The sequence below is a fragment of the Cetorhinus maximus genome, chromosome 2 (genome assembly GCF_964194155.1).
Source record: "Cetorhinus maximus chromosome 2, sCetMax3.hap1.1, whole genome shotgun sequence".
Taxonomy (NCBI): domain Eukaryota; kingdom Metazoa; phylum Chordata; class Chondrichthyes; order Lamniformes; family Cetorhinidae; genus Cetorhinus; species Cetorhinus maximus.
In genome coordinates this window covers 168,709,722-168,781,810 of record NC_135880.1, presented here as the reverse complement: position 1 = coordinate 168,781,810, position 72,089 = coordinate 168,709,722, and positions in this window count along the sequence as shown.

Below are 72,089 nucleotides of genomic sequence, written 5' to 3'. Positions count from 1 at the left end.
CATGAACCTTCCTGCAACCTCCCTCCTGCCATCACTCACCTGTGCCTGGCTCCCTCCTTGAACTGAGGCCTCAGGTGGCTATCGTAGTGGCAGCGGCCGCCACTTCTCTGGTGGCACCGCTGAGTACAGGAGAGCTGCCAGCCTCTGATTGGCTGACAGCTCTTGGCAGGCAGGGTTCCCTCCCTCAGGCCCTTGATCCTGTCAAGTGTGTCACGAACGTGTAGTTGCGATATTATAGATTTTGTAACAGAAGCTAATCTTCCCTTTTAATTGGACATAAGAAGCCTTAAAGATGGCTGCCAAAAGTCATCTGACCTTTTCTCGGCTGCAATTTTGTCAAGCTTTCAGAAAGCCCTGACGAGCTGACATACTCAAGCATGAAAAGACTTTCACAATTCAATGAGCCCTCATAAAGACAGGTGTGAATAGCTCTTTCCTATTTCCTGACACCTGAGAGAATGGGAGCCATTCAAGTTAATGACTGAGACATTTAAAAGGTTAATTACATCAGCTAAAAAGACAATGGATGGGACTATGATTCAGGCTCAACCAATAACTAATACGGGGTCATATTAGGACAGTGTGGGAGCCACTATTTTTAAGCTTTGGAACTGTATAAAGACGAGCTGTGAAAAGCCATTTTTTGTGCAGAAGAAAATCCGGGAAAAAACTTCAGAAAGAATCCTTGGCCAAAGGAGGATAAAAGGAAAGTTTTTTTTTAAAGAGAAACTGCTGTTTCTGCTGAAAAAGTCCAAGCAACCTTCAAGTGCCATAACCACAGAATTAGTGAGGAATAAGAAACCTTCACTCTCTCCCAAAAACCTGCTGACCTGCTGGATCCACCTGAGAGAGGCAAACACCGAGTGGTTGACTGCAGGAACCATTGCAGCCACTAACCAAATCTCAAGTTTCAAACCCTTCACTTCAGAAAGAAAGGAACTCAAGCAGTGAGCCCGCAATAATATCTTACAGAGATTGATTTGAAATCTCATCTTTAGGTATATATTTTCTTTATCTACTTTTAAAATTTTGTATTTGCATTTTTTTTTAGTTCATAACGTTATCACTTTTTGCTTAAATAGCTCTCCGCAGTAGTTTCGAAATAAACAAACCAATCTTATGAACGGCTAAAGCTTGTCTGCTGGGTTATTTTTAAATTGAACCACTCATAAATTTAAAGGGGGCGACATACATCCTGTTACAAGGGTGTGCTTTTTGTTTTAAAAAAGAGATACAATTTCTAATTCTTCATTTTCCTGCTGGATTTTTAAAAAACAATAACCTGTAATCCTATTAATACAATAGAAGACTGTCAGTAAGCTACAATATACAAATTTGCATCCACCCAAATGGGATGAGGAAAACAGACACTCAACTATGCACCCCCTCCTCCCCCAACCCCAGGAAGGGTTAAAACCCCATCTCCTGTTGCCTTTTTCAATATCCAGAAACTTTTATGGAATTTCTGAGATGAGACATCAAAATGCAAATTACCTGTTCTAAAAACAATGGCCGGGATTTTCCAGCCCCACCGAGGTGGGACCTGCCGAGGGAGATCCGGCAGCCCAGCCGAAGGTCCATTGACTTTTGGCGGGACCGGACGATCCTGGCGGCGGGTGGGGCTGGAAAACCCTACCCTATGACTCGAACAGACATCGATTAATCAAATTCGTCTGAAATATACAGCCAGCAGCACATTAAGGATTGTTTACCAAACCAAAGAGATCAAAGATCAGGGGCAGAATTTTCTGTCTGGCAGGAGGAGGGTGGCTGGGGGGGGGTGTGGAGCGAGTGCGGACCCAATGGCCATCGGGTCCGTGCCGCCATTTTACATGGGTGGGCCAATTAAGGCCAGACCAGTGTATTTCCTGACTCCCATGGATGGCGGGAGTGCATGGGCGGCGGCGGGCGTGCGCAGACCCGGCAGTCTGTTTAAAAGAAGGCCTGGCAGCCTCCTGTAGGCTGCTCACAACGGCTAGAGCTAGGCCGCAGCAGAGGGTTTCAGCTGAGCAGGCCAGGCTGGAGGGTAGGCCAGCCGGGGGGGCCAGTGTGCCCCTTGTTTTTCTGATGACTGCCTTGCTGCCCTCCTCGAGGAGGTGGCAGCACGGCGGGAGATGTTGGTCCCCCAGGGCGGTAGGAGGAGAACCCCTCCCCCACATGACAAAACGTCCCCAGGAGGAGGTGGCAGAGGTGGTGAGCTCCCGCAACGTGGTGCAGCGCACCTGGACCCAGTGTCGCAAGCGCTTCAATGACTTGTTGCGCTCTAGCAGGGTGAGTACCATGTTGGCATTGGGCATTTAACCCAGCATTTAGCCTTACCCTCTGAGGCCCACCCCCCTCCCGCCAAGTCTCAGTGTCGTGACTGCATTGAATCATTGAGGGCATTTTTCCTTTGCTGGGTGGGCCAGCAGATATTGCCTATGCTGAGGTCAGCCTGAGAGGGTCATGAGGAAATGAGCTTTCCCCCGCAGCATGTGTTGATCTGAGTCCCACAAGACTGGTTTGGGGGCAACCTGGAGGAGCTGCACCTAGGCGCAATGCTGGAACTCCAGGACATGTCCTAGTCAGGGTGATGAGATGCTGAGAGGGGAGCTTCAAGGTGACGTGGCAATGAACAATCTGCTGCCCTCTGCGCTGCACATGCTTACGCCTCCTCGCTATGGGAGGAAATACCGTGTGGTTCCTAATGTGATGTGGGCAGCATGTGTCCAAGGGGGCGGTGGGGATCAGGCCTAGCATCTTGGTCTGAGTGATCGGCAGCAGTGGGGTGAGGAGGCACTGGAGGCCTGATATGTCCCACTCTGGTTGGGGTGGGCCGTGTGCGAACAAAGTCCATATGCAATTTGCCCTAATCAATGCTCTTCTCTCATTTTCAGGAGAAGAATGTGCAGAATGCGGCCTAGCGTGTGAGGACTGGAGAGACGCCAGGCACCAAGGTCCACTGGTGTCGGTTGAGGCTGGGGTGCCATGGCCAGGTATTTATGCCTAACATTGAGGTCAGCATTGTTCTCCCAACAGCCATAGCACTGATGATTGTTAAATTAGTTATTGTTGCAACATTGCTGGGCCATTGGTTATGGAAGGTTGAGCGCATAATGGGGCCAGGGGGACAGGGATGAGCTTTGTTATTGTCTGTCCGCTAACTGATCCAATGTCCCTGTTCTCCCTTTCAGCATCAGCGGAGCAGGGCTGGGAGGAGGAGCAGCAGAGGGCCCCTCTCACAACTGAGGGGCCTGAAGCCTCACCAGCATCACACCATTTCTGCGAGGCAGGCACCAGCGCAGATACTAGCACCTTGGCGGGAGTTATAACATCGGCTAGTGTCCCAGGGCACAGTGGTGAGGGCACTTCACAGTTGCTGGAGGAGCTGGCAGAGACAGAGAGTGCCCATGGCACCAGCAGTCGGAGGACTGCAGGGAACCAGGCACATGCTCAGTCGGTGCCTGATGATGTGCCTCTGGAGTCATCCGCGACGCAGCAGGTGCAGGAAATGTGGCTGGGTGTGCGGGAGCATCTGGGGGAGATACATGAGGCTATGCTTGGCTTGGTGTCCGTGGTGGGGGAGTCTACGCAGACAATCGTCAAAGCAATGAGCCACATGTCCAAGCACCATGCATCCTCCATGGAGAAAGTGGCGACTCTCGTGGAGAGCCTCCTCCAGGAGACCAATCAGGGCTTCCTGGGGATGTGCTCGGACCAGCAAGCCCTCACATCGGTATTGACCTCAGCTGGTCACTGCCAGTGTGGAAGGTTGTGTGGGCACCAAGCTTCCCAGCTCGGTGCCCATCTGTCCACGGTGAGCAGGGAGGTCCGAAGCGACCTCACGTTGGCGCAGCAGCTGCCTGTCGTCTCTGTGGGCTCCACTCAGGGCGCTCCGGATAAGGGCAGCAGCTCCTCCGCCCCTCTCCCAGTGACTGTGTCATCTAGTGAGGCTGCGACTGGGGAGATACCAGCTGTGGAACCGACAGCTCCCTCCCAGGCGGGGCCAGCACAGGCTCCACAGGCCAGAGGACGACTGCCAAGGTCATCGAGGCCAACAGGACAGCAGAGTCAGCAGGCTGTCTCAGATGCCACTCCAAGCAATGGGGCAGCACCAAGACGTAGCACCCGTAAACAAAAGCATAAGGCACCTTAGGCACACCACGGGTTTTTCGTTGGTGCTTTTGTGTTGGCCCGAGATGAGGTCCTTTTGATTTATTTTTGATTGTTTATACTATTGATTTCTCTTTGTGATAAGTTCTTTTGCTTCACACATTAAATGCAGATGTGTGACCATGGCTGAGGGTGACTCGTTTCTTCTGCATGTGTATGGTTGACATAAGTGTAATGAGTGATTTGATGGATATTCAGCATTTTTACAAGGCCCTTAGTGTTGCTGACCTGGCAGGTTTTGCACTTCAGTGTTGAGTATCGAGGCGGCAGCCCAGGCTTGTCCTGGGGGTCCATCTGTGTTGTGCTAGCTGAAGATTCATTGGATTAAAGCCTCCCGGCTGTCCCTGCCTCCCTGAAATAGCCCCGGGTCGGTGTCTACCTCCTCAGCATTTCCCTGTGCATGCTCATCCTCAGACTCACTGCTGGACTCATTGCGTGGAGCCACAGCCACTGTGTCGACATCTTCATCATCCACTGTGTCCCCCCTTTCCAGCGCAAGATTCTGGAGAGCGCAGCATACAACCACTATCAGCGACACATGATCTGGGGGTTACTGGGGTGCAACCCCTGAGCGGTCCAGGCACTGGCATCTTGAGAAGACCAATAGTTCTCTCCACCACAGCCCTTGTGGAGATGTGGCTCCTATTGTACCGCTGCTCAGCTTCTGTTCTTGGATGGCAGAGAGGCGTCATGAGCCACCTTCTGAGGGGATAGCCTTTGTCACCCAGCAGCCATCCATCAAGCCGGGCTGGAGCACTGAAGAGCCCCAGCACCTGGGATTGTCTGAGGATGTAGGCGTCGTGGGAGCTGCCTGGGTGCCTTGCACAGACTTGAAGAATCAGCATCCTGTGATCACACACTATCTGCACATTCATGGAGTGGAAGCCCTTCCTGTTGACAAAAGCACTGGGCTCACATTCTGGTGCCTTGATGGCCACATGCATGCAGTCTATTGTACCCTGGATGCAGGGGAAGCCAGCAATGGCCGCGAAGCCTCTGGCTCACCGTGTCTGGCTTGCCTGGTCGCAGCGCAAGTGGATGGAGGTCAACGCACGTCTGAACAGAGCGTCTGTAACCTGCTTGACACAAGTGTGGACAGCTGATTGGGAGACACCGCAAAGATCACCCACGGACCCCTGGAAGGAGCCAGATGCATAGAAGTTAAGGGCAGCTGTGACCTTTAGAGGCACTGGCAGGGGGTGTTCACCCACACAGTTAGAGGAGATCTTAGGCCCAATCATCTGACAGGAATAGTTGGCTGTCTCCCTTTGAGAGACGGAGCCTCCTTCGGCACTGAACCTCAGACATATTGGGGTCACTGTTTCACCACCTGTAAACCCTGGCAGCAGGATAGTGGCGTCTTCTGCGGCCCCTTCCATCTTGGACCTGTGCCTCTTGTGCCTGCTCCTGTCCTCCCAAAGGTGGCTCCACTGGAGGCTGACTGTGCACTCTTGGCCACCTCCCCCTTCTAGCCCTCTAGCAGGCTATTGAGTCGGATGATCAGCCATGATCATAATGAATGGTGGAGCAGGCTCGAAGGGCCGAATGGCCTACTTCTGCTCCTATTTTCTATTTTTCTATGTTTCCTCCTCAGAGGAGCTGCCTTCAGTGGAGAGCTCAGCTCCCATATCCAGGCTAAGGGAAGGTTTCCTGAAACCGGCGGGCCCGGAAAAGATTTCTCACTGCAGAGCGCTGACCTGAAGGTTAAGAGTCCAGAAAAAGCATGTGGGATGCGTCCTAAAGTACTGCAGATCACACAGGCAAGTTTGAAAAATTTTCAACAGTATATACTTTACGGAGCAGATTCACGACCCCACTGAGCCCTCTTATCCCGCCCCTGGATGAGGTTTATACAAATGTGCCCTAACCACCTGCCCGTTGTGCCCGTGCGCTGACCTGAAGATTGGTGTCGATTGAACACTAAAGGGCCTTAAGTGGCTCATTAATTAATGTCGGAATTCATCGCGCGCCTGCCCAGCGAAATATTGCGATGGCGCGCGGTGATGTCCGGCATCACCGCGCGTTATTTTACTCGCAGACGTGTGGGGCCCACACCCCCCTCCTCGCACGTCAAACGGAAAATTCTGCCCCAGAGGTCAGAACGCTGGACTGAAAGACTGTAAAGAAGCTGTCTCTCTGGCTGGGATTTTCAGTGCCCGCTGGCGTTGGGCATGTTCAGTGGCACGAGCAGACAATATGGCACAATCGGTTTCACAATGGCATGAAGCCAGTTTGTGATCGTCCGCTCAGCCGGGCGATGGTGGTCCGCGTTTCCTGCCATCGGACATCGGGAACCTCATTGTAATACATTTGCATGTCGTTAGTAGGCCAGTCCGCCAGAAACATCCCCCTCCCCAGCTGGATTGTCCATCCACACCGACGTGTTTCACAACTGCATATAAAGCGCAGTTGGTGAGCTGCACTTTGAGGGGAACTCGGAGGTGAGCACACAGCAATGATGTACAGCGCTTGCCTGTTGGTCTTCAAACTTGAGGCGTGTTTGGGGGAGGGGCAAGGGCTGCCTTGTGTTTGAATGTAGCATGCAAGCATTCGGGGTGCAGGTAGGGTGGGCGAGGAAAGCGGCCATGCATTAGGGATACCTTATATAAAGTGACCATTCCTCTGCAACTGAGACAGTCCAGGCACAGCCACATTGATATGATTGGAGTCCAGCTTCTAGCAGAGGCATCAAAGTGCCACCAAGTGCTCCAGAGATTTTGATCCCTCGAGCACAGACTGCAAAGCAATGAGCATTTTAGTGGACTGCAGAACAGTTGGGCAACTGCGCACATTGTACAATCTCCTTGCTAAAGCTGGCCATGGAGCAGTCACTGGTGGAGGTGCTCACAGCCCCTTGCAATGTCATCATCCTGGTTTGGACCAGTCTCTCCAATGGTTCAAGCTAACAGTGCAGCCTTGCACTAGTTAGGAGAATGCCTGCTCCTGAGTTGAGAACACAGCATGCAGTCCAATGGGCAAAGCTGCCACCAATCAGTTGGGTGTAGTGGAGCGGAGATGGGTGGGGTTTTGGGCTGCCATGCAGCGCATTAATCTCTGGCCATCCAAGTGGTGGCCGGCACTCTCCGGGATGCGTAAGAGGCCTTCACAACTGACCAGGATGGGTTCTTAGTGCACCCATGCTAACCCACGCATCTCTCTCTCTCATCCTGCAGGAGGAATATATCGGGATCATGGAGCCTGGTGAACTAGCTGTATGCATTGTGACTTGCAGAGAGTGAAGGCGATGGAGGAGAGAGTGACTGAGGCTCCTGGCTGCGCAGAAGCAGGAGCAGCAACCTCAGGAAGGAGGGGCAGCTGGGTCTCCTGCACACGCCACTGAAGAGCCACTGGTTGGCACTTAGTGATGCCTTCTTTCATTCCTGCAGATGACCGAGAACCTGTGTCGCTGAAGACTGTGCATGTCTAGGGAACTGGTCGCTTACATCTGCAAGCTATTGCAGGATTTGGCACCATGGGGACATGGAGGGCATCCACTGCCACTGGCTGTGAAAGTGACAATGGTGCTCAATTTCTATGTCAATGGCTCCTTTCAAGGCTCCACAGGTGACCTCTATGGGATCTCACAAGCCTCCAGCCACAAATTTATTCATGAGGTCACGGATGCCATCTTCATAAGGGCCACACAACTTTGTGCATTTCGCCCAGGACCAGGACAGCCAGGATGCAAGAGCATTTGGATTTGCCCAGATCCCGGGTTTCTCACAGGTGGAGGGTGTGATTGACTGTACCCATGTGGCGCTCAGGTCTCCATTACAACACCTGGTCAACTACATCAGCTGCAAGGGATTCCATTTGGTCAATGCTCAGCTTGTATGCGACCAGCAGAAATGCATCCTGCAGGTCTCCATGCGCTTCCCAGGGAGTGTCTATGACTCCTACATTCTCAGTCAGTCACAGACCCCTGACATATTCCAAGGTCCACAGAAGCTGCAAGGATGGCTCCTCGGGGACAAGGGCTACCCGCAGAGGCCATGGCTGATGACACCCGTGCGGTGGCCTCAGACTGCAGCAGAGTGAAGGTAGAACAAGGCTCATGCTGCAACTCACAACTTGGAGCAGACCATCGGGATGCTGAAAATGAGATTCCAGTGTCTGGACCGGGCTAGTGGAGCCCTGCAATATAGTCCGCAGAGGGCGTCATCATCTGCTGTGCCCTTTACAACCTGATGCTGCAACGGGGAGAGAAGCTGGCTGAGGAGGAGATAGAGGAGGTGGAGGTCTCCTTCGGTGAGGAGGACGCCAATAGGGATGAGGGTGAGGAGATCCTCGAAGGTGCCAATAACAGGGATGAGGCACTCCCACTGGCCAGACGAGGTAGGTGTGTTTGAGAGGCCCTCTTAACTGCCAAGTTTGTGGAGGATGATGACGACATATAGTGAGGAGACACCATAGATCCTCACATTGCATCTGTGAATGACTCCAGGCTGGCTTATGGCAGCGCGAATACCCTCTGTGAGAATGCGCCTGTCATGCAGACGCAGTGGAGGTCCTAATAGTCACTCGATTGCAGGAGGATGATGCCGACATGCAGCGAGGACACTCCATAAATCTTCACATAGCCTCTGAGAATGTATGTCTCCTGTCTGGCCGAGGGCAGCTCACTTGCACTCACGGTCATATCATAGAGACGCATCCATGAAACTTTAGAAGCTTCTGATCCTTTGTCAGCCTTTAGCACCTGAGCCCTTCAGGAGCACAGCATCACTGGTCACAGATGCTGAAGAGATGGAGGCCAGCCCCATCTTAAATGTGCTGAGAGCACACAGAGAGAATGACGGAACTCTGTGATGCCCGCCCACTACATTCTGGCAGCAATGACAAGCACTGTTGGGGTGCAGGCATCAATAATGTGTCCAGGGAGTGTGAGACCAGACCATCAATTTTTTCTGAAGGCTACACAGAGCACAGGGAGGAGGCCCTGGACTGAGACACCTGCCTTTATCTTGTGCAGAAAGGTTTCACATCTGAGTGACAAGAACACTGCTCATCAGACAAGGAGCCATAGGCAGGGAGACATTGTTGGGAGTTTATTGACAATAGTGAACAGTATGTGCAAGTGATTAATACTCATGCCCAGACTGTGCAACTAATTCTTCTTCACTTTGTTAGTTTGGTTTATTTGGTTGGCTTCAAAAGAGCTAATTCTCCTTCACTTTCCTAACCCTGCCGTTACGTTTTGGTGCTACCGGGGCATCCACAGCAGAGATGGAGGCAGTCTGCTAACTGCAATGCCCTGTCTGTGATGACCTTGGTGGGTGTCCTCAGGAGGGCCAAGACTTGGAGGGCCCAGCCTGCTTTCAGGGTCCTGCTGTGTGGCAGTGGCACCCTCCTCAGCCTGTGGAGCTGGAGCTGTTGAGGTCACAGGAAAAGGGGATTCGGATGGGCCGGTCACTCTCAGAGTCACGTAGATGGATGGCCCCGGAAGGGGGGATACCTGCTGATCCTCCTCTGAAGGGTGCCCAGGGGCCCCAGGCTGACTCCTTGAGGAGAAGAAGTAGTTGGAGTGAGATTGAGCTGCCCCGCACCCCTCTCACATGCACACTGTTGGAGGCCAATTATAGCATCAGTAATGGAGTTGAGCGCGTTCAGCAGTGCAGGAGTGACGTCCTGGACCAAGGTCTCCATGGCGGCCACCATCCTACCAGTGTTGATCTCGGTGTGTTGGCATGCCGCCGTTATCACTTCAGTCTGAAGACAGACGGACTCCTCCATCGTGCCTTGCAATCTGAGGAGTGCAGTGGACACCCCTCCCTGATGTTCCCAAACTTGCCTTTGCAGCTCCAGCAACTGTGACATGACTGAGTCCAGAGGCTCGTCATCTGACTCGGACTCAGCAAATTTCTGGCCTCCAGCAGTCTTCCGAGTGCCAGAGACCTGGGAAGTCCCTGCCACCATCTGCTATGGATCAGACTGTCCGAGGTGCTCACCAGATTGTGATCTTGAGGATATTCTACAGCTTGGTCCCACCGTGGTGTGTGTGTCTCTGTGCTGGTAGAGAGTGTGGTTGAGAGCAGTGACAGGATTTCCAGGAAGGCGCCTTCAGTTTCCTCTTCAGATATTTCCTCGGGGCTTGATTGGAGGCACTGGTTGGTGGACTCCATCACTCCCCAAATGGTGGACTTCCCAGATGTGCCTGCGGAAGCAATGCGAGTTAATTAGTGCATGGCAGTGGCCTGTGAAACAGGACATGTCACTCACAGCATGGTTGTCTGATGGATGTTGCAGTGCTGGACCCTCACTTGGGTAGAGCACCACTGACCTCACCATCAGCACAGAGCCAGCCCAGATCCTTGCCGGCCAGTTGAATCACTCTGTTTTCAAAGTCCATGAGTTCTACGGCCTCTCCCTGTTGTTGTGTGCCAGCTTGTCCTGCATGAACATAGATGGAGAGAGTGTAAGCAGGAAGCCTGTCAGGCCAGATGGTAAGTATACCTGGCATGTGTGGGTGGTGACTTTTCTCATGGACGGGATGAGGACAATGATGGTGAGTGTGAGAGAGTGAATGGTGATGTCCCTTGAACTGGCAGTGAGTGAGATCCCTCTGGATGTGTGATGGGTTTGTGAGTGTGTGAGAAGAGTGACTTACCCTGGAGGAACGGAAGAGATCATCTTGTGGCACTGGGTGGCTGTTCTCTTTTGAAGGGTGTCGGCACTGACCACCGCTGTCACTGCCCCCCCAAGTCTGTTTGGTCACGCCGCTGCCCATCCTGCAGCCAGAGTGAGGGAAGAGGACATCATGGCGGGCCTCCAAGGCATCCAAAAGGCGTTCCAGTGACACATCGCTAAACCTGGGGGCTGCAGTCTCCTGGCATTTCATAGACATCTTCTGTGCAGCGGTCGTGGGCTGGAAGCACTAAGATGTATGCATGTGGCTGCACTTTAAATATGGCACCCAGCATGGTGAAGCAGGGAGGTGATGGCGGGCGGGTGAATGAGAGATGGAATGCCATGTTTCCTGGGAATGCGTAAATAATGTGGTGGGTTTGGAGCGTTACACTGTGAAAACCTGCCATTGCGGCCAACGGGTAAAACGTCCTTTTACTCACCGCTACCGCACTTAGTGCAAATCTGGGACATTTCCGCCCTCAGTCTCTCTCCCTCTCTGGTATTGAGCCTGCATTTACAAGCTAGCCATCTTGAGAAGGGAAATCTACTGCAAACCGAGATCTTTTGGGAATACAATGTGGAAATCTGCTCCATACAACTACACCCAGGAAGACAACTGAACAAAATGGCAACAATGCGGAATCAATCAACACATTGAGACCAGCTAAAGAACAGCAGATTGTATACTCCTTTGTTTTACCTTTTTTTTATGTACTGTCAAAAATTTTTAAGCCTGCCCTCTTATTTTACCATCTGTACCCGTGTGTGTGTGTGGGCCCAGGAAATGTGTGTGACGTATGAATGATGGTTGCAATTTACGTATTTTTTTAAACTTGGGATGTAGTTTCGATAAACTTATCTTGTTCTTTGTTTAAACACAGAAAGCCTGTCTGCCTAATTCTTTATATTCTGAAAGTTTACATAGTGGGACTCCTGCAGTGTTGGTAAAGCACATCCTCCCTCAATTCACAAAAAAATATCTTGTCATGGTCAGACCTGGAGTGGCAGAATAGAGGAGTGATTTTTTTACCCCTCCTCACACAGTCATAACAATACACAGAAATATCTTGCTCACGAACCACTTTAAGGAAACACCTTGCACCTGGTTGTGACAAGTTCATGAATGACACAAAGATGCAGTGGGGCTTCCCGAAAAGAGACAACGTGGGCGTCTCATTGGGCAGAATTTTCTGCCTGCCGGGTGGGCGGGCCCGACCCAATCTCCGGCGGGTGGGGAGCCGATCCCCGCTGGAGAAGCTGGCCCCGCCGCCGTTTTACGCGGGTGGGCCAATTAAGGCCCGCCCAGCGTGACATCCGGCGGGAAGCACTATGCGCTCCCTGTGCAGGTATTCCCCAAAAGTGAGAGTGCGCTCTTTCGTGCATGCGAAAGAAAGAACGCACATCTCCCTGAGGCTAAGTGCTGCCTCAGGGAGATCGCTGACACTTTTAACACTATGAAAAATAGAGGAAAAAAATTGCCTAACATGTCCCCCTCATGTGACAATGTGATGGGACATATTCATAATTTACATAATAAGTTTATTAAACTTTTTAAAACCCTGCATGAAACCTCATCCCGCCTGTGAATGAGGTTTCATGTTTTATCTATTTGCCGCCGGGGCTCCTGGCCTGCCCACCAACCTTAAGGTTGGACAGGCAGGTCCTTTAATTGTATAATTGATCCTGTCAATGGCCTCAATTGGCCATTGACAGGTTGGCGGGCCCGCAGCTGATTTTGCTGCGCCCCCGCCTTCCTGAAAATTTAAATGGCCCAGGATGACCTCGAGGGTTCCACCCAACATCATCCCGCGTCATTTTACGCGTCAGCGAAAGGGCCCCACCCCCTACTCGCCGACGGCAAAATTCTGCCCATCGGCTCTGCAGCTGGCAGCTGAGACATCCGTCCCCTCCACAAGATTCCACCAGGGGTATTGTTCTCCTGAGAGCAAAGAACGTTAAGGGGAGATTTAATGGAGTGTTCAAAAATCTGAGTTGTTTTGATTGAGTGGATAGAAACTGCTTCCAATGACAGGAGGTTGGCAAAGAGCAGCTGAGATTTAAGGCAAAAAAGAGAAATTTTCTTACGTGCTGTGTTGTTACAATCTGAAATGCAGGCTTGAAAGGATAATGGAAACATATTCAATTGCGACTTTGAAAAGGAATTTATTATTTGCATTTAATGATAGAGATCAGTGTGGTTTCCGATGCAAAAGACACGTTCATTGAATTTTCTAAACCGCTTCACTGAAATAAATTGTTCAGATCCATTAAAACATGCTCAGCTGTGTCTTCCTTCCCCCTCTGTGTTTGTCGTCAACATGGGAAGGCTGGCCGGGGTGGGGTGGGGAGTTGTGGGGAGGTAGGTGCCAGGGAGGCTGCATTTTGTCGCACAGCTATGGGCAGCAAACAGATGATCTGGTACAGTTCACCTGTTTCCTGAGGTGGAAAATTGGGTCAGTGGTAACATGCAGCCTGTTGGAAATGGTGGTGGGGCTGGTGGGCATGGATGGCGAGGGAGGATGAGAACCCATTGACAATGGGCTGGAATATTTCTGTGAGGGCTGTAACTCTTTTGAGACCAAAGCAAATAAACTAAATTAACAAAATCAGGGACAAATTAAAAGGCAGCCCCTTAAAGGGAAATTGCAAAAACAAAAGACAAAATTTAAAGGAAACTTACCAACATTAAATCAAAATGTGATTAAGGGGGTTAATGAAACACCCCAGTCACCACGGTACCCTCCGAGCACGGAAGCTCTGAGGACTGTAGGAGAACGACTTACAATCTTGAAATGTGCTTTTTAGTCGAGGTCTATGGCCAACTTTTTCAGAATGACTGGTTCGACCTCTCAATGCCTGGAAAAACTCGGATGCAAGTGCCATTCTTGCTCCCCCTGCTTTCTTTTGGAAATTCTCATCAGGGTTCTACAATTACATTACAAGCTACCTAAAATTGGACCCCAAATTTCATAATTAAACAGCCTCCTGCCTGGTTTGCGCATGTTGGTTCAGGCAGGCCAATGGCATGTATAGAGTTCTGCCATTTTTTATTCTTCTGGGGCGAAACAGTCAGCCAGCGAGCGATAGCCTCTCCCATGAGGTCACGTTCAGCAATAATTGTTAGTCCATGTAAGATGCCAGATAGCACTGGTATATTTGCATAATTCCAATTAGCTCCTGATTCGGTGTCTTAATTTGTCGTCAGCAATAAATGAAACTGTTGTTTGAGTTTCTAGCATGTTGCCTGGGCGGTAACTGTCATACTGGCTACAGGCTAGAATATACCCCCTACCTCTCGTGATACTCCGTGAATCGAAACCCATCATGCTGACAGTGTAAATCTTCATACGCATTTGTGTCAGTTATTTCAACTGCGCCTGGGAGAGAACAATTTTTATTCAACTTTATTTTGGAAAACCGGTGATAGAAATGGTGTGGCGTGCAGGGATAGATCCTGGCTGCCTACAGGAAATTCTAAGGTGCTTTGTTGCTACTCCGCCTCACCAGCTCCGCTTAACAGTGGATGTTTTATGGAGTTAATCTAATTTTGATCAAAATTGTTACAATAAAGTAGATAAAATAGCTTCACCAGACCTCAGCCTCTGACTAAATAGAGATGTGAGCGCGTCTGTAATTATCAACAGGTATATATTGTTGTTGTGATGTTTCCTTTTTGAAAGTAGGAGGAGAAAACAGGGGCTGGATTTTACACCCTCCCCACCCCATACCCGCTGGGCGTATTTTCAGCAAGGGGAGGGGAGGGGGGGGAGACACATAAAATATGTGGGGTGCCCAGCCCACCACCTTCCAGCACATGCCCAAGCTGTTCCCCCATCAGCAGCCCGACCATCATTTTAAACTAAATAATTAACGGTAAATTGGGCGTGTTAACAAGCTGATTGGCCGGAATATTACGTTTCCCACGCCATAATCTGATTGGTGTGCACGGTGGGTTGGGAGTGGGCTATCCGTTTTTTGAACAATGGCTGTAAAAAGAGGTGGGGAGGGGAGATGAACATCATTCAGGGAGTGCTCTGTGATGTTTCATACCCCCAAGATGCCCTTTTCCTTCCTGGCCTTCAACACCAGCTCTCCACGTTCCCCTCTCCAGGCTGCCCGATCTCTCCCCGCCCTAAAAGTCTGGAACTTAGCTATCTGGGATCTATCAAATTTATGCTTGGGTCAGCTTGCAATCCCAGCAGCATTCACCACTGAGTTCTTGCAATGCTGGGACTGTGTGAGCTTCTTGATGGTGGTCCTCCCTCCCACTGAGGGATTGAAGTCCCACTCTCTGCCTGTTTAGCCTACCGGCAACACATTATAAATATTGGGCGGGTTTTATTTAGGTGTGCCGGTTGCCAGCCGATTTTCCTTCCAGCGGGCGAGCAGTCCACCCGCACCCCTCCACAACTCCTTCCCCGCCCTCCCCTCACCAGCAAAATCCAGCCCCAGGTTTCTCTCTCTCCTCGAGTCTCCTTGAGTTCCCTGCTGAGTCCCAATCAACCATCTTCCTGCCTCCTGCCACCTCATTTTACTGTCTGGTTCTCGAGGACTTTTAGACCTTTTAGGCTGAGGTGTCGACAAGAGGCATGCAGCTGAGGCTTGGCGAGTAAAAGAAGATGAGCCTGCCTGCTGCCAGACCTGGAAAGACATGCCGATCTTTATGCCGCAATCTCAAATAGGGCGTTAAAAATCAAAGCCATTGCATCAAACCATGCGTTGTTTTACTGTTTATGTCACCTTGTTTTGAGCCACTATTTCAGTGTGAATCAACAAAATAATAAACTCAGGAAGCAGTAAGTCAATTAATGCTGTCAGGTTAATTTGTAAATCTGTTGTAATGTAGTTCGCAAACTTGAAAGTAAGAACCAAGTAAAATGCTGTCTAACATCTGTTCAGTCAGTTGGACATATGCCTCATAAATTCCTTATTGAGACCTGTAACAAATTTGGAAAGAGATCCTTGATAATATGCAGTACCATCTGGTTAACAAGCGTGGTTAGATTGTTTACAGTCAGGAACATTGGGCCGGAAAGAATTAGGGATTCTTCTACTTGCGGAGTTTAAGTACAATTGTGTATTTAAGCTACAGCTATGTCTGGTGCACAATCAAGCACAAGAAATTGTGAAACAAGAATCAGAAGTGAGATAGGGAGAATTTTTTTCATGCAGCGTGTTGTTGAGATCTGGAATGCACTGCCTGAATGCAGACCCAATAGTCACTTTTAAAGGGAATTGAAGATTTACTGGAGAAATTTGCAGGGCTGTGGGGGAAGGGCAGGAGAGTGGGACTAATTGGATCGGTCTTTCTAAAAGCCAGTACAGGCAAAATGGACCAAATAGCCTCCTTCTGCGTCTTATTATTCTCTGATTCTATTCTAAGAAAAGCACATCCACCCACAGTCACTGTACATCATGGTATTCCACTGGTCTATCGCAACACGTGCTTTAACTCTGACCTCAGCACAGCACTTTCTATTGTACGACCAAGAAGCCACTCAGAACCATCTGAGATCACTCATGTCAACTCCTACCTTCCTATATTGGGGCTAACCAACCCCCTGACTCCATTTCTCCAACCTTTGCTATGGAAACAGGTCAATAGAGAGACATATCCGCGTCATGATAGGTTGAAGGTAACCCCTAGGGCTCATCCCAAATGGATCAGGTGACTTGTAAGGTCATTGCATTGATGTTTTACCACAGTGACCATCCTTCCATGCCAGTTTGAACAGATTGCAACCGATTAACAAGGTTTCTGGCAGTGATGTGGACAGAACCCGTTCAAAAATCACCCCAAGGAGATCTGTGAAAATGCGGAGACTCTTCTGTGACATTGTAAGGGCTCCTGAAACTCCATAACATTCAACTGAAATTTCAGGAGGTGTAGCAGGCTTTTCAATAGTGCAAAACTGTAAAGTAAATCAGATCACTTGAATAGTTATATTTTTGGAGCTCTGCAATTGAAGAGAAATTCTAAGCTTCTTCCAAAGCATGAGAAACTTATAATACATTGATATTACCTTTTAAGAAAGCACTCAGTGAATTTTTTCAAAAAAGAAACCCACATTCGCATCAAATATAATGAAGATGGACATCCGGAGATTCATAAGAATGATTTAGAAAGCATGCGTATAAGATCGAAAGGAAAGAAAACTCGCCTCTAAATCAATTGTTCAATTATAAAAACAATTTAAGGCGTTGATTGTCAATCTTGGCAGAAATGACCATTGAAATTGTTAGGAAATAGACATAGGGCAGGATTTTTACCTCATCGGGTGGGCATGGTGGGCGGGCGGGCCCGGGAAAGGTCCCGAAATTGACCACTGCCTGCGATTGGGCCCCAACGGTGACTTCACGCTGGCCATCAATTGACCAGCAAGCGCGAATTGTGCGCTGCAATGCTGAGTGCTGCCGCAGTAGGGTGGGAGGAGGGCAAGCGCAGAAGTTTACACATGCGTGCGGGTGCACGCACTGAAAGCTCCCTGAAGGCACAGAATTGAAAAATGTTTTTTAAAAAAATGTCCCCTCATGTGACTCTATCACATGAGCAGGGATATGTTATAAATAGGATTCAAACACCTTTATTTTATTTTTAATTCCTGTTGGAAACCTCATCCCGCCTGTGGATGAGGTTTCATTAAAAACCCAAGGCCACCTGGCTGATTTTCCTGCCTGCCAACCGTAAAGATAAAGTGCATTTAATTATTGCTTTAATGGTCTTAATAGGCCTATTAATTGTCAGCGGGCGCGCCGTCGACTCACGTGCGTGACCGTCAACTGAAATATTGGGCATCATTTTACGCTTGAGCGGGTCGGCACGTGCCTGCCCACTCATCGGAAAATCGTGCCAATAGTTTAAGTAAGATATATGTGTATTTGGGTATGTTAAGAATAAGGTATATCTTTAATGTTTAAGTTTGATTTGTATTTTCATATTTGTCTGTTAAGAAAAGGAGAAGTTGAGTTTTAGTTTTGCTTTAAAAGATGCCTGCATTCTTATGAGATTTTTATGACTCTTGAATAAAGTAAAGCAAAGAAGGTTAGAAAAAAACTGTGCTGTTGCCTAACAACCAGAGGCCCCACAGAGATAGAAGGGTAGTTTGAGGTCAGCTGAAAGAAGTTTGAATTCAGTTGGAAGCAGCTGCCAGGGAGACTGGACAAGAGAGGGACAGATAGCAAGTCCCAATCTGAAGTTGAAGCCAGGATTCCAGAGAGACTGGATACTGGGAGAGGGAACTGCAGTCCAAGTCTTCAGTACTATTGCCGGAATATTGTCAGGGCCCATAACCTTTGCACTAACCAGTACATTCAGCTGTTTCTTGCTATCACGTGGAGTGAATCGAATTGGCTGAAGACTGGCATCTGTGATGCTAGGGAACACCGGAGGAGGCCAAGATGGATCATCGCTCCACACTTCTGGCTGAAGATTGTAGCAAATGCTTCATCTTTTGCACTTATGTGCTGTGCTCCTCCATCATTGAGGATGGGGATACTTATGGAGCCTCCTCCTCCAGTGTTTAATTGTCCACCGCCATTCAAGACTGGATGTGGCAGGACTGCAGAACTTAGATCTGATCTGTTGGTTGTGGCATCGCTTAGCCCTGTCTATCACTTGCTGCTTATGCTGTTTGTCACCCAAGTAGTCCTGTGTTATAGCTTCACCAGGTTGACAACTCATTTTTAGGTATGCCTGGCGCTGCTCCTAGCATGCCCTCCTGCATTCTTCATTAAACCAATAAACTTGTACAATTGGCCAATAATTGGAAATTAAGTTCAGCACAGATAAATATGAGATAGTGCATTTGGCAGAATAGGGAGGTCACTTATTACTTGGTAGTTGCATGCCTAGGTGCAGGGATAGAGGAACAAAGGGGTCGGAGTACAAATACACCAATCATTACAAAGTGTGCCGCAAGTTAGGAAGGCCATAAAAAAGCAAACCAAAAACTAGGCTTTATTTCTAGAGGGATAGAATTGAAAAGTAGGGAAATTAAGCAAAACCTGTATCGAACTTTGGTTTGATAACATTTAGAATACTGCATGCAGAGTTCTGGTCGCCAAGGATATAGAGGCACTGCAAAGGGTACAGAAAATATTTACAAGGATGATATCAGAAATGCATGGGTATACATTATCAGGAAAGGATTGACAGGCTGGGTCTTTTCTCTCTTGAAAAATGACAGGGGTGACCTCGCTGAGGAATTTAACAATATGAAAAATTTTGACAGCTTGGATGTAGAGAGAATTTTTCCTCTCATGGGAAGGAGCATAACCACAGGCCATCAATATAAAATAGTGACCAAGAAACAGGGAATTCAAACAATTTTTTTTTTACTCGAAACATGGTGAGAATGTGGAACTCACTGCCACAGGGAGCTTTTGAAGCAAATAGTATGGATTCTTTTAAGGAGATGCAAGGCAAGCATATGAGGGAGAAAGTAATAGAGGGTCACGATGATAAATCTAGGTGAGGGAAGAAGCAAGGAAGCTCCAGTGGAGCATAAATGCCACGATGGACTTGTTGGGCCAAGTGGGCTGTTTTCGACTTGTATGTAATCCCAGAAAACATTTGATGTCACTGGTAGTGAAATTACAATAATATTGGCCTTAATTTTCTGGACCTTAAACTCTTTTAATTCTCAAAGAATGGGTTAATAGACCAGATTTTTTTATAATCTTGTTATGTGATAGTTACTATTAAACCTTCAACTATTCCTTTATGTCAACTTGTAAAAAGAAAGACTTCCATTTATATAGCACTTTTCACATTCTCAGCCCAAAGTGCTTTAGAGTCAATAAAGGATTTTTTGAAGTCTAGCCTCCATTGTAATGTTATATAATTGGTTCAGGCATGCAAACAAGGAAACCGTCTTTCCTTGCTTGTGATGGAATTGAAAATGTATTCCTTCCACTGTTCCAACGAGAGTTAATACCTACCAACTGCTAATATTGTACAATGGTTTAATTGATAAATAAATACATTTAATAAATGAAGTGGATCATGGCTGTGTCGGATTATTCTATGATTCTATGTACTCAACAGCATTACTACAAAAAGCAGAGCATGAGAATGCATGCTCTAAAAGCACTGAACTTACAATGTTTAGACATGGGTGCACCCAACGAAAGGCTGTGTGTCCCCACCTATCAGATGAAGAATCAGACAAGAATACCAGATAAAAACCTACAACATCATCATTACTTGAATGACAGGACAGTTCCCACTCCAATGTGAATGTTCAATACTAATCAACTCTTCAGATTTGCCACTCATCACTACCTACGCCAATGGCAGCTGAAAGTTAATGCCACATGTTTCTTGTTGTTGCAGAAGTAATCTGCAAGCAGAAAACTATTAAAGGTATTTGCACAGTTGACCAGTATCCGTCTTTCTTTGCTTGTTGTACTGAGAACATTTTGATGGGAAAAGATGCGATATCATGTATGATTTGTGTAGCATCAAATAAGCAATCTTGAAAGTGCAACAATAATGACATTTAGCCTTCACTATCATTATGTAAGTTGATGTATCTGTCAAATGTTTATCATGACTGTTCCATGTTCGTTCTGAGGATTCACTGATCCATTCTTTATTCAGTGAATCCTTTGGCTGCTGAACTTGGCAATGCCAATAACTCCTTGTCTCGGTGTCCCCTGATAAAATCAGATCCAACAGAACCATACTGGATTCAAATAGATATTATTGAGCAAGTGACAGTAGACTCTGAACCAATTGATGACATCTACTTCTAATAATACCTAAGTGTTGCTACATTACTTGCCTTACTGAGGGCCTGTCTCAAGCCATATGCCATCAATTTTAAGAGGAACTTTGGTCTGGTTTTGTTTATGCTGCTTCTTGTTTACCTATATAGAGTCATTACAGCACAGAAGGAGGCCATTTGGCCTATTGAGTCAATCCCATTCTATTGATGATGCAGGAGAGACTTCCTCCACACATACAGGGCAGGATTTTACGAGTCGGTGAGCGGGGTTGGGGCCCGCTCGCTGACGTGTAAAATGACACGTGGTGATGTCGGGGGGAACTCCTGACATCACCACGCCTGATTTAAATTTTCAGGAAGGAGGGAGCGCAGTGAAATCAGCTGCGCACCCGCTGACCTGTCAATGGCCAATTGAGGCCATTGACAGGGTCAATTAAGTAATTAAAGGACCTGCCCGTCCAACCTTAAGGTTGGCGGGCAGGCGAGGAGCCCCAGCAGGAACTAGAAAAAAACATGAAACCTCATCCACGGGCGGGATGAGGTTTCATGTAGGGTTTTAAAAATTTGATAAAGATTTTGTAAAAATTATGGACATGTCCCAACTCATGTGGCATGTAAGGGAAATTTTATTTTTCTATTTTTATCTTTTTTACATGAACAGCCGATCTCCCTGAAGCTGCACTTAGCCTCAGGGAGATGAGTGCACTCTTTCGTGAGCATGCGCGAAAGAGCGCACTCTTGATTTTGGGATTCCCCCCCTGCCTGTACAGGGAGCACATAATGCTTCCCTGCGGACGTCACGCTGGGCGGGCCTTAATTGGCCCACCCACATAAAATGGCGGCGCGCCTTTGATCGGGGGCGCCGATCAGAAGCGCGTTTGTACGCCCATCAACTTCCTCCCCCCAGACGGGGGGGAAAATTCAGCCCACAGATCTAATCATTGGAACTTCAGATTTGGATTGGAAAAAGTTGAATTCCCAAAAGTGCAGTCAAATCTTAGTATTTATTTTCAACTGATGTGAGGATTCTTTGGAAAATTATATATATTAATATACCTTTGGAATCAAATGTCAGAATTATAGATAAACATTTTCAACAGATTGATGTGATTTTGTTGAGGAAATTAAGGCAAGAGTTTTCATTTTTACAGTGCTTAAATAAACACCAAGGAGACAGATAGATCTGTTAATTGACATTGGTACCCTCAAGGGTAAAAAGTAAGGAAGTCAGACTGGTTCTCTTTGGAGAAGAGGAGACCTTGTGATGTTTTTACTCAGGTCTTGAAAGTATGAACACTCTTGAGAAAACTCATGCAGGTCAATTGGCTACAATCATGAAGGCTCATCTTCCAGGAGGTAAAAGTTAAAATGAAGAGGTAGATCATTAACTTCAATGCCTGAGCTGGAATCTAGCAGAGGAGATCCTGACCATTTGCAGAATCCACCAATTTTCATGAGATTTGCCCATACAGTCAATTGGCAAGGCTATTCATGGTAGTATGTCAGAAAATTGATCCTTATATGTAGGGTGATAAGTGGTGATTTATGTACTGATACAGCAGTTAATTAATACTGTGACCAGTAAAGTACAAAAATAAATCCATTATTTTAACTCAAATACAGATGGTATGGATAGAATATATGGTGCACAGCCAAGCTTTAAGAAAGAATGAAAGTACAAAACATAAGGGCGGGGTGGCATGCTTTCGTGATCGAGCATTTCCAGTGGAGAGTCAAAACTCCCAGAAATCATATCAAGGGATTATGTGGGTGGACAGCCTGAGATTTTATTGGACTAATGGATGGAAAATGACAGGTTACATGGTTGTGATTTCTAAAGAGATTGTCCCTGCAGAGTGCCTGATTACACAATTACCTCTATTGCCATAACCAGCGGCTTTTGGGCACACTTTCTGAGAAACTTAGTCGATATTAGTGTGCAGAAGGTTTGCTAGTAATTTTGCATTCCAATTTGTAACCTTGTTGACGCTCTGTGGGAGATTCTTGATGAATTCTGTGCAGACGGCGAGTCATTCGGGAGATGCAGGAACACTGTCAAGACTTTGGAGGGAAACCTAAACCCCTGAGATTTGCAAGTCAAACCACGAGCTTGTTTGATTTAGTCGATTAACTTCATTAATTAGAAGACCGATGCCTCTTCCTGTTTTAGTCATCATTGCTTAATTAAACTGAACGAAGCATACGAGGTTATACTGCTTGTCCCCTTTCAGGATGTTGTAACCGAGAGTGGGAATGTATTTGTCTCTGAAAAGGTTCCATGGAATTGGGTTGATTGGTGACTACAATAATGCTGTAATCTTGGTTGAAGGACAAAGGCTGTGTCAGGAGACAACAGTAAAAATATGAAGTGAAAATAATGGGCAAGGATTTATTAAAGAAATAATGAAACAAATAAAAACTTGCATGCTGATAGACCTTGAGCTGGGGAATTGCAGACATTGCTTTGTGTATGTCTTCTGTGTTAGAACTGACCTTTAGAGCAAATCTAAATGGAACAGATGTTCAAGTAACAGTTTGATCTTTATGGTCCTCTTAGTTTCTTCACATTTTACAATTACTGTTACCCAGCAGGAAGCGAGACTCCAATGAAGCATTTATTTTGACACTTTAATCCAGTGTGAACATGCGCAATAATTTTAATATGTTTACAGGATTTATGAGGGAGCCTCCAATAAAATATTATCTAATACAAACAGCTTAGTCTTTCAGTCCACACTAATTAAAGGCTATCTTCTTGCACTACTAGACAAGATTAGTTTCTGTAGTTGCGTCTCTATGCTACTTATTAATTGAAGCCTACCTGGGCAGTGTTCTCTGTGCATCTTTGGAGATGCTGTGAATACACACCATCCTCCCATTTCTAGAGCTATGGTGGAGATAAATTGTCGATGGCACCATAGCTGTTTGCCATGGAACAAAATAGTTGAGTTATATGTGATATATTTAATATAGCTGAGTAATCCCTTTGTGAATACAAACTAACTTCCGATAATGAAGGGCATGCATTGTTCCCTGAACAGAGCACACACAGTTGAACAAACCTGTCTTGTCGGTCAAGAAGAGAAACCATTTATGTAGACAGGGTTACTTAAATACACAGAGCAGTAAGGAAACAGAGTAATGGTTGAATTACATTTTTAAAGCATTAACTTAAAGCTATCAGGATGGAAATGGTAGAATTCCAACATTAAACTAGACTGAGTTTAGAGTGAAAAAAACAAAAAACTGCGGATGCTGGAAATCCAAAACAAAAACAGAAATACCTGGAAAAATTCAGCAGGTCTGGCAGCATCGGCGGAGAAAAGCAAAGTTGACGTTTTGAGTCCTCATGACCCTTCGACAGTTGAAGGGTCATGAGGACTCGAAACGTCAACTTTGCTCTTCTCCGCCGATGCTGCCAGACCTGCTGAGTTTTTCCAGGTATTTCTGTTTTTGTTTTGTGTTTAGAGTGATACTGATGCGGAGTGAGTTTTAAGTGAAGCAACAATAAACATTTAATCATATTGTGTGAGGTACTGATAAGAGAACCTTTTGCTCACATTGACAATGATGTGGTATTGCATTCAGACAGCTGCTATCTAGCCATTTACATCTCATCTGGACATATCTTTTGTTTCTTGACTCTACCCTTTACAATAAAATCTTTTGTCATTTAATCTCTCTATGCCTCTATCCCATCACAGACCTTCCCTTTTGTTCATCCTCCTCCATTTCCCATTTTGCTTGCTCAAAACCTATTACATTTCTATATTTCCTCAGTTCTAATAAAGAGTCATCATCAGTCTGAAATGTTAACTCTGTTTCTCTCCACACATGCTGCTGGACCTGCTGAGTATTTCCAGAATTTCCTTATTTATTGCATTTTCTCGCATTGTTTGGGCCACTGGCCATTTGATCGCAGCATATCGGCCATTTATCAAGGCCATTAAGGGTGGGTGGTGAGATTACAATCAAGACAATGCAAAAGGGAATTTGCATATTAATTAAAACGGAAAATAAAGTAGATACTGGGAATCTGAAATAAAAATACAAAATGCTGGGAACATTCAGGAGGTGAGGCAGCACCTGTGGAGAGAGAAAAACCGAGTTAATGGGCAGCAGCGGGAAGTGTGGCAGGCGGGAACTTAATTCAACGTGAGGCCAAAAATAAGTTTCCCAATACCAGGATGAACTGTTGGAATTCTGTTCCCGGGACTTTAAAGACAGGTTAAAGACAGGTCAACCATCCTGACGAACAATGTCAGAAGCTCTTTTGCATGCCACGCATGCTCAGTAAAAAAAAAAGGCCATCTCGCCGGAATTTAGTTCCCTCTTCAAATTAGGAACGCCGCCAATGGGAAAACCAGTTGGATCAGTAAAGAGCGTAAGAGGAGACAGGAGACTATGCCAAAGTGAGACGGAGACCGAGTGAGTAGTGAATTAGGTTCTCAGGGGAAAGTGGTACAACATACATACGAATTATTCTAAGTTAATTAAGGAGGTAATTAAATTAAGTTAACTCAATAACACAAGTAACATTGGCAGGATAGGTGGCATATTGCAGCTGTAGAATGTGGGGCTTTTTGGACAAAAGGCAATCCATGACAAACACATTTTTAGGAAGCGTTAAGCAGCTAGAGGAATTCCAGATCAGGGTTATTGATCTGGAAGCTGAACTGCAGACACTACGCAACATAAGCTAGGGGGAGAAATACCTAGACACTTTCTTTCAGAGGGCGGTCGCACCCCTTAGGGTAGGGTATTCTGTTTTGGCCAGCAGTGAGGGACAGGAGGATGTGAGCGTGAGTGAGGCAGGCAATGGGACCAAGCAGATTGTAGTGGATGAGCCTCAGATTTTACAATTGTCAAACAGGTTTGAGGTACTCACAACCTGTGTGGACAAATGCGAGGTCTGCAAGGCAGATGATCATGCTGGCCCTGGCATCAATGGGCAGGAAGCCATTCAAGCAGGTGTAGCAAACAGGAATATAGTAGTAGTAGAGGACAGTATGGTGATGGAGATTGACACTGTTCTCTGCAGCAAAGTGTGAGAATCCAGGTGGCTTTGTTGCCTGCCCAGTGCCAGGGTTCAGGACATCTACTCAGGGCTGGAGAGGAACTAACAGTGGGAGGGGCAGATCCCATTGTTATCGTTCATGTGGGTATCAACAACGTAGGCAGGAAAAGGTGCCAAATTAAGCAGCAGAACCTCAAAGGTAATAATCTCTGGATTATTACCTGAACCACGTGCAAATTGACATAGGACAAATAAGATTAGAGAGATGAAAGCGTGGCTAAAAGACTGGTGTGGGAGAATTGAGTTCCGGTTTGTGGGCACTGGCATCAGTTTTGGGGAAAGTCTATAGCTGAACCATGCAGGAACCAGTGTTCTAGCGAGCCCCATGACTAGGGAAATAGGAAGAGCTTTAAACTAAACAAGGGGTGAATGAGGGATCAAGCTTGGGTAGAGGTAGCAAATCAAAGGGTAGAATCAAGGCAGGAGATCAAAATAGTAACATGGGCAATGAGGTTCAGGGAATGGCAAGAAGGGGCAGAGAGAAAAAACCTAAGGATACACCAACAGTCAAAACTAGATGTTACAAAGATAACAAAAAGACAAAAATAAAGTCTCTGTATCTAAATGCATGTAGTATTCATGACAAAATAAATACATTTTTAGCACACATTGAAGTAAATAAATATGATCTGATAGCCATTATGGAACATGGCATCAGGTCAAACATGAGCAAGGAAACCTCCTGCTGATTACCACGTACCGCCCTCCCTCAGCTGATGAATCAGTGCTCCTCCATGTTGGACACCACTTGGAGGAAGCACTGAGGGTGGCAAGGGCACAGAATGGACTTCAATGTCCATCACCAAGAGTGGCTCGGGAGCACCACTAGGACTTGGCCAGCTCGGTCAGTAAAGGACATAGCTGCTAGACTGGGGCTGCGACAGGTGGTGAGGGAACCAACGAGAGGGAAAAACATGCTTGACCCCATCCTCACCAACCTGCCTGCTGCAGGTGCACCTGTCCATGACAGTATCGGTAAGAGTGACCACCACACAGTCATTGTGGAGACAAGTCCCGCCTTCATATTGAGTATACCCTCCATCGTGTTGTGTGGCACTATCACTGTGCTAATGGGATAGATTTTGAACAGATCTAGGAGCTCAAGATGGGACATATCCATGAGGCGCTGTGGGCCATCAGCAGCAGCAGAATTGTACTCGAACACAATCAGTAACCTTTTGGCCCTGCATATCCCCCCACTCTACCATTACCATCAAGGCAGGGGATCAGCCCTGGTTCAATGAAGAGTGCAGGAAGGCATGCCAGGAGTCACACCAGGCATAGCTAAAAAAAAAATGACATGTCAACCTGGTGAAGCTACAATACAGGACTGCTTGCATGCCAGCCAGCATAAGGAGCAAGTGATACACAAAGCTAAGCAATCCCGCAACCAATGGTTCAGATCTAAGCTCTACAATCCTGCCACATCCTGTCATGAATGGTGGTGGACAATTAAACAACTTACTGGAGGAGAAGGCTCCACAAAAATCCCCATCCCCAATGATGGGAGAGCCCAACACAGAAGTGCAAAAGAGAAGGCTGAAGCATTTGCTACGCTTTTGAGCAGCAGTGCCAAATGGATGATCCATCTCAGACTTCTCTGGAGGTCCCCAGCATCACAGATACCAGTCTTCAGCCAATTCGATTCATTCCACGTGATATCAAGAAACAGCTGAAGGCAGTAGATAGTGCAAAGGCTATTGGCCCATGACAATACTTCGGCAATAGTACTGCAGACTTGTGCTCCAGAACTTGCCGCGCCCTAGCCAAACTGTTCCAGTACAGCTACAACACTGGCATCTACCCGGCTACGTGGAAAATTGCCCAAGTCTGTCCTGTACACAAAAAGCAGGACAAAACCAACCCGGCCAATTACAGCTCCATCAGTCTACTCTCCATTATCAGTAAAGTAATGGATAAGGTGCTATCAAAAGTGCTATCAAGTGGCACTTGCTCAGCAATAACCTACACACTGACGCTCAGTTTGGGTTCCGTCAGGGCCACTCAGCTCCTAACCTCATTACAGCCTTGGTTCAAACATGAACAAAAGATCTGAAGTCCCGAGGTGAGGTGAGAGTGACTGCCCTTGACATAAAGGCCACATATGAACAAGTGTGGCATCAAGGAGCCCTGGCAAAACTGGAGTCAATGGGAATCAGGCAGCCAGCTCTCCACTGGTTGGAGTCATACCTAGCATACCTGAATTCAGAGTTGCATCTCAAAAATACCAATTGAAAATATAGGTTATGACAGTTGTTTAACACTTCCCTCTGGGGTTTTAAATAACTCAGCCTTTACCGACTGCTGTGTCATAACAGCACAAGCTGCACAAAGGTTGGAGAGTGTGGGTAGGGTGGAAGGGTGGAGGGGAGGCTGGATCTGGAAGGCAGGTTAAGGGGGGGGAAGGGAGGGAGTCTGTCCAGGTGCCCTTTCAACATGTCGTCTGGACCTTCAAGTCCATGAAGTGGTGGTGGAGCGGGCAACCTCCTGCCCGCCTGCCCCTGCCACGAGATTCACCATGCTCCGCAAGGATTCATAAGTAATGAGCAGCACAGCGCAATATCGTGCATCTTCAGCCATCTCACCGCCCCCAGCAGGAATGACTCGCACTTCCGCACCCACCACCAAACTTAGATTTCAAAGCGGGAGATTCCGCTCAACATTTCAGGACCTTTCATCAGAACTCAGGTTAATTAGGAATTTATTAGGTTTTGAGCAAGTGAAAGGAGGGAGGGTGAGAAGAAAAACAAAAGGGAAGGTCTGTGATAGAGTGGAGGTCAGGACTGATTAGATAGCAAAATGTATAAAGCCAAAAGAAGTGCTAATGGAACAAGTAAGGGAACAAAAGCTATGTCTAGATGAGGTGTGACTGGCAAGTTGGCAACCATCCAAACGTAAAGTAAAGGAATTAAGAAATTTCCAAGAGAAAATAAATCAACCAGCAAAAGAAATGAAACAAAAGGTTACAGGATTGTTAGAAAAATCTAAAATTGTTAAATTCATGTTGCATATTAATTAAGTGGGCATGCTTGGAAACTAAAGTGAACAATAAAAGAAAAGCATGATTGTGGAGTTGCTGAGCCTGGAGCACAGGATGAATAAAGGGCACAGCAGGAGGAGGCGGGATATAATTTGGGAGAAAGAGAACTCGGAGTAGAGAATCAAAGGAAGAGGAAGAGGTTACATTTCTACCCAGAGGAGTAGGTAATGTCTTTTTATTTGCATCTATTGCCTTAGATGGTAAAACTAGTACTAGTCAACTGTGCTTTGTCTTGTACTAAAAACATCACTAAGGTCCAGATTTTTGTACATTTATGATGTGCACAGAGTTGGGAGAATTCCCCGCTCTGCCAGCCTGACTTCTCAAAATGACCAAATGGCAGATTTTCATTCTGGGGTGTTGGGGTTCCCTGGGAGTCGGGTCAGGTGACCTGGAATGAATACGGAGGATGCTGGGTGTGAAGGCATGCTGGGTGGAAGGCCTACCTCGGTACACCAGCACTGTATTGAATTAAAAAAAACATAAACAGCCTTCCAGCCCTCGCCCCTCGCACCCCCTGCATCACCCCCACACATTCCCCATGCCCCATCCATGCCAACCCATGCCACCTCATGCCCCGCACCTTCCATGACACCTCATACCCTCCATGATGACATATGCCCCTCTGCCCACCCCATGGCCCTTTATAGCCCCTAGGCCAGCTTAGTGCCAACTCATGCAAAGCTATGCCTACTACCCACCACCCTTTGCCCTTACACCTATCATGCCAATTCACCCAAGGACCCAAGCTGAGATTAAATAAAATAAAGTTCCGAAGTGCCTTTGTGGACTTTATTTTGTTTAAAAAAAACACTCCCATTCATAAAAACCCATTGAGTACATTTATATTTCTTCAACTGCATTATCCCTTATAACAGCAAACATTTCATTCAATTGCATAATCCCTTATGAAAACAAGCATTGGAACTCATAGGGCAGAATTTTTCTCCCGTCGGGGGGGAAGTCGATGGGCTGGCGCGTGCGGGCGCACTTCTGATCAGCGCCCCCGATCGGAGTCGCGGCGCCATTTTACGTGGATGGGCCAATTAAGGCCCACCCAGCATGACATCCGCAGGGAAGCGCTATACGCTCCCTGTGCGGGCGGGGGGGAATCCCTAAAATCGAGAGTGCACTCATCTCCCTGTGGCTAAGTGCTGCCTCAGGGAGATCGGCTCTACTTTCAACAATATTAAAAATAGAGAAAAAAAAATTCCCTTACATGTCCCCTCATGTGACAATGTCACATGAGTTGGGACGTGGTCATAATTCCCATAACAACTTTATTAAAATTTTTAAAACCCTACATGAAACCTCATCCCGCCAGTGGATGAGGTTTCATGTTTTTTCTAGTTGCCGCCAGGGCTCCTGGCCTGCCTGCCAACCTTAAGGTTGGACGGGCAGGTCCTTTAATTGCTTAATTGATCCTGTCAATAGCCTCAATTGGCCATTGACAGGCCGGTGGGCGCGCAGCCGATTTCGCTGCGCCCCCGCCTTCCCGAAAATTTAAATAGCGCAGGATGACGTCGGGAGTTCCGCCCAACATCATCCCACGTCATTTTACGTCGCCGACAGCAAAATCCTACCCATCGTCCCACTTCAAAGACTCCATAACTACTTGGAGCTGTCAATAAAACTGTGAAATGGCAGGCACCCTACTATGATAATGGGAAGTCGTGTAGCACTAATCCAGTAATGGTAACCCTATAGCTTATGCCACGGCTCTCATTTACCTATTCTACTCCAATGCCTCCAGCCACAGTGATCAAAATATTTGCTATTTATGCTTTGGACATCTAGATTTCCTGCAAAGTTAAAAAAAAAGCTAAGGCTACATTTTTGGATTCAAATGGATCTTGCTTTCAATGTTCTGGAATAATGGACAAGGGTAATGAAATAACCTGTTTAAATGGGATAGAAACTTTTTTAAATTGGCAAATTTTGAGATTGTCAGAAGCTCAGAGTTCTAAACCAGATTAAGAGCAAGATCTCAGTCATGCTTATGAATCTGAGCCCGTTGCTTAACCTCGCACTGATATAAATTGTAGGGATTAAGAGCACTCTGGTAATTAGAAAGTGCTTTAATAAGAGCATAAGCAGCAGAGGTAGGAGGAGGCCATTCAGCCCTTTAAACCTGCTCCACTGTTCAATAAGGGACTAATCTTCTACCTCATATCCACCTTCTAACATTATTCCCATATCCCTTGATTCCCTTAATCTCAAAAAATCTATCAGTCTATTGGTCTTGACCATACTCAATTACTGAACAGTGACATGCCTCTGGGGTATAGAATTTAAAAGATTCCCAATCCTTTGAGTGAAGAAATTTCTCTTTATCTCAATCCTAAATAGTTAACCCCTTAACCTGACTGAGATAGTGACCCCAAATTCTAGATTCCATAGCCAAGGAAGCATCTTCCGAGCACCTAATAAATTTATATGTTTCAATAAGATTGTTTTTCTCACTGGGCTCAATGGCGGCTTTTCATGCCCTATTGTCCCAATCCCGCCACATTAATCATGCATTCCCAGGAAACAGACTGTTTCGATAACGGGAGGGCTCTCATTTGCCCGCCATGCCATCACCTCACAGCTTCTTCACGCCGGGTGCCATATTTAAAGTGCAGCTACGCGCACACCTCTCAGCGCTTTCAGCCCAGGACTGCTGCAAGGAAGACATGACACCGCAAGGCAAGAAGACTGCAGCCTCCCCGATTTAATGATGCATCCCTTGTGCTCCTTTTGAATGCCATGGAGGCCCACCCCGATGTCCTCTACCCCTGCTCGGGGCAAAAGCAAGCAAGGTCACCGATCCAGCATGGGCGATGGTGGCAGCGGTGGGCAGCGCCAATGCCCTTCAAAAGAAAACAGCCACCCAATGCCATAGAAGGATCAATGATCTCCTCTGTTCCACCAGGGTAAGGGACTCTTCTCATCACTCTCAACTCACACACTCACAAACCCATCACACGTCCACAGGGATCTCACACATCAAGGGACAACACCACTAACTCTCACACACACCCTCACATCTCCATCAGGCTCATATCCTCTGGAGCTCGCGTCCTCATTCACGTCCCTGGCTGCGCTCTCCACACAAACATTCAATGCAGTTGCCATGTGTCCTGCTCACACTCTATCCATCTGTTTTCATGCAGGAGCAGCTGGCTCAAAGCAGCAGGGAGAAGTCCCAGACTGGTGGTGGAGTGGCTGACATTAGGCCCCTCACTCACTTTGAGGAGTGTGCCATTGTGCTGACGGGTGAGGACATGGACCATGCCTGCAGCGAAGGAGAGGTCAGTGGTGAACACCCACGTGAGGATCCTGCATCGCATCATCCCTCTCTCAATGCAACTGTGAGACCTCTCCCTCCTTTTGACTCTGCTGCCAGGCACAAGTTATATCTACTTTGGTTCACAGGGAGCTCTGCCAAGTGACCGACACCCACAGCCAGCCAGTCTCTCAGCTCCGTCCATGTACTCATCTCCAATAAGCGGACACCTCCTCCATTGAAGAGCTGGAATTAAGCAGCCTGGAAGACCCGTCACAGCGCTTAACCACACCCTACACCAGCGCAGAGATACACACCTTGATCTAGAGCAGGCTCGGGTTCACAATCTGGTGGTCACCGCATGGACACGTGTCCGTAGCAAGGGAAGGCAAGTTCACCCAAGCTCCCAGACACTAGGAGAACTGCTGGGGAAGAGACATCTGTGAGGTGCCAGTCAGATGACAAGCCTCTGGATTCGGCCTTCCAACTCATTGAGAAGAGACTGCAGAAAGTGGGGGAACATCACACAGAGCTGTTGAAAGCCCTCAACAGAGTGGCACATAAGTCAGAGGAATGTGTCCACCTGCTCTCTGATGAAGTTGTGTCCACATGTGTGCATATGGAGGTCTCCATGGGAAGGATGGCAGGTGCAATGGAGACCCTGGTCCAGCAGAACACAGAGATGTGTGTAGACCTGCACTTAACTGCGGTAACCATGGGTGAGTTCCTGCAATGTCAATGCAAGAGGGAAACGGAGCACCTTGACATCCCTCCAGGTGCTCCTTCCCCTCAAGGAGTCAGGCTGGGACCCTCGGGCACCCAAAGGGAGGAGGAGCGGCAGCTGGACACCTCTGGGTCACCGAAGGAATCTCTGACACTGTCTGCTCCCTCTGAGTCCCCTTTGTCTGTGACCCCCCTCAACCTCATCCTCTGTCACCACAGAAGGAGCAGCTGGCCCACAGGAGGACAGCCAAATCAAGCCAGGCCCCCAAGGCCTCAGCTCTCCAGAGAACCCACACCAAAGTCATCAGAGGCAACAGGGTCAACCATTGCACAGGCTATCCCCACCCCTGCTGCAGATGTCAGGGCAGCACCTAGAAGTCTACGACATAGAAATGTTAAGAAATTCTGATCACAGTTGGTTATACAGGTGAACACATTTTGTCACTTCACAATCTGAAAATATATTCACTTTCACTGAATAATGCGTAATGTGTTTTAGCTTCATTTACAGGCTTCGTGACTCAGCCCCCTGCACCCCCCCACCCCACGCCCCTACTAGCAGAGATTCTGGAGGGAGAAGTGTGTGTGTGTGGCAGGGCCTTTCGGAGCCTCGCGCAAGCATTCTCCTACACACATGGTTCCTTCCCCCATCACACTCATCTCACTGTCCTGAGCATTTTCAATGCTGCCTGCGGGGATTCACTTTCAGTTGTCCATCTGAGCCGACCTGCTTCTCCAACCACCCACTGATCACACTCCCATACAGCACCTGTTCTCACCCACTATGAGTCTCATTTCACGTTCGATTTAACAAGCATGGTAGTGATACAGTTTTTCTTGAGGGCCCCCGTCTTTTCCCCTCCCCCAGTCATCCATTTCATTTCCCCCATCACTGCCAACCCCCTAGCATCACCTTCCACCTCTCCACTGTCACCAACAACCACAGCCCTTTACGTTTGGGGATGTCCAGGTAAACCTGCACGTTCATTACCTTCCAAAAAATCCCACCCCCATCCACATTAACCTCTTTGATCTCATCCTTGCAACCCCCAGGGTCCGTGTCTGCCTCCGAGTCCCCAACAGCCACCCTCGTTGTCCCTTCTGTCAATACCGTTGCACCCTTACCCTGCTGCCTCACTCTGCCCTCAGTCATTCTCACCATTCCTTCCTACCTACCATTCAGTTCACTCCCAGGAGGCTGTCATTGACTCCACAGATCCCTTTGTTGCCATTCATCTGGACATCCCCCCCTCCAGACTCCTTCCCTCCCTTAGAACTCCTTCCCCCCTTGGTACTCCTCCCCCCCAGACTCCTTCCCCCACTTACCCCTTCCTCCAGCCTTACTGCTGGCTCCCCCCGGACTCCTTCCCCTCTCCGGACTCCTTCCTCCCCACCCCCCCACCCCCGGACCCTCCTTGCTCCACCCCCCACACCCCCCGGACTCTCCTTGCTCCACCCTGAACTCTGCATCCTCCTCCCTCTGGTCTCCTTCCTCCCCACCCTACCCCCAGACTCCTTCCTCCCCAACCCCCCGCACTCTCCTTGCTCCACCATGGACTCCCCTTCCTACCCCCCAGACTCTCCTTGCTCTATCCTGGACTCTCATTGCTCTACCCCGGACCCCTTGCTCCACGCAAGACTCTGGGTTCCTTCTTCCCCCCGGGCTCACTCCCCTCTCCAGACTCCTTGCCCCCCGCCCCCCTCACCCCCGATTCCTTGCTCCCCCTGGACTACTTCCTCCCCCCTGGATTCCTTCCCCTCCCCAGATCCTTCCCCTCTCTCGACTCCTTCCCCCCACCCCGAACTCCTCCTCTTACACCTTCCTCCTCCTTCACACCTACCTCCCCAGTTGCCGTAATCTCCCACCGGACCGGGAGGCCCTATATAATTGTAGTAAGACTTCTTGACTCTGATACTCCAACTCTTTTATAATACCATTTGCTTTCCTAATTGCTTGCTGTAGCTGCATGTTTAATTTCTATGATTCACATACACAGATACCCAGATCCTTCTGAATATTGACATTTCCCAGAACCTCACCTTTTAAATAATCTTCAGTCTTTATATTTTTACTACCAAAGGGGATAATTTCAAATTTCTTTACATTATATTCCATTTGCACAATCTTGCCCATTCGGTTAGCCTGTCACATAGAGGTGGAGAAAGCTGCACTTCAATGGACGGAGAGAGTGACGAATCCGAACATAGAGAGGGAGAGGGAGAAAAGTCTGCACACAGACAGAAAGAGAAAAAGAGAGAAAGCTACACCCCTCAGTGAGAGGGAGAGAAAATTCCCACCGCGGAGAGGGGGAAAACTGCACTCCGACAGAGGGAGAGAGAGCCACGCACTAACAGAGAGGGAGGGAGAGAAGTCTGCACACTGACAGAGAGACAACTGCACACCATAATTTCGTTCAGCTACACACTGGGCTGGAGCTAAGCACTGAAGCACCTTTATCTATTAAACACTCAAGGAATCAGTATGGACCAGGGATTAAAAACAGCCAGGTGCTGAAGACACTGAAGTAGTGAAGTTTGGAAGAAGAGTCATATTCATCTTGAACCATTAACTCTGTTTCTCGCTCCACAGATGCTGCCAGACCTGTTGAGAATTTCCAAAACTATCTGTTTTTACTTCAAATTTCCAGCATCCGCAGTATTTTGCTTTCATTTGCAGGCCAGAGTATTGTGCCTTTGGTACTGAACCCACGAAGGGAAAGTCATTTATAAAAAGCACGGCTCTGTTTGATTTGTGGGCCTTGCTTAATGGTGTGCATTAGTGTTTAGTCATGTTGTTGATTCAATGAAGTTCTGCTCCTGTGGGCTGACAGTGCTTAATTAGCTATTTTGTATCATTTTTGTTACATTTGCATACCGAGTATATTGCATGTAACATTTTTTGATCCATCCAAGGCCCTGAAGTAAAGGTGACGATCCTCAACTTCTGGGCTTCACTACCTGTCCCTGAATTTGGATAACAATTTGCCCCACTGTCCTATGCCATTGTTATCCCACCATGGGCCCTCTGACCTTGACTCTGGACACCTTCCTATTATTCCAATCTATTTCCTATTTGCTGTTTAGCATCAGATTTTTATATACAGTCAACTCCCGCCTTTCGCGACCCCCCCCCTATCGTGAATCTGTTTACCCACATGAAAGAGTTTGTACACTCGATCAGGGTTCACGAACCCAAATCTTCACACGTCTGCAATTTAACATTTAAACCTTCTCTTCTAAACATATGTTAATCCTGAAATAAATAAAGGGTTGAATTTAGAAACCATTAAAAAAATGAGGTTTCCGTGTAGTCTTTCCCCAGTTGTAAGTTCGCACTGCGCAGGTCCCGTCTCTGTGCCTGTGCATCTCTTGCTGTGATTTACAGGATACAGTAACTCCAAACCAGTATTTTACAGTACAGGTACAGTACAGCATTTTACTAAAAATGTGAGTGTCACGACCAATCAGAACACATCCCAGGAAAGTGATGACACTTGAATAAAAAGTCACAATCTTAGATAGACTGATGCAGATGCTAGCATGTTGGCCAGGGAATACTCTGTCATGAATCCACAATCAGGTACATTACACAGTCTGAAGAAACAACGAGGGCCAGTGTTAGTGTTTCTGGTTGTCCTACTGTCAGGTTAATTTTTGTGAGCAGGAGAGACCCGCACTTAGAGGAAATGGAGAAGCTACTCAATTTGAGGATAGAGCACCAGCATCAAAGGAGGACCCGAGTTCATGGCCCAATCATTCGAAACAAAGCCTTTGAATTGTACCAGCACATAAACTGTAGGAAAGAGGGGACTGCTGGTGTCACTGGTGACGATGAAGGTGGTGTAGAAGGCGCCTCTCCTTCAACTTCCAAAGGATTCTCAGCCAGCACTGGATGGTTCGATCGCTTTAAAAAGCATTTTGCGTTGCATAATGTGAGGGAGGCGGCTTCTGCTGACCATGCAGCTGCAGGAGAGTTTCCCAAGGTACTGCAGGAATATACTGAGGAGAGGGAGAGCAAGTCTTCAATGCAAATGAAACTGGTCTGTTCTGGAAGAAGATGCCAAATAGGACCTATATACCAAAAGAAGAAAAGACAGCTCCTGGTTTTAAAGCAGCAAAAGACAGGCTGACACTTCTGCTATGTAAACCAATGCTGGTTTACAGGTCAGAGAACCCTTGAGCTTTTAAAGGGAAAAATAAATCTCATCTGCCAGTCTTTTGGAAGGCTAACAGAAATGCCTGGGTTACAGCAGTCATATTTGAAGACTGGTTCACCAATTGCTCTCTGCCAGAGGTCCACACGTATCTGAGGGAAAAGAACCTGTCTTTCAAAGTCCCACTAATCCTCCATAATGCACCTGGGCATCCACTCTCTCTCTCGCTGAGAACCACCTAGATGTTGACATTTTGTTTTAACCCCCAAATATGACCTCACTTATCAAACCAATGGACCAGGGGGTCATTGCCTCATTCAAGGCTTACTACACCCGACAAAGTTTCAGCCACATTCTTCATCTTCTGGGAGCAGACCCTTCAACCACAGTCCATGGTTGCTGGAAGTTAGTCAACACCCTCAAAGCAGGAGGCATAATTAAGGACTCATGGGATGAAGTTAGAGCTTCAACCATAAATGCCTGCTGGGAAAAAAAAGTTTGGCCTCAGGCTGTGAATGAGTTCACAGGGTTCCCCAATGCGCATGCTGAAGTGGCCAGGATTGTTGACTTGGCAAAACAAGTTGTGGGGTGGGGGGGGGTGGGGGGGGGGCGGATTTGAAGACCTGACCACAGCTGAAGTGGATGAGTTGCTTCAATCTCATCATGAGGAACTCTCTACGGAAGAATTGGTTGAACTGATGAAATTAAATGAAGCTAAACAGGAGCAGGAAGATGAGCCTAAGAAGGCTCAATTCACAACCAAGATGATAGCAGCTGAAGATTTGGAAAAACAAGCGACAGACTTTGATACAAACATGGAAAGAAGCATTCCCTTTTATAGAGCGATTGACACTGCTATTGCTCCTGACGAGAGCTTTACAAAATTGAAAAGCAAAAAGCGAAGCAGTCAACAATAACATTCTTTTCATCTGCATCAACATCCACATCAGACACTCCTCCCACTCCCTCTGCCTTCACTCTCAAGTACAGTACTGTACTGTAGTTTATACTATTCTGTAATTGACAAGTTTTGCATTGTTCTTGTTTTTTTGCACTGCCAAACAATTTCTGCAATAAAATTGTCCTGAATTTACTCAAAAACATAATTTTTATTCCCTCTATTTCTTTAAAAATGTCAAATTTTGGGATTGCTAGAACCTACCAAATTCAATCCAATTATAAAATATGTTCACCGTCCCCAATTTTACCTTTTGTGAGATTTTACAGAAACATAACCCCCGCAAACGGTGGGACTTTACTGTATCTTACTTTTTGTGTAACCAGGCCTATGTAACTAGATCTGGCTATGTATCCAACATGCATTTTGGTTACCATTCCAAACCCGAGCCAATCACACTATTTCTACTTTTGCTCTTTCTTTTTACTTCCTTTCTTTTTACCCCTCCTGGACCCCTCTCTTCTATTGTCATACCTCCTTTCACTTTTTCACTCTCAGGTGCTCTGCACCCGCCCCCAATTCCCTTCAGTACTCCTTGACACTTCTGGCCGCTTGCTACTGTCCGAGATTTAACTCCCTCTTAGATAAGCCTACAGCTTCTCTCTGCACTGCTCTTGGATCCTCCAGAGGGCTCATTGAGGCACTTGAAGCTCAAGGGTCCAGAATTAGGTAAGCGCAGATATCTCAGAAGGTTGTGGGGCTGGAGGATGTTACAAAGAGAGTGAGGGGTGAGGTCATGTGAAAACAAGGATGGGATTTTTAAAATTGGGGTGTTGCTTGACCTGGAGCCCATTAGGTCAGCGAGCACAGGGGTGATGGGTAAACAGGGTTTGGTGTGAGTAAGGACGCAGGCTGCAGAGTTTTGGGATGACCTCGAGTTTGCAGAAAGTAGAAAGTGGGAGGCTGTCTAGGTATGTTTTGGAATAGTCAAGTCTAGAGGGAACAGGCATAGATTAGGGTGTCAGCAGCAGACGAGCTGAGGCAAGGGCAGAGCCGTGTGATGTTATAGTGTTGGAAAGAGGCAGTCTCAGTGATACCATGGATATGTGATCAGATGTTCCTCCCAGGGTGAACTACAACACCGATGTTGCGAACATTCAATCTCGGATAATTGTCAGAGAGACGGAGTTGGTAGCTAAGGAAGGAGTTTGTGGCAAGGACTGAAGACAATAGCTTCAGTTTTCCCAATACTTAATTGGAGAAAGTTTCGGCTCATCCAGTACTTGATGTTAGACAAGCAGTCTGGTAATTTAATGCCAATGGAGGTGGGAGCTGGATGTCGTCTGCATTAACGTAAAATCTAATGCTAATCTGACAGTGTGGCACTGCCTCAATACTGCACTGGACTGTCAGCCTTGATTTTTGTGCCCAGGTCCTGGAGTTCGGAAGTGGAAGTGAAAATGGTTGTTATTTTTACTGACGTTTCTTAGAAAACGCAGAAGCGCTTAGTGGACACACGCAGTATTTTTGACAATGTTAACCCTTCGAAACTCCTGTCTCACTGATCCGACTTGTTATTTTAAATTTTCAGGCCACAAATGCTGATGGTGCAAATGTTATTACAATAATAAAACATTATGATGTATTTTTGAATCTAACCAACAAAATTGTGCACCAAAGACACAAGCTCACATCACATTTTAAAAGTAGCATTGAATTTACAGCACAGAAACAGGTCATTCAGCCCAACTAAACCACGTCAGTGTTTACATTTATTACAAGCCTCTTCTCACCCTATTTCATCACACCCTATCAGCTTATATCCTTCTACTCCTTTCTCCCTCATGAGTTTATCTAGTTTCCCTTTAAATGCATCTATGCATTTCACCTCAACTGGTCATGACGTCCTTCTTGGATTTATTGGTGACTATCTTATATTTATGTTCCCTAGTTAGGATTGCCAACAGTGATTAAATGTACTCCTGGAGGTTTCATCATATGACCTGCCCCCACACTCCAGCCATTTGTCAGCCAACACATCCACCCTTGTGACGCACTGCCTTCCTATGCCAATTAGAAAGCAGAAAACATTACCCAAATGGATGATGCTTGACTGTCAGCCAAACAGCTATTTTCAATATTTTTTTTTATAGCTGATAAAAAGAAATGTTTAAAGAAAATAAAAGAAACCCCAATACTTTTAATGTCCTGATGATTTTTCTCCAGGGTTGCACACAGCAGTGTCCTGGAGTTTGATCTTCAATTCCTGGAGACTCCAGGCCACACCTGGAGGGTTGGCAATCCTATCCCTAGTTACATATCTCAGTTTTCTTAGTCTTTGTCTTTATCCACCTCAATTTTCTCTCATTTTGTTCTGACTGTTTTTAAATGTTACTTTTCATTATTCTTCTTGTTTAATATACTCAGTTTGATTCTAATCTTTTTCTCGTACATACTCTAAGCTTAAAATGTTGATTTTGCTCACTCCCTGTTCCCATCTTGATCCTACAATTTCAAAGAGCCGCATTTTCTGCAGAGCCCAAGCGGTGGGCATAATGTTTTACAATGACTTTATTAGCCATTGATGAACTTCTCAGAGTGTTTAGGATAATGTTTCACAGATCCTTTTGCTGCCTGAGAGAGATGCACAGTTCGATTTAACATCTACTGTGAAATAGAATTTTCTTTTCAAGTCTAGATTAAAATAGCCACATCAATGAGTCTTTGACATGAAATTTGCAATGCTCCAAGGGTTAAGAATCAAGTTTAAGAGTTGCTACTCCCTCTCTATTTGTATTCCAAATGTGTTTGCAGCCTTAGCTAGCTATAGAAAGATTGGAGATGTATAAAAATTCAGATCTTGGAGACCTGATTGATATCCAGCCAAGATGGAGGGGGATGAGTTTCCTCCCATTGCTGGCTGATTGAAATGAGTCACGATACTCTGAACCTAGTTCCTGATGGGCACCAATCCACAGCACACAATTTCCTGTAATTCCACATTAATTAGCAAACTCAGGCCAATCAAAGTTGGTGCAGGAATGGGAACGTTCACTTCCAAGGTTGAGATTAATCTAATTGCAAGCTTGATGTAGAGGCTAATAACATACTGATTATTCCTGAACTGGGAATGCTCGACACCAGGAGCACAGAAATGGATAAATATCTACAGCCTGTCACTGCCATTACTTCAGCACGAAACATTCATCGTGAATGTAGAGATAAGTGAGAAAATAAAATTGAAAATTTGGAAGAGCTGTCAGATTTGAAGAGTCCAAATCTCTAGCTGTCTAAACTTAATTGAAAACTCATCACTCATAAGTACTGTTGCCGTGATCTGATATATATGTGAGTGAGAGGGGTGATGTGATATAGGATGATACATGCCTAGCATAGTAGATCTAGCTATTTATGTTCACGGTTCAGGATGTTTTGAATGGATTATTTTTTGTTCACATATCAAAAGCAGAGTCCCCAGTATCACAAAGCTGTCATTCATTGAAAACCACTTTGACGTAAAGAAAAGAGAGACTTGCATTTATATAGCACCCTTCATGACCACTGGATGTATCAAAGTGCTTTACAGCCAATGAAGTACTTTTTAAGAGCAGTCACTCTTGTAATCTAGAAAGCATGGTAGCCAATTTGTGCACAGCAAGTTCCCACAAACAGCGGTGTGATAATGGTTAGAGAATCTGATTTTGTGTTGTTGATTGAGAAGTAAATACTGGCCAGGACACCAGAAATAACCCCCCTGCTTTTTAGAATAGTGCCATGGGATTGTTTATGTCGACCTGATAGGAAAGATGGTGCCTTGGTTTAATACCTCATCCAAAGGACGAGACTTCTGACAGTGCTGCACTCCCTCAACACTGCACTGGAGTGCCAGCCTTGATTTTTGTGCCCAGGTCTTGAAGTGGGACTTGAACCCAGAACCTTGGCTGAGAACTGCAAATTGTAGCATTGGTAAAGATTTTTAAACTCTCTAAGATTAGGGATGGCAATTTAGCACAATTTAAACACCTGGATGTGGGATGCATATCAGAACAATGGCTACACTTCAAAAGTACCTCATTGGCTGTAAGGTTCTTTGGGGTAGGGGGCATCTTGAAGTTGTGAAAGGTGTAACAAAAGCACAAGCTCTTTTGTTCTTTTGCATCACATTGTTGCAACAGTGTTATTGAGGATGACTGTCTTAAGTTGTTTGCCCCCTTCCACCCCTGCCAAGCCAAATCCCCAATTTGCTGGGAAACTGATTCCTAGATAACTCAGTAATAATCCAAGAAGTTATAGGGGAATGATTTTCACCGAAAACTTTCAGTGCTGAAGAGCCTCTGAGGTCGCAAGGGTAGGGTTTTAACATGCAATACCAATTAAGCCTCCGATTAGCACAAGGCACCATCTTGCTAAATGAGTTAAAACATGGAACAACCACCCAGAAGCTCATTAAGGGGTTGATTGCCAATTAGGATGCCTTCTAAAGCTCATTAAAGAGACCATATGGCATTTTGGAGGCAAGTAATTCAGCAATGCCCTTTTCTAACAGTAACCAGCTGTTTGGAATAAAGACAGAATTGGTGACAATTTCAAATGCTACTTTAAAGGGATACTCAACATTTCATCTTCATTATTGCTGAACTTGTCAAGTGGACGTTCTGGGACACTTTTCAAGACCTCACGGACACTTCAGCAATACTTATTACACAAATTCCCACCTGGGAGCTGAACTGGGAGGCAGTCAGGAGTGGCATAAATAGAGTCCAGGGATTGGAGTGTGGCCTTTCCTACCTGGGAGCAGCTGAAGAAACTGAGCATAAGAAAACAACTGTGACATCACGGGAAACTAGTAAGTTGATTGGCCAGTAAGTGCTTGGAGTGTAAATAGCCAAGTTAGGACACAGGAGTTAAGGTAGATCTATAAATAACAAGAACTAAAACTAAAATAAAATTTAAAAAATAAATAAAAAAACTAAAATAACTAAAAGTGTTAAAATAAAAAAATTAAAATAAACATCTAAAACACACACCAATAAGAATTGTATACACTTTAGGTTTATTTGTGGGTGGCACTAGCATTTAGTAAGCATAGTAAGTTGCACTATACATAGGAATTATTCTAATTAAGAAATTAACTAAATAGCATAAATAACAATGGCCGACGAGGTGTTATGTTGCAGCTGTGGAATGTGGATTCTTTTAAATGTCATGGTGATCCAGGACAAACATGATTGCAGAAAGTGTGAGCAACTAGAGGAATTCCAGATCAGGATTATTTATCTGGAAGCCGAACTGCTGATACTGTGCAAAATAAGGAAGGAGGAGAAATACCTGGACACTTTGTTCCAGAAGATGGTCACACCTCTTAGAAAAGGGTCATATGTTTTGGCTAGCAGTGAGGGACAGGAGGATGAGACCATGAGTGAGGCAGGAAGGGACCGCACAGACAGGAATGGAGTACCTTGAGATTTGCAATTGTCAAATGGGTTTGAGGTGCTCAAAACTTGGGTGGGTGAAGGCAAATCTGCAAGATGGATGAGCAGGCTGGCCCTGGCACCATGGCACAGGAAGCCACTCAAGCAGGGGGAGTAAACAAGAATGGGGTGGTAGCAGGGGACAGTATAGTGAGGGGTAATTGACCCTGTTCTCTGCAGCAAAGAGCGAGAGTCCAAATGGCTTAGTTGCCTGCCCGGTGCCAGGGTTTGGGACATCTGCTCAGGGCTGGAGAGGAACTTGGAGTGGGAGGGGGAGGATCCAATTGTCGTGGTCCATGTAGGTACCAACGACATGGGAAAGAGGTTCTGCAGAGTCAGTATGCAGAGTTAGGCACCAAATTAAGAAGCATAACCTCAAAGGTAATAATTTCTGGATTATTGCCTGAGCCACGTTCAAACTAACATAGGGCAAATAAGGTTAGAGAAATGAATGCATTACTCAAAGATTGGTGTGGGAGAAGTGGGTTTCGCTTTGTCGGGCACTGGCATTGGTACTGGCAAAAGTGGGGGCTGTACCGTTGAGGCTGTCTAAACCTGAACTGTGCTGAGACTGATGTTCTAGTGAGCTGCATAACTAGGGAAGTAGAGAGGCTTTAAACTGAACAAGGGGATGTGAGGGATCAAGCTTGGCTAGATGTTGCAAATCTTGGTGTAGAGTTGAAGTAGGAGAGTAAAATAGTCATATGGGGAATGAGGGTAAGAGAATGGCAGGAGGGGGAAGAGAGTAAAAACCAAGAACGCACCAACAGTCAAGAATAGATGTTACAAAGATAACAAAAAGGCAAAACTAAAGACACTGTATCTGAATGCATGTAGCATTCATAACAAAGTAAAGGAATTAATAGAGCACATTGAAGTAAATAAATATGGTCTGATAGCCGTTATGAAGATGTGGCTGCTGGATGACAAGGATTGGGTCCTGAATATTGAGGGGTACACGACGTTCAAGAAGAACAGGAAGCTAGGTAAAGGTGGAGGGTAAAGATGGCATTGGTGCAATAGTTAGAGATGACCCTGGTGAAAGTGATCAGGATGTAGAATCGGTTTGGATGAAGGTGAGGAATAGCAGGGGAAAGAAGTTACTATTTGGAGTGGTCTCCAGGCCCCCTAACAGTGACCACAATGTAGGACAAATTATACAAGAAGAAATAGTGGGTGCTTGTGATAAACGAACAGCAATAATCATGGGTGATTTTAATCTACAGCATGTTCTGGAACCAACCAGAGAGCAGGATATATTAGACTTGGTATTGTGTAATGTGACACGATTAGTTAATAACCTCAGAGTGAAGGCACCCCTAGGTAGCAGTGACCACAATATGATTGAATTTAACACCCAGTTTGAAAGGGAGAAGAGCCTAAGACTAGAATTTTAAGCGTAATTAACCGTGACAATATGGGCATGAGAGCTGCGATAGCTGAGGCGAATTGGGATACTAGGCTAGATAATAGATCAATAGAGGAGCAGTGGCAGACATTTAAGGGGATATTTCAGAACATTCAGAATAAGAATATTCCTACTATAAAGAAATATTCCAAGGGGAGAACCCACCATCCGTGGTTAACTAAAGAAGTAAAGGAAAGCATCAAACTTAAGGAAAAAGTATATAGCTGCACAAGGATGAGTGGCAGGATGGATGATTGGTCAGAATATAAAGAACAGCAGAGAATGACTAAAAGGTTAGTCAGGAGCAAGAAATCAGAGCATGAGAGGAAGCTAGCTAGAAATGTAAATACGGATAGCAAGAGTTTTTACAGGTATTTAAGAAGGAAACAAGTAAGATAAGTGTTGGTCCTCTAGAGATTGAGAATGGGGAGTATATAGATAATAAAGAAATGGCGGATGAAATGAATATTTTGCTTCTCTGTTTGCTATAGAGGACACAAAAATTATTCCAATCATAACTGTAAATCAGGAGGTGAAAGGGAGAGGGGAGCTCGGTGAAATTACAATCGCTAGGGAAACGGTACCGAGCAAACTAATGGAGCTTCAGGCTGACAAGTCTCCGGGTCCTGATGGACTTCATCCTAGGGCTTTAAAAGAGGTGGCTAATGAGGTGGTATATGTGCTGGTGTTAATTTTCCAAAATCTGTGAGATTCTGGAAAGGCTCAATCAGATTGGAAAGTAGCAAATATAACCCCTCTATCCAAGAAGGGAAGGAGGCAGGAAACTATAGGCCAGTTAGCTTGACGTCTGTCATGGGGAAGGTACTAGGATCAATCATTAAGGAGGTTATATCTGGGCAATTAGAAAAACTCAAGGTAATAGGGAAGAGTTAGCATGGTTTAGTGAAGGGGAAATCATGTTTAACCAATTTATTGGAGTCCTTTGAAGGGGTAACGCGCCGTGGATAAAAGGAAGCCTGTAGACTTTGATTTACAGAAGGCATTTGATAAGATGCCACATCAAAGGTTAATGTGGAAAATAAAAGCTCATGGTGAAGGAGGTAACATATTAGCATGTTTAGAAAGTTGGCTGGCTGGCAGAAAACGGAGAGTATACATAAATGGGTCATTTTCTGATTGGCAGGTTGTAATGAGTGGAGTCCCACAGGGGTCTGTGCTGGGGCCTCACCCTTTTACAATTTATATCAATGACTTAGATGAGGAGAGTGAAGGCATGGTAGCTAAAATTGCAGATGACATAAAGATAGGTAGGAAAATATGTTGTGGAGAGGACATAAGGAGGTTGCAGACGGATATATGCAGTCGGTTGACTGAGCTGGAAAAAAATCTGGCAGGTGGGGTATAATGTGGGACAATGTGAAGTTGTTCACTTTGGCAGGAAGAATAAAAAAGCAGAGTTTTACTCAAATGTAGAAGGACTGCGGAATTCTGAGGTGCAGAGGGACCTAGGTGTTCTAGTGCATGAGTCACAAAATGTTAATATGCAGGTACAAGAAGTAATTAAAGGCTAAAGGAATGCTAAGCTTTATTACGAGAAGAATTGAATATAAAAGTAAGGATGTTATGCTTCAGTGATACAGGATATTGGTGAGACCACATCTCAAATACTGTGTGCAGATTTGGCCTCCTTATTTGGCGAAGGATGTAAATGCGTTGGAGGTTGTTCAGACAAGGTTTACTAGATAGAAACCTGGAATGAGTGGGCTGTCTTATGAGGAAAGGTTGGACAGGCTGGGCTTGTTTCCACTGGAGTTTAGAAGAGTGAAGGGTGACTTGTCTGAAGTGTGTAAGATCCTGAAAAGCCTTGACAAGGTGAACGTGGAAATTGTGTCCTCTGATGGGTGAGTCCAGAACTAGGGGGGCACTGTTTTAAAATTAGGGGACGCCCTTTTAGGGCCGAGATGAGGAGATTTTTTTTTTCTCTCAGAGGGTTGTGCGACTTTGGGACTCTCTACCTCAGAAGGCAGTGGAGGCAGGGCCATTGAATATCTTTAAGGCGGAGATAGATAGATTCTTGTTAGGCAAGGGAATCAAAGGTTATCGGGGTAGATGGGAACGTGGAATTAGAAATACAAAAAGATCAGCCATGATCTTATTGAATGGTGGAGCAGGTACGAGAGGCCAAATGGCCTACTTCTGTCCCTATGTATGTTCGTAAATTCTCTGAAGGCTTCAGTGAAAACAGTAGGTGCTACACTACTCTACCTGATAGGATTCACAAGAGAAAGATATTACTTGGACATTGGCACTTGCCAGGAATTTCCTTTAGCCTGGATGAGAACATGAGGCTAGGCAGACCAGCTGTTGCAGGAGAGAGGGACAGGAACGTGAAATACTTTTGTCCAGATGGATGCAGGACAACATTGCTCCTCTGGACCTCTTCCACGAGGACTTCTAGTTCTGGCCCCTGTCCACCTTCAGTGGAATTGGGTGTGAGGAACGCGTTTATACTGATTCATGAAAATTGCATCTTATCAGCACTTGAGTGTTAAACATGCAGGTTTATGCTTTAGCACATCCAGGCAACCCCAAATTATGGTTATTGGCAATCAGGACCAAAATTAGGTGCTAAAGCCAGTCTTTCAAACAAGCTGCTCTTAATAGCACAGGACCCATTTTGTACCTTTTTTCATTGTTGGGTCAAAATGACTCCCTTTAAATGGCTAAAAGCAAAATGCTGCGGATGCTGGAAATCTGAAATAAAAATTGAAAATGGTGGAAAAACTCAGCAGGTCTAACAGCATCTGTGGAGAGAGAAAGAGTTAATGTTTTGAGTCCGTATGACTCTTCTTCAGAGCTAAAGAGAAGTTGAAATGTGATGAAATTTATACTGTTTAAGGGGGTGGAGCAGGTGAAGCTGGATAGAAGGTCAGCGATAGGTGGGGTATCTTTGTCAATCTCTCCTCAGCCCCCACCTATCGCTGACCTTCTAATCAGCTTCACCTGCTCCACCCCCTTAAATAGTATATATTTCATCACATTTCTAATTTTCTTTAGCTCTGAAGAAGAGTCATATGGACTCGAAACGTTCAGCTGAAACTTCAGCTCGGCGCGCGGGGCCGGGGCCTGCTTGTCCAGGCATAAAATGATGCGTGGTGACATTGGGCCTGCACCCCGGCATCACCGTGCGTCATTCAGACTGTCAGTTCGGCGGACGCGCACCCGAGTTGGCTGCGCAGCCGCTGAACTGTGAAAGGCCTATTAAGGTCATTTAACTCTCAATTAAGATGATTAATGGAGCTGCCTGTCCAACCTTAAAGTTGGCGAGCATGCGAAGAGCCCAGGCGGCCTTCGCATTTTTCATGGAACCTCAGCCGTGGGTGGGATGAGGTTTCATGAATGATTTTAAATTTTTACAAAAATTCTTATGGAAATTAATGCACATGCCCCAGCTCATGTGACAGTTTCACATGAGGGGCCATGTAATATAAATTTTCTCGCCGCTTTATTCAACTTTTTGGACTTAAAACTAATCTCCTTGAGGCACCTCTGTGCCTCAGGGGGATTTCTGTGCTCTTTTGCGTGCATGCACGAAAGAGCGCAGGCCCCAACTCAGGCAATACCACCCCCCCACACTCCCACCACCACCTCCCCCCACTCCCCCCGCCCACACAGGGAGCACACAGTGCCAATCGGGTCCGTGCCCACCTACGTCTGCTCCCACCCATGACCCCCAACAGGCAGAAACCCTGTTTTTCTCTCTACAGATGCTGTCGGACCTGCTGATTTTTTCCAGCATTTTCTGTTTTTATCCCTTCAAAATGGCAATGTTAAGAGGGCCAGCTGATGTTCACTGGGGATCCTATTGCTGTTTATCAAACTGTCTTATATTTTCTTGACAAGTACCTTCCCAGTTATCTCCAGGATATTGTCGATCATTCTCAAAAACTCATAGCCCCTGGCTAAATCTCAAGCGTAACTGGAATTTATCTGTACCTTTCTGTTATCTGTTCAACACCTCTATTAGTAAATCCAAGATTAATTCCAAGACCAGAATATTAATTACTATCAAAGCCCACTGCTTGCAGTGACTTGGTTTCCCATTGCCTAAATACATCATTTTTTGAAAACATCCCACAGCATGTTTGTTTAGTACATGTAGAATATTTATACACCATAGCTCCATTGCTATGGGATTACTTCACTGCGTGCTACATTTTATCAGTCTTTAAATTAAGCTGTCATATGATTAGCAAAGCTGTTGCAATATCCAAATCTTTTCCCATATGAAAATATATTGCTTCTATTTGATTTACTACATGGCCATTCAAAACACAGCTGCTGTTATGTTGTGACCGTATCAATATTAACAGATTTATCAAGCCCTCCTGCCCAGTGCCATTCTGAGACAGCCTTCCCACAAATGATGAGAAGATGGACCTAAATGGATCTAAATGTTTTATATCAGGGATGTGGGTTGGAACAGAACATGCAGACTGACCATGTCATGCTATAATGTTCCCATTATTCACCAATGCCAATCCTGAATTTTTTGTGATAAAAGCAATGTCGTTTGTCATTTTACTTTGCCATTACTATGGCACTAATGGCTTAGCAACTTGCCATCGAAAATATCAAAGGAGAACTCCTTGTATCTAATTAAATAATAGGCTTCAGCCTCTTGACATTGTGGTGTTCATTGACCTTTAAGAAGTGAGTGCTCCTAGGCACAGAGCATAACTACAGATTGTGTTGTGAATGGACTACATTGTAAGCACAGTGGGAATTTGAGAATTTTAGCGACAGTGGAAATGCAGTGCAGAGAAATAAAGAAGCACTGCTTTTTGCCTTTTAACACTTTAGCAGTGTGTAAAAGCTCGAGGTAGGAAACATTTAAAACTAGGAACCTACAACTAGCACTTAATTAAATTAATAATTGTGTCTAGTTAAACTAAATGCTTAACGAAGAACTAAAATTAAACCAATTGAATGAATTAAATAAAACGTTAATCAATTAAATACATAAAACAATGTTAGAAAGAGATGACAGTGTGGTCCATGTACCACACCTGCAGTATGTGGAACTTTGCAGAAAGCAGCTTGATCATAGGCAACTGCATCTGCAGGGAGTGTATGCAACTCGAGAAACTTTGGCTCAGAGCTGTCAAACGGGAGTTGGAAGTGCAGACATTGCAATGCATCAGGGAAGAGAAGTTACCTGCAATTCTTGATCCAGGAGGCATTCCTGCCACTGAAGTTACGTCGCTGTTTAAATTTGGTTCATGGTCATGGACAGGAAGTTGTGACTGTGACTCAGGGAAGCAAAGGGAACTACAGATACAGTAGTGGAGACACCTCAGGTGCCACTGCCACAGGAGGTGCCCGCTATCGATGTGAATGAGGACAAAGACTGTAGGGAACCTGGGAAAATGGACCATGGCATGTGGCCACTCAAATGGTGGGAGAAGCGAGGAATGAGTTAGTGGTAAGGGTGAGTTTAGTCAGGAGATAAATACAGTCTTCTGCAGCCATGTTTGGAAGTCTCAAAGTCTAAGTTGCCTGCCCAGTGCCAGGTTTATGAACATCTACATCTACTGGCTGGAGAAGAACTTAGAGAAGGAAGGAGGAGGAGAATCCAGTTGTTGTGGTCCATATTGAAACCTACAATCCAGGCAGAACTAGAAACAAGGTCACACAGAAGGATTTTGTGAAGCTGGGGTACAAATCAAAAAGCAGAAGCTCAAAGGTAATAATCTCTGGATTACTCTTTGATCCATGCACAGATTAGGAGAGGAACAAACAGTTAAAGGTTTAAACCCATGGCTGAAAGAGTATTTGAGTGAGACAGGAGTTTCAATTCAATGGACAGTGCCTCCAGTACTAGGGAAAGAAGGGACTGTTCTATTGGGGCGAACACCATTTTAACCAGGCTGGGACCAATTTTAACTTGTAATCACATTGGAAACAGGGGAAAACAAGAGAACGGAAGTGATGCCCATTCCAGATTCACCATCGGGGATGGCGCATCATTGATAAAATTCCACCCTAGGTATTCCAGCAGAAAAAGGCTTTTAAAAAAAGATAAGCAAAATGGAAAAGGAGGTGGGTAGCCCTAATAATAAAGTGTGAGTTAAAGGTGGTTGGGAGAACCTGGAAATTCAAGATGTAAACCATTAAGAGATAGCAAAGAGCAATAAACCCTGAAGAAGTTATAATGTTATACAAAGCACAATTCAGGAATTTACAGGAGAATGTAACAAAGGTAAGGTAATAATCACAGGAATCTTTAATTTTCATACAGACTTGGCAAACCAAATTGACAAAAGCAGCTTGGAGGATGGGCTCACAGAACACATTCAAAACCATGTTGGAGAACCAACTAGGGAACTGGTTATTTTTAGATATAGTATTGTGTAATGAAACAGGGTTAATTAGTAATATAATGAAATGTTGTCAACTGTGATGAGGATAGTCTTGAACTTCAAAAGCACATAGACATGTTGGTATATTGGGCAGACAAGTGGCAGATGAAGTTCAATGCAGAGAAGTGTGAGGTAATCCATTTTGGCGGGAATAATATGATGAGACTGTGTAAAATAAAGGGGGAGACTGTAAAGGAGGCGCAGGAACAGGAGAACCTCGGTGTATATGTACAAAGGTAACTGAAGATGACAGGGCACATTCAGAGAGCAGGTAATAAAGCTTATAGTATCTTCAGCTTTATTAATGGTGTTATTGAGGGCAGGTGTAAGGAGCTCATGTTGAACTTGTATAAGGTCCAATTTAGGCCTCATCTGGAGTACTGCGTCCAGTTTTGGTTGCCATACTTGAGGAAGGATGTGAAGGCTTTGGAGAGGGTACAGAGGAGATTCACAAGAATGATTCCAGTGATAAAGAACTGTAGTCATGAGGATAGATTGGAGAAGTTAGGACTCTTTTCCTTGGAGAAAAGAAGGCTGAGAGGAGACTTGATAGAGGTATTCAAGATCCTGAAGGGTATGGACAGGGTAAATCATGAGAAACTGTTCCTACTCAAGAGAACATCAAGAACTAGAGGGCACAGATTCAAAATAATTGGCAAAAGGAGTATATGTGATGCGAGGAAAATGTTTTCACCCAGAGGGTGGTTGGAGCCTGGAATGAACTACCTGAAAGGGTGGTGGAGGCAGGTTCGACTGAGGTATTCAAAAGGGAATTGGATTGCTACCTGAAGAGAGAGAATGTGCAATGTTACGGGGATAAGGCAGTGAAGTGGTACTCGGTAGAAAGCTCTTTCAAAGAGCCAGTGCAGAGTTGATGGGCCGAATGGCCTCTTTCCGCACTGTAAAGATTCTGTGATACTGTGACGAGGTGCAATTTCTTCATTTAGAAGGTTGTGAATCTCTAGAATTTTCGACTGCAAGGAGCTGTGAATGCTCAGTACTTGATTATATTCAAGATTGAGATCAATACATATTTGAGCACTAAAAGAGTCAATGAATAGAGGGATAGGGCAGAAAAGTGGAGCTGATTTATGATTTTAGCCTTGATCTTATTGAATGGCAGAGCAGGCTAAAGGGGCTGGATTTATTCTTGCTCCTTTTATGCGACATTGCTTGGTAGTGCATGCAGTTTAACATACTAGTTAACATACTGGGGGTGGTGATGGCGTAGTGGTATTGTTGCTGGACGAGTAATTCAGAGAGCCAGGATAATGCTCTGTGAACCTGGTTTCAAATCCCACCATGGCACCTGGTGGGTTTTAAATCCAATATAAATCTGGAGTTTTAAAAATAATTAATTAAAATGGCTAATGATGACCATGGAACCATTGTTAATTGTTGTTAAAAACCCATCTGTTCACTAATGCCCTTTAGGGAAGGGAATCTGCTGTCCTTACCTGGTCTGGTCTGGCCTACATGTGACTCTAGACCCACAGCAATGTGGTTGACTCTTAAATGCCCTATGAACAAGGGCAATTAGGGATGGGCAATAAAATGAATGAATAAAAAAAAGCACTGCTGAATGTAAATAGTTTGGTGTACATGATCACAGGAATTGATGTAAGTTCACATGTGATGTAGTAGTTGGAGCAGTATTGATCAGTGTGTAACTTGTGTATGTGGAGCTCTCCTGGGATCCTGTTTAGATTTGTTAACTCTGTTTCTCTCTCCACAGATGCTGCCAGACCTGCTGAGTTTTTCCAGCATTTTCTGTTTTTATTTTAGATTTCCAGCATCCTCAGTATTTTATTTTTTACCTTAGCTTCTGAACATTTGTGAAGAGCCATTGACACAATACTTATGTTCGAACAACTAATCAGTACACTCAATTTCTCCTGAGAATTACTTGAACTTCCAACATAATATTTGCTTTCAGTAAAAGTACCTTTGATGAAAAATGAGCCTCTGCCATTATTAACTGAGTTGCAATGTGGTGCCAAGGGATAGATAACTGTTTATCTACAACTTCAGCAGGATGAGCACAATTCATTTTAAACATATCATTTTTCAAAAGTGTACTCTGGAGAGGAGTTTAATGTTCCACGTACACTTTTATTTATGGAATGAAAGTGATCAAGTTTCATTATTATCTTCTAGCACTTTGCATATGTTAGCTAGCAATATTAAAATTGGATGAATTAATGAAAAATATATAACATGGTTACTTAGATGAATCAACTTTTGTCACTGGTAAATAGCTTCTCGAAGTGAATATGTTTGGTTATAGAGGTAGTTAAGGTTGAGATCTGCTGTGACATGTCGGAGAGAGAAGGCAACAGGGATTCAACAACACCTTGCAGTTTTATGGCACCTTTGGTGTGAGAAAACACCCCCAGAAGCTTCACAGGATAATCCCTCCAACAAATGACATAAAGCCAAAGGGGAAGGGGGCGGGGATGGTATTAAGATAGATGGCTGAAAACATCATCAAAGAGGTAGGTTTTAAGGATGGGCTTAAAAGAAGAAAGACAGATGGAGAAGTGGAAATGTTCAGAGGGGGAATTCCAGACATTACGGCCAAAACAGCTGAAGGTAAGGACGCCAATGGTGGGACAATGGGAGTTGGAGCTGTGAAAGAGGCCAGAGTTGAAGGAATGCAGTGTTCTTGAAGAGTTTCTGGTCTAGTGGAGATTACAGAGATAGGGAGGGGGGAGGCCATGGCATGAACATGAAAATGATCATTTTAAATTTAAAGTGTTGGTAAGCCAGAAGCTAAGGTAAAAGCAAAATACTGCAGATGCTAGAAATCTGAAATAAAAACAGAAAATGCTGGAAAAACTCAGCAGGCCTGGTAGCATCTGTGGAGAGAGAAACAGAGTTAAGGTGTCGAGGCACTTTGAGTCTTCTTCAGAGCTAACGCTAAGGTAGTTAATGGTTGAATGGGACTCGATGCAGGATTTGATATAGGCAGCAGAGCTTTAGATGACCTCAAGTTGATGGAGGTTGGAAGTTGGGAGGCCAGTCTGTTGAGTATTAGAATAGTCGAGTCTGGGTTGAGGTAATAAAAAGTAGGAATGAGGAATTCAGTAGCTGCAAGGGCAGAGACAGTTGGCATTATGGGGATGGAGGTAGGTGGTCTTTCTGAGGCGGTCATGAAGCTATTAATGTACATAATATTATTGGAAAATATTTAGAGGTTTAGTCTGTGGATGTGTCTTAATTGGATTAAAGCCAGCTAGTCTGGGTGCTTTGATGTGTACTAGTTTTGAGGTATAAGCGAAGTAGAGTGCATTTGCATTTTTTGAACAGAGCATTCAAGAAGTGGGGTGAAATCTGGCACCTAGCCAGCAGAGGCCAAGCAATATGTTTATATTACTAATAAAATTGGTACTATGAAAGGAGTTTTGTTTTTAGAAGAGGTGGAGTTCAAAGAGGCTGGTGATACAATGAGAATTTACATTCAATGAATTGTGCTACGTATAACAGACAGAAGTCTTGTCTGTGAAGGGCAGAGGCAATGTAACATCAAAGTAGCCGTAAGTCTACAATTGTCTCCACAATTGAAAGGAACCTCATTTTGAATTTGTACGGTGAAAATGCTTTGCCAGGTAGTTTGGAAATTTGTTAAATGTTATGATTGTAATAATTTGTTGCCATGTCTATCTATATAGTTAACTTGTGCAAATTAATAAAATGGTTCCTTTAGTTTAATATAAAACCTCTCAAACTGATGGTCTAATTCTTGAATTTAGAGTTGCGTCTCAAACATACCACTTAAAAATATAGGTTATGACAGTTTTTTTAATTCATTCAAGGATTGTGGGCTTCGCTGGCTGGGCCAGCATTAATTGTTCATCCCTAGTTGCCCTTAAGGAGGTGGTGGTGAGCTGCCTTCTTGAACCGCTGCAATCCATGTGGTGTATGTACACCCGCAGTGTTGTTAGGGAGGGAGTTCCAGGATTTTGACCCACCGACAGTGAAAGAACAGTGATATATTTCCCAATCAGGATGGTGAGTTACTTGGAGGGGAACTCCAGGTGGTGGTGTTCCCATCTATCTGCTGCCCTTGTCCTTCTAGGTGGTAGTGGCCATGGGTTGGAAGGTGCTGTCTAAGGAGCCTTGGTGAATTCCTATAGTGCATCTTGTATTTGGTACACACTGCTGCTGCGCTTCTGTGGTGAGGGAGTGAATGTATGTGGATGGGGTGCCAATAAAATGGGCTGCTTTGTCCTGGATGGTGTCCAACTTCTTCAGTGTTGTGGGAGATGCACTCATCCAGGCAAGTGGGGAGTATTCCATCACTCTCCTGACTTGTGCCTTGTAGATGCTGGACAGGCTTTGGGGAGTCAGGAAGTGGGTTACTCATTGCACTACCCCTAGCCTCTGTCCTGCTCTTGTAGCCACAGTATTTATATGGCTAGTCCAGTTGAGTTTCTGGTCAATGGCAACCCCCCAAGATGTTGATAGTGGAGATTCAGTGATGGTAATGCCATTGAACATCATGGGGCGATGGTTGGAATCTCTCTTGTTGGAGATGGTCACTGCCTGGCACTTGTGTGGCATGAGTGTTACTTGCTACTTGTCAGCCCAAGCCTGGATATTGTTCAGGTCTTGCTGCATTTGGACATGGACTGTTTCAATATCTGAGGAGTCGCGAATGGTTCTGAACATTGTGCAATCATCAGCAAAGTTAACCAATTCTGACCTTATAATGGAAGGAAGGCCATTGCTGAAGCAGCTGAAGATGGCTGGGCCTAGGACACTACCCTGAGTAACTACTGAAGTGATGTCCTGGAGCTGAAATGACTGACCTCTAATAACCACAACCATCTTTCTTTGTGCTAGGTGTGACTCCAACCAGTGGAGAGTTTTCTCCCTAATTCCCATTGACTCCAGTTTTGCTAGTGGTCCTTGATGCCACACTCGGTCAAATGCTGCCTTGATGTCAAGGGCAGTCACTCTCACCTCACCTCAGGAATGCAGCTCTTTTGTCCAAGTTTGAACCAAGGCTGTAATGAGGTCAGGAGCTGAATGGCCCTGGCGAACGCACACTGGGTGTCAGTAAGCAGGTTATTGCTAAGCAAGTGCCACTTGATAACACTGTTCTGCCATCCAATATGATCATAGCTGATCCTCTATCTCAACTCCATACTCCTGCGCTCTCCCCATACCCCCTGAAGTCATGGTGCATGAACATGCTGTCTTCTTTCAGGGTGGCAGCAATTGTCCTCCCACCACTGCCACACCACCAGTGGCCATGCTGCTGCTGTCAGCCAGCCAATACCGAGCATTGCTGTCCATGATGCCAAGGTGGTACAGTCTGAAGCCAGGCCTTCTAGACACAGGGCGACTCTGTGTCATCCTGGAAAGACATCTGCAGTCTCTGTCAGTGAAAGCCAGCAGCAGGGAACTGAAATTGGTCGTCTGCATTCGCTGCTCCCAATGCAGTCTCCTCTACTTTGGAGAGACCAAACGCAGACTGGGTGACCACTTTGTGGAACACCTTCGGTCTGTCTGTAAGCATGACGCAGGCCTTCCTGCCGCTTGCCACTTCAACACCCCATCCTGCTCTCATGCCCACATGTCCGTCTTTGGCCTGCTGCAATGTTTCAGGGAAGCCCAACGCAATCTGGAGGAACAGTACCTCATCTTCCGATTAGGCACTTTATAGCCTTCTGGACTTAACATTGAGTTCAACATCTTCAGATCATGAACTCTCTCCTCCATCCTCACCCCCTTTTTTATCCCCTTTTTTCAATATTCATTCTCATTTCTTCATTTTTATTTTTTAATTTTTAATTTTTTTTATTTTTTATCCACTTATCTTTATTTATTTTCCTTTTTATTCATGTTTTATCCTCACCTTTTATCCTATTTTCAATCTTTCTCCCCACCACTGTCCCCTCCCCCCACCCCACACCCACAAGGGCCATCTGTCACTTGTTCATGTTGTTCTTTCCAGAGTGCTTACCCTTGTCCTGCCATTGACATATTCTGCTTTCTGATCTTAATGCCGCCATCAGCACCTCCTTTAGCCAGTATCACCATCATTAACACCCTTTTGTCCTTTTGACCATGACATCTGTGGCAATCTCTCCTTTGCCTCCACCTATCACTGACCTTCTATCCAGCTTCACCTACTCCACCCCCTTTAAACAGTATAAATTTCATTACATTTTTACTTCTCTCTGGCTCTGAAGGAGAGTCATAAGGACTCAAAAAACATTAATTCTGTTTTTTTTTTCTCTCCACAGATGCTGTTAGACCTGCTGAGTGTCTCCAGCATTTTCTGTTTCTGTCTCAGCTCCAGTAAATCTTGGAGATTCACAGGATTTACAATTTGCCTGCCGATGTGTTGGCTGACACTATAGCCTCTGTTAGGTAGAAGCAGTAGATCTATGATTGGTATGTCCCAGTCATGCCGAAAAGTAATTGAGGCAGGAGCTTGGAGAATCTTTAGAATGGGAGTGAAGCTGTTAACCCAACATGTTGATTGTCAGTTGCAATGAATCCTGAAACTGTTGGCTGAATTGCAAAGCACTTATCTGGACTCCAGAGATCCTTGCTACCTAAATCTTGGAAATTGAAATTTCAATTCAGGGAAATCTTGTTAGCATTGTTTGACATTGATCCATTTAAAGTAAAATGGAAATATTTAAATACTTTTATTCCTTTGGAGATTTATGGCAATATATTGGTTAGATGATCCTAACAGAATAACAACAGTGTGCATTGATATAGCAGCTTTTATGTGGTAAAACCTCCAAGGCACTTGAGACTGAGCCTCTTAAGGAGGTAATAGGGCAGATGACCATACGCTTGGTCAAAGAGATAGATTTTAAGGATTATCCACTTGAAGGCAGAGTAAAAGTTCGAGATGCGGAGAGGTTTAGGGAGGGAATTCTGGAACTCGGGGCTTAGAAGCAGCTAAAGGGAAGGCCACCAATGGTGGCACAATTAAAATTAGGGATATGTAAGAGCCCAGAATTGAAGGAATGCAAATATGTAAGAGGATTGTAGGACTGAAAGAAGTGTCAGAGATCATGAAAGGCAAGGCCTTGGAAGGATTTGATAATAAGAATGAGAATTTTAAAATCAAGGTGACAGCAGCTGACAATTCTTACACACCTGCCACAGGCATGGTTGGGAGGGAACTGAAATCTTCATAACCTTTCCCATACTCTCCATAATCAGTATGGTTAGGAGAGGAAGGTATGTGTGGTTTTTACCCCCCGGAGTGTGTGGTCGATTTATAAATAACAGCAGCAAGCTTTTGTGGGTTTTAAATAGAGAGGGTTACTTATTCACACATTCAACCCGAAAGTCTAAACACTACGTAATCACTCCCACACACACAAGAAAAGGTACAGTTAAAGAAAAAATTGTATACTTTTACAAGTTGTAAACCAAAACAATAGCTCACAGTTCACGCATTGGGTGTATGGTAGAAGAACAGTTGCTGTGGGCCCAATAAAGAAGGCCATCTTGTTCTGCTCTTGAATTGTAGTTCAAGTGGGTTTAAATAGCTAAAGCTGCACGTCAGGATTGTTTCAGGATTCCCTTGAAGAGATGGATGTTCAACAGGTCTCAAAGTTAGGCATTTGTAGTTTTCATACCAGGAGGTCCAAGTTCTTTATAAATAGATTTGGACTTGGAGTTTTGGGATCAGGCTGGAACATTCTTTAAGATGTCTAACCTCTGGGTGCTTAACGGAAAGGATGACACAGCCTTTTTCTGCAGCTGCTGTTCCTTTTGATGTTTTCTGCAGGTTGCCAGTTTGAATGAAAAAGGAGCAGCCCAAATACATGGCTGCCCCACCATGTAGCTGCTTACAACTCCCTTCCAAATATGGTGTTGGACTTGCTTTTATTACTCACATCCTAGGCTACTGTATCCAGTCATCTCCATGTGAAAACAGCTTCCATATTGTTACAAAACAATAATATTTTTCAGAATATTATTGTGTGTTTATGGTTGTCTGTGTGGTTGATTTAATTAAATTAAAGTCAGATAAACTGCAAGGTTGAAATTATCAGAAGAAATTGGGTGTAAAAAGGTATTTGAAATGCTAAATAGTGAACATGGATGACAGCAGCATGTGGGGTGTGAAGGAAATTTGCATTTTAAGGTAAGTGGAAAAGTGTTTCAAAGGGATGCAGGATGTTTACAACTAACAAGGTCAATAGGGCAAGGTTATTATGGTTATTTTTCCCAACAGGAAAGAGGCCATACTGACAACATGAAAGATTCTTATATTATGGGAAAAGTAAACTTCCAAAGACCGGTAGAAAAATGGAATTTACAGATTAAAGAGAGGGAAAACGTTTTTAAGGAGGATGGAAGGTTATGTAGGGGTATGACATGTAACATCTTGAATGGTACACTGTGTTAAGCAGCCTTGGGGAAAAGCCTCTAGCCACTTTTGCAGAAGTCTGCTGTGTCCAGTAACTAAAGTTGTTTTAAAAAGCCTTTGGAATTGCACCATCGAGTGGGTGCATGTGATAAACTTGCTGAATTGCTTATTTGAATTTCCAATCTATTTTGGGCTGTTGCCTTAAAGGGAGTATATAGTCGGGAGTCAGGTTAGTTAGGAATTTTGGTATTTGCTATAATGTCAAGTAACTGTTAACTTATGTACTTATGTCTGTGTTTGAATTCTTTTCTGTTGTTAATAAATGTTTTAATTTAATGTTTAAATTCTCTAAAGTTGTTGGTGGACTCATTACTTCTGAATTCAGTGCACAAATCTTCTCGTAATAAATACAAATTGCAAAACCGTTGTGATAGCGTGGCCAAGTTTCCCTTGTGGATTTGGTCTGCCTGGCACACATCACAATAGTATTTAAAATTATGAATATGATATATCTTTCCTGGACATAACACGCCCCCATCGCATGGGAAAAGAATTGGAATTTTGATTATTTTATTTTAATGTTTCTTCCATAGTAAAGCAGGAGAAATATGAACAGACATTCTGTACACTCATTCTACCAATCATACATTAATCTTACACTGCAATTGCCTGTAACAGTTTTTTTTTACTTTTCAAGCTTAGGTTTTCTCAACATCCTTGTCCTTCTTTGGGATGAGGTACAAATATAACTGAATTTTTTCGGGTGTTGGGGCCTAGTTTTTAAGAAGGCTTGTTTTCAAACATCTAGTGCCTTCTAGCCCTTTTTAAAATTCCCATTATGTCTTGCCTAGCAAGCCATGATTTTTATTAACATTTGGTTATCGTGCTTTGGAAACTATTACCAGCAGACATGTGACTTGTGGTGAGCTTTGGGGTTTTTGGAGTGTCCAGTTTAATTCTGCAGCCTTGCAAAAAAATCTGATTTCACAAGCTGTTGAAAGACAATGCTTGTACTAAGAATATTTTGTTACTGCCTGTACATGCATTACCCTTTGTTGGCTGTTCTTACAACCCATGGGCCTGAACGTTCTGTTTCCCGTACATTGATAAATCTTTTTTTTCGAGGATGATGGTATGTGATGAATTATTTTTAAGCCCTTGTGAGGCATCCGGGTTTGCCTGCTGCATCTCATCTTCAGTGGGTTCTGAAGCTGAATTGTTGGGTTTGATAAGATTACAATTTTGAACTTGACAATTTGACCTTTTAGTGGGCGGTTCCCCACTGGCTGCACTTCTTTTTTCCTTGTGGTTTTCCCTAGTGCTATCTGCCTTAGCACATTGCATCTTGCCTTTTTCCTTCACCTCGGGGAAGGATTTCTCCACAATCTGTCCCATGTCCTCTGGGACACTAGTGCTTTCCGGTGGTGGTCCAGCTTCTGCTGCACACCTATGTAGCACTTCAACTAGATGAGGCATCTCCCTCAGTTTCTGTCTGCCTGCTTGGGAACTAGCTTGACCCCTATTTAAATCCTGGAAGAAGGTTTATGCCTCTTTCATCCTTACTTGTTCTACCATCCCCTATAGGATTTTAGGGGTTTCCTCAGTCTTCTGCAGGTGAGCAGAATTTTGCTTGCTTCTCTCAACTTGCCCAGCCTCCATGGATTGCTTTGGATCCTCTGGACACAAGGCCTGGCATCCTGCTAAATCATTGCCCAGCAATTGGTTGACATGCAGCATTGGTAAGCTCGGTATTAGCCCGGCCATCACTAGTCTGGTGACTAACTTACTCTGCAATAAATATTAACTAAGGGAACCTTCAAGCATTTGCCAGTAAGCCCTTTTAACAACACTCTTTAAATAGTCTTTTGGTAGTAGAGAACTTGTATTGCTGAAAAAGGACACATCGAAGCTTTTTCATCTTGCACTCAGCAGGACAATTTGCAAGAATACCAAATGTAAAGGGAACAATGCCTCCATCAATCAGAGTCAACCTGCCTGGTTTGAATTGAAACAAAGCTTGGCAGGTAACTGCCAGTCATCAGTTAACGGGTGCATTCTCCATGGCAACTAATCAGAGTCAACTTGCCAGTCATCAGCACTCCCTTCTCATACAGTATAAATTGTTGTTTCCTTTGCATTTGGTATTCTTGCAAATTGTCCTGATGAGTGCAAGATGAAAAGCTTCAGCACCATGAATCTTATTTCAGCAATACTATGGTATTTGTTCGGCTTTCAGGTGGCATTATCACTGCAATTTTTGCGACAAGTAGGGTTTGAAAATAGCCAGTGTCCCTTGGGATAGTTAACCTCTTCCCTTAGGGCCTGAATAACAAAAGGAGTCACTTTCCCTTTAAACAGAAAATGTGCTGGATTGGGAGTCAATGCAGGTAATCAAGCACAAGGATGATGGATGAATGGGAGAAAAGGCAAGAAAAGAAATGTAGTGTAATATCAGCAAGCACTTCCCTTGAGCTATCAACTGGGACAGGGTCATTCACGCCAAGAGGCCTGTAGCCTTTCTCTAGTGAGGCTTAGAGCTGCCATCTTGGCCCCAGATGGAGCCAGCGAGAAGACTATGAAAGTTTTGGCTGATGCTTGAAACATTGTACCTTGGGGGAATTTGAAACTATTACTTATAAAAGTGAAGTGGCTGTCACGGGTTCAGCAGCATCTGTGGGGAATCAATAATTGCATTGCTTGGAACCAAGATTGGTAATCTGGGGAGTGAGATTCAGCCCTCTGTAAAGCAAAGTGTAGTGGGGAAAAAACATGAATCTTCAGGGAAGGCATTGAGATAGGACACCAGGTTTTTTTTGTTTTCTGGAGGTTAGCAACAGGTAGGGATATTAAGGTACGCACTGCAGAATCAGATGTAGAAGGCATTGTAATTATGGGAGCAGGGGTGGGTGAGGTTTAAGTAGTGAAAAATGTATAGCATTAGATTATGGAATGAAAAGCAGCTATGAAGTGATATCAATAATATAAATATGAATAACAAACGGCTTTATTCCTGTTTTCTCGTGTACGATCACTGATTGAAGTATCATCAGAAACGGCTGCAGGGTGTGGTTAAGAGAGACTACTGGAAACAAGGCATCCAGGAGCTTTCAAATGTTTATTAACTATGTATAACTATGTACAGGGACAGATAAGCACAAGGTTCCTTCCAAAGGCATCTCTCTCCGAGTTCTAGAGATACCTGATCTGACATCACTGATGTATATTAGCTATGAGTATAATAGCTATTAACACTTTATACCATACTGATCAAAGATAAGCTCCTATTGATTGCTGAATAGTATTTGTAGAGTGATAACCCTCTAAGCTGTAATTGCTGTGTATTCCAAAATGTCAACAGAAGGAAGGCAGAACATAATAATGGAATGATGAATGGATATAAGCAATGCAAAACAATGTAGTGCCTCAAATTCTGAATGTAATTAAATATTTTATGTCTGGTTTGACAAGGACTTTGTCTCCCATGGCTTTGCTTGCTGGAGTTTGGGCAATTGCAATTCACAAACCTGCTAAGGTGCAGGCTTCTGAAACCTGGACTGTTCCTTTAATATCACAGACCACCTATTCCCCTGTTGGGAAACGTTTGTATTCGACTCATCTGGCTGTCAACTAAACAGGCGCATCTGAGGCCATCTAAGGGGTGTGTTTCAACCTCTTCCTGTCATTATGAAAATGCTTCCATGACTTGTGTATTTTTTTGTGAATTAGCAGCCAATATTTGGCTTTTTTGGGTAAGACATTCAGATAAAGAGCAGAGAAAAAACAATTTCTTAAACGTGCCAACAAAAACAAAATCAATACAAAAGCCAGCACAAAAAATGTACAACAGCATGAGAAGATACTAAGCAAAAAAAACATCTTCGGCCATTTAACAGCTCCATTGACCATACATCTTCAGTCAGGTCAACTTCCTTTGGATAAAGTTTTTTGCCCTGAAGGTGGGGGGATGTCAGTGCTAAGGAATGATTGGGCTTTTTCCACTTTTGTCATCCAGTGAGGTGTACAAGTCAGATCCCCTGATAATTAGGCGGAAAATCAAGATCAGTCCTTGGCCGAACCATCTTCAGCTATTTCATCAATGACCTTCCTTCCATCATAAAGACAGAAGTGTGGATGTTCGCTGATGATTGTACAATGTTCAGCACCATTCATGGCTCCCCAGATAGTGAAGCAGTCTGTGTCCAAATGCAGCAAGACCTGGACAATATCCAGGCTTGGGCTGACAAGTGGCAAGTAGCATTCACGTCACACAAATATCAGGCAATGACCATCTCAAACAAAAGGGAATCTAACCAGCACCCCTTGACATTCGATGGCATTATCATCACTGAATCCACCACTATCAGAATCCTGGGGGTTACTATTGACCAGAAACTGAACTGGACTAGCCATTTAAATACTGTGACTACAAGTCCAGGTCAATGGCGAGTAACTCACCTCCTGACTCCCCAAAGCCTGTCTGTCCACCATCTACAAGGCACAAGTCAGGAGCATCATGGAATACTCTCCACTTTCCTGGATGAGTGCAACTCCCACAACACTCAAGAAGCTTGATACTGTCCAGGACAAAGCAGCCCACTTGATTGGCACCTCTTCCACAAACATTCACTCCCTCCACCACCAACGCACAGTACAGCAGTGTGTACCATCTACAAGGTGCACTGCAGGAACTCACCTAGGTTCCTTAGACAGGACCTTCCAAACCCACGATCGCTACCATCTAGAAGGACAAGTGCAGCAAATGTATGGGAACACCATCACCTGCACGTTCCCCTCCAAGCCACATACCATCCTGACTTGGAAATATATTGCCATTCCTTCACTGTTGCTGGGTCAAAACCCTGAAACTCTCCCCAACAGCACTGTGGGTTTACCTATACCGCATGGACTGACACTCACATCCCATGAATGAATAAAAGAAAGGTTTAATTTCAAGCTGCTTAGGAGAAGACATAGTTCCTTTTTAGCTGAATGTACTTGAAGTCAGTTAAAAAAGCCTGCCTTAAAATCATATCTGGTAAGAAGATGGGGCAGAGCAAGATGGATCAGATGCAAATTTCCTAGTTGGCACTTTTTGTTTCTGTCCTGCGTCACCGGCTTTTGAATAGGAAATCTTCCCTCAATACACCTGTACACAAAAAGAGGTTAAACTGCAGATGTTACATTGCAGATGTCACATTATGTTGCAGATGCAACACAAAGTTAAAAGAGATTTCTTTTGCAGGCCTGTACTGGATTGGTTTAGGGTTCATCTGATCTTATACTGGAGATTCTGTTTTTCAGCTGCCCCCTGCATGCTAGCTAATTCGAACAGGACACCTTATTGCCCGATATTTTTAAACCGGCTATCATCCAGCCTCTTAGAAGCACCTGAAGTAGAAATTATTGTCTGTGAGCCACCTTCCTGGCCTTGCAAAGATCCTCAAGCCAAACCAGGAGGAGAACCTGGCTCCGTTCAGGGGAAGGGAGCTCTGGCTGCATTCGAGGGGAGGGTGGGGATTGGCTATCCATATGTGCATCCTATATGACACCCTCACACTACAGCACTAAGTCGTGCAGGCACACCAATGCACATAGTGCTCAGCTCTTGACCAAGTTGCTGCCATGAGTATTGAGCAGAAAATGTGAGAGGCACAGCAGCAACCTGAGAAAAACTGATTGAAAGCATCACTCATCATTTTTTTAAACCTGCTTTAGCTCCTCCAAGGTTCATTAAAACGGAAATGTACAAGCTGCCCAAGATTAACTCACTCAGACATCATTATGTGTAGTGCTTTATTTTAATTGAGTTGCTTATGTTGTTTTTTTCATCTTCATTCACAGGATGTGGGCTTCACTGACTGGGCCAGCATTTAATGCCCAGTCTAGTTGCCCTTGAGAAAGTGGTGGTGAGCTGCCTTCTTGAACTGCTGCAGTCCCTGTGGTCTAGGTACACCCACAGTGCTGTTCATTAGGGAGTTCCAGGATTTTGACCCAGCGACAGTGAAGGAATGGCGATATATTTCCAAGTCAGGATGGTGAGAGACTTGGAGGCGGACTTCCAGGTGGTGGTGTTCGCAAGTGCCTGCTGCCCTTGTCCTTCTAGATGGTAGTGGTCATAGGTTTGGAAGATGCTGTCTAAGGAGCCTTGGTGAATTCCTGATGTTGTATGTGCCTGCATGCCATTGTAATGTAAAGGTGCTCAGCAGAGCAAGAGTTAATGTGGAGAATAGCACTGCCCATGGTATGCTGTATAGAGTCACATGGTGATAGACTGAGAGAACAGTCTAGAGAGAACTCTCTGGAACCAGCCTGCATGGAGGTAACAGCATCATGCATGACCATAACCTGGAATCTGTAAATAGTTAAAGATTAACAATAAAGGGTTCATGTTTAAATACACAACTCTCAAGATCCCATCATTGAGACGTCTAAAGAACCCATATTACAACAGCTTATGTGTGTGCATGAGGGTTTGCAAGGGTGTTCAGTATTCCTGAAGTCTGTCAGTGGCCCACTCTAGGCACAGCGCATCCTGGAACATCAGAGATCACACATATAAAAGAGACCTTGATTTTCCTCCATTCATTCAAGTGATACTGAAAGTGTTTTAAAAGCCTACTTGTTCACGAATGCCTTTCAGGAAAAGGGTCCTGCCACCTCCACCCAGTCCTGTATATGACTCCAGTCCTGTATTATTTGGTAGATTCTTAACATCCTGAAAGCTATTTGCAGTGGACATTGAAGACTATCTCCCAATATCGCCCACATTCCAAGATAAATTAAAATTAGTGCCAAACAACATTAAAATGGAACATGCCTCTTAAACTCAAACTTCGAAAGTCTTCTCAACGAACTCAGAATTACACAATGACCTGAACCTTTCTCCACTTAACAATTAGCTTTCTGATCCTTAGAGAACACAGCCCCACTTACCCATCAGAACACATTGTGCATTTCATGATTCAACTCTCCTGTCACCATAAAACAGCACGTAATCTTTCTTATGCCATTTTCCAACTGCGAAAACAACATATGGCTGATCATGCTTGCCGCTATCTCTAGGGCATGGGCTACCTTATGTTGCATTCATCAGTTTTCTCCTGACAAGTCTTGATCTTTTTCCATGCACCACTATTTGGGGCTCTGCCATGGCTCTCCACGACCTCAGAATCTTCTGCTGTGCTCATGTATGCATGATGTAGTAGCACTCCATGCATTCACAATAATTCTTGTATCTGAGTAGATCAGTTGGTGTATGCAAGTTCCATCGTATCAATTCATTGACATATCATTGCCTTAACTGCAAAAGGTTGATTGCATGTGTAGTTTATCAGACACTTTACTAGAATTTTAAACAAAAGCAAGGAAAAATGCATTTAATTGTGATTTTTACCATTGGAGGGATTTTCGACTGCTGCCCAAAATGACTCTGAGGCGGATTGAGTGACAACACTGCCTTCCTAAATCTGGCAAGCCCGCTATCATTTATACGTTTAGCTGTGGGCGCCAAATGGTTGTGGGATGACTGGAAACTGAAGATGGAAGGGTGGCAGGAGGGGTGCAGCTAGAATGTGATGGTGGTGGACCGCAGTACTTTTCTGGAGCCAGGAAAAGTGGACCTGCTCTCAGAAATAACTCCTCTGCACCTGAACATGACAACGATTTTTTTTGCAACACAAGCAGGCTGGATTTGATTCCCATTTATTCCTGGTAGGGCAACAACCAACAGCTTATCTGGAATGTGCAATTTTAATCCTGCTGCCGAAGGGCAATTTCGCACATTGTGTAATTTGATCTATTCATTGTTAGGCAGGCTCCAAAGCTCAGAGTGCTGATACTACTGCTTTCAGAGAACAAGCAGGGTTCACATTCTCATGTTAGGAATACTCACAGTACCAATTTCAGAGAACATCAATTTCTCGTACCCTCAACTACCTCAACAAAAAACTCAAGTCAAGTTAGTTAAACATGATTTGCCTGTGTGTTGGCTTTCCATAAGGCCATAAGACGTAGGAACAGAAGTAGGCTATTTGGCCCATCGAGTCTGCTCCGCCACTCAATGAGATCATGGCTGATCTGATAACGCTCAATTCCACTTTCCTGCCTTTTCCCCATAACCCTTGATTCCCTCACTGATTAAAAATCTCTCGATCTCAGCCTTGAATATACTTAATGACCCGCCCTCTACAGCCCTCTGCGGTAAAGAATTCCACAGATTGACTACCCTCTGAGGGAAGAAATTCCTCCTCATCTCTGTCTTAAATGGGCAACCCCTTACTCTGAGATTATGTCTTTTGCTCCTAGATTCTCCCACAAGGGGAAACAACCTCTCACCAACTACCCTGTCAAGCCTTATATGTTTCAATAAGGTTGCTTCTCATTCTTCTAAACTCCAATGAATACAGGCCCAACCTACTCAACTTCTCCTCATAAGAAAATCCCTCCATACCCAGGATCAACCTTGTGAACCTTCTTTGGACTGCCTCCAATGCCGATATATCTTCCCTTGGATAAAGGGACCAAATCTGTTCACAGTATTCCAGGTGTGGTCTAACTAGAGCCTTGTATAGTTTTAGCAAGACTAGTAATTCATGCATGCGGACCCCCAAATCCCTCTGTGCTGCAGCTTTCTGCAGTCTTTCTCCATTTAAATAATATTCAGCTCCTCTATTCTTCCTGCCAAAGTGCATAACCTCAAATTTTCCCACATTATATTCTATCTGCCAAGTTTTTGCCCACTCACTTAACTTGTCTATAATCCCTCTCTAGACTCTTTGTGTCATCCTCAGCACTTGCCTTCCCATCTATTTTTGTGCCATCTGCAAACTTGGCAATAGTACATTCACTTCCCTCATCCATGTCATTAATATATATTGTAAATAATTGTGACCCCAACACTGATCCATGTGACACTCCACTAGTTACAGGTTGCCATCATGAAAATGCTCCCCCCCCTCCCTTATCCCAACTCTTTGTCTTCTATTAGTTAGCCAACCCTCTATCCATGCTAATATACTACCCCCAACACCATGGGTTATCTTATTAAGTAGCCTTACCTGCAATGCCTTATCAAACACCTTTTGAAATCCAAATATATTACATCTACTACTTCCCCTTTATCTATCCTGCTTGTTACTTCCTCAAAGGATTCTAATAAATTTGTTAGTCATGATTTCCCCTCATGAAGCCATGCTGAGTCTGCTTCACTATATTAAGTATTTCTAAATCCTCTGCTATTACATCCTTTATAATAGACTCTAACATTTTCCCAATGACAGATATTAAGTTAACTGGCCTATAGTTACCTGTTTTATGGCTCCCTCCCTTTTTGAATAAGGGTGTTACATTGGCAGTTTTTCAATCCTCTGGGGCTTTTCCAGAATCTAAGGACTCTTGGAAGATTATTACTAGTGCATTCACTATCTCTGTAGCTACTTCTCTTTAATATCCTAGGACGCAACCCATCAGGTCCTGGGACTTATCAGCCTTTGGCCCCATTATTTTCCCTAGTACTTTTTCTCTAGTGATAGTTATATTATTTATTTCCTCCCCGCCTTTTGCTCCTTGATTATTTAGTAATTCCTTAATTCCTTAATTAATCTGCACCTGTCAAAATGATTGTTAATTTTGTCCCAGTTTATTGTATCTAAATGCATTCCCACCACCGAGGCTAAACTGACTCAACTGCTGTTGTTGGGTTTAACCTTACAAGATTTTTTGGAAAAGAGATATAACATTTGCAATTCTCCATTCCATGGCACCAGCCCTGTCTCTAAGTATGATTAGAAGACTATAGCCTGTAACTCCACCATTTCCACCCTGACTTCCCTCAGTATTCTCTCATGCACCCCGCCTGGTTCTGGTGACATCTATTTTAATTACAGCCAGCCTTTCAAATGCTTCATTATTTCTTCGTTAATTTTTAGCCCATCCAGTATGTCAACTACCTCTGCATTCACTATGACTGGGGCAACAATCTTCTTCCTTGGTAAAGATGCAAATTACTCATTTCATGCCTCAATCTAGCCTTTCTGCCTCCATGGCCTGAATCTTATGCTCCCCCCTACTAGTGGGTTTGTGGGTGGGGTGTGAGCGTCAAATTCTTCAAATGGGCTTCCCGCTGGGTTCCCGCCCACCCCGACCTCTCTGCAATTTTACGTTGGGGTGGGTGAGGCTGCCTGCCCTTGCCCTAGTCCAGGCCCTTAAGTGGCCAATTATTGACCGCTCAAGGGCCGTTTCCCGCCCAGCCTCAATTTTTAGGTTGGCGGGAGGGGTTCCCAGGTATGGGGAAGCCCAAAAATAATCAAGTTCAGGCCTCAGGTGGGAAGTAGTGGGGGAGATCCTTCATCAGAAGCCCCCTTTTAACTTCGGGCATCTCTCCCCTGCCCCCCACCTACCTCCCCATCCCAAGACCCCCAAAACTTACCTCTTCCTGGAATCCTGGGGCTTAGGCTCTGGGCATTGCTTGCAGTTCCAGTCCTGTCCACTGCAGCTTCTGGCACTGCAGGGACCAGAGAGCTGCCGGGATTGGCCGGCAGCTCTCTAAGGCAGGGCTTCCTCCAGAGTGAGGGGCGGAAGTCCTGCCTGCAGCCAATTAACAATTGAAGTGGGAAATCACTGCGGGATAGACAGTGTCAGTGAGGATGTGTTCCTTATCCACTCTTCGGATGGCTGGATGGGAAACCCCACAATCCTAAAAGTCCTGGCCCATGTATTGATCCCCATTTTAGTAAAAGCTGAAACTGCTGAATATTGCATTCTTATCCCCTAATTTGCAGTCAGCAGGAAGCAGCGGTGATTATCATTGACATCAATGAAAGCTGCATTGAGAGATGCATCAATCTCTGTGCTGAGAGCTTTACCTATCTTGATATGCAATTGATGGTAGCACAGTTTATAGGGGATTCCCAGTGTTAGCTGCAGTAATGTCATCAAGCTGCCTAAGCAGCCAATCAAATGAAAGAATTAATTTGGTCCCACCTCTTCTCTTACTATCCTTTTATGTTTAACATCTCATCCAAAAGCTGGCACCTCCAACAATGCAGCACTTCCTGAGTACTGCACTGGAGTGTCAGCCTTGATGTGAGTGCTCAGGTCCTGGAGTGACGCTGGAACCCACGATGTGCTGATTCAAAAGCAAGAGTGCAAGCAGCTGAGCCATAGTTAACATACAAATTAAGGCTATAGAAATAGAAATAAAAATGTCAAAAAGTGAAGATGTATTTCTTGGCTTTTTCTATTCCCCACACTGCATACAGCAATGTACTTACTTAACCTATTAAAGATATGGAAAACATTATACAGGAATCAATCAAAAAGCATTGACCACTGGGGTAAGCAAGCAAAAAACTTTCATGTGACATCTCACCATTGAAACAGGCAAGTTCAGAAAGTGTGGCAACTCTCTTGGTGTTACATCTAAATGAAAACAGCTGCAGCTTGCATTTGAAGAACATTTGAAGACATTTTTTGAAAGGTGTACAGGCCTCCCATGGAGATAACATTCCCTACCTTCTTTGAAGTGTCTGCTGAGCTCAGTGATATATTAACAGATGGGCCTGGAATTTTCAGAGCTTTTGACAGAAAACTGTCAGTATTCACTGTCATCACCCCTCTGAAACTGATTGCGACTTCAGGGTTTAGCACAAGAGCTGATTTACGTGGAAGTCCTGAAGTTGTGGTTTGACATTCACTGCTTCGCCACAGGCTGCACTGCAGCCCCTCCCCAGAGCTAACAACCAGTTAAATCATTTAACCTGGCACAAATCTCCCATTTCCTGCTCTCATTTTTGGCATTCATCCATCTCAGGAGGCAATGGACTGCGCCCGGGGAGTATGTCACTTTGAACATCATCTGTTGTGACTGTAGAGGCCAATTTGTGAGTGGCAATCCCTTCTGCAGCTAACGCAGGAGTAGCGTTGGCCTGAGCTCAACTGCTGCCTTTCTCCTTCCGGCGGACTCTCTTTTCTGCTATCTGGTCATTTCTTTTGTCCTCTGCTTTTTTCATGCCCTTCCTGGCTGCATGTCTCCAGGCAATCCGGTCAGCAGTGAGGAGTTCCCATACATCGACTCTGACCTTAGTCAACTTGAAGTCTTGCTTGCAGACATCCTTGTATCGCTGACATGGGTGGCCTGTTGGTCTCATGCAGGTAGCGAACTCATCATAGAGCATATCTTTGGGGATATGGCCATCATCCATTTGGCTCACATGACCCAGCCAACAGAGTCGCTGCTGACTCAAGAGGGAAAACACACTGGGGATACCTACACGTCGATGTACTCCCATATTCGGCATTCTGACTGGTTTTGCTCTCATATCGCTGTGAGAAATCCCATTAAACAATTATCCCTTGCTCAATGTGGTCTTTAGTGGTGATCTGAGTTATGACAATTGCTGAACAACCTATCTGGCCCCGAAAAAATGGCAGAAAGTTGTTAAATTTCTCTATTGCAATTAATTGCTAGGTTTTTGAAACCAGATTTTTTAATAATTAAAAAATAAAGTTTGTTTATGATACCTCAGTTTCTATCTTTACCCATGTAAATTTCCCAATCTTTACTTTGTTCACTGTAAAACTTTTAAACAATTAATTTGATTACTTGCGCTTTTCATTTCCTGGTTGGCTGTCTGTGAGAATTCTTTAATGTGATTGGCCGCTTTGACAGCTTAATGACATCACTGTAGCTCGAATTCCCAATTAAACTACGATACCATCAACTGCATGTCAAGATTGGCAAAGTTCTTGCCACAGGGATCGCTAGCTCTCTCAGCACAGCTCTCATTGGCGCCAATGGCTAGCGCCACT